At 46.8% G+C, this 72,089-nt stretch overlaps 1 protein-coding gene across 1 annotated transcript; it reads right to left on the minus strand.

Annotated features, from left to right (window-relative positions):
• Positions 1-11,576: 11,576 nt before the first annotated feature.
• On the minus strand, positions 11,577-21,740 carry CCNA1 (cyclin A1). The gene is made up of 9 exons (XM_069640664.1): positions 21,488-21,740; positions 20,273-20,485; positions 17,550-17,781; positions 17,320-17,474; positions 14,781-15,004; positions 13,129-13,333; positions 12,938-13,051; positions 12,612-12,745; positions 11,577-12,002 (listed from the first exon to the last, which is right to left on the minus strand). Exons 2-9 carry the CDS (start codon positions 20,465-20,467, stop codon positions 11,951-11,953), a joined length of 1,311 nt encoding a protein of 436 aa, XP_069496765.1. The 5' UTR covers positions 20,468-20,485; positions 21,488-21,740; the 3' UTR covers positions 11,577-11,950.
• Between the last annotated feature and the right edge of the window lie 50,349 nt (positions 21,741-72,089).

Genomic DNA, 72,089 nt, shown 5'->3' on the forward strand with positions numbered 1-72,089 from the left:
ACCACATCACTCAGTCGGGAGCATTTAGAATTGTTTGACCAGATGTCATTTGGCATAAAAAATTATCACAATTCCATGGAGTTCATCAAATGGACATTCTCCCCGAATACTCCAGCTTCTTTGCATGGCTGGAGGATCGAGGTCACCACCTCTAATGCAGCCATCTTAAATTTCTCTGTGCACAGGATCCCTCAGGAGGCCGCAAAGCAGCCTACAATCTGCAGTGTGGAGAAGACCAGACACCTAGGTTTGTGCAAGAACTGAAGTGGGCATTTGGCCAGACCTCTAGATGGGTGCGCACAAACAGGGAGTTAATTAATATTTCCATGCACGCCACAAATACATAATGACCCAACTGGTTAGGGACTTCCATGAGCAAAGGACCCTGGATTGGGTGATCGACCAGGCTACCCGGATTTATTAAATCCAAAAGGCAGCTGAGAATAACAATGTACCCCAAAAATCCCAAACCACCAAACACACCCGCTGCTGCAAGGGTGGTGGAGGTGAAGAACACCCATTTTGGATTTAGAAATGGGGGGCCTAAAAAATGCTCCTCCCTCCAATAAGCAGCATGAGATGAAGGAGATCCTCTGATCCATCACAATTGGGTGGTAGCCAGGCAGGGTACCCAAAAAATGCTCCATCTGACTATGCCACCTATATCAGCCAACGGTACAAGGGTAACAGAATCTTGGGGCATGTATGGACTCCCCCACCTCAGGGGGAGGGAGGCGTTCAAATCAGGCAAGTACTGCCCCAGGAAACCTCGCTCAAAACTTACCTCCGAGGTAAGAACTATTCTTCCCTCCAATTTAAGTTCCTTTTCCAGATACCCTTCAAACCCCCATTTTCAGAACAATCCTCCCTCTCCCCACTTTCAGGGCTATAGACCCCCCCAAATCAGGGAGAGGTGAGACCAAGGATGGAGGGTTATCAGGAAAACCCTTAATACCCAGGCTACTATGGGAGAAGGGACAGCTACCCCTTCCGAGAGCGGCAGAGGACTCCAAACCATACCAACCAGAGATGTCGTCGCAACTGGAGTGCCAGGTCCAGAATTTGACACAAGACCCGGGTCACATGTGAAGGGCTCAGCGGAGCCCTCAAATGGACATGACAACCTAGAACAGCTCAAACCCCGGGTCTGTTGTCCAGAGCAATGACAGGGAGAAAACCAACAGGTTCCAGAGGAGGTGGACAGGGGAAAGGGAGATGCAAAGCCCTAGAGGCAGCTTCCTTCCTCACCTTAGAAAAATACCTAGAGATCTCTGAACCAGGACACATCTACCCCTAAAAAGCTGGAACCTAGGGAACAAACGGCAAGTAGGAGAAATTGAAGGCAAAAAGAACCCCCATTTTGTGGAGGAAGTCCACATGATCCGTTTGAAGAGAAAGAATCCCTGCAGGATTCAGGGAAGAAAAGCTTTCAGGGATGGGGGATCCCTCCCAAGGAAAAATGGCTTCTAAAAGACCCTAAATTAGACTCAGTAAGTATGGAGATTGAACCAGAGCCACCAATTCCTGAACCTCAAAAATGTCACCCAGATGAATTTGAAAGCAATGGGGGATCCACACCTCAAACAGGTTCAGAAAACTCCAGGAAAAGGGGGACAGCAAGCAATCAGGGGAAAAGGGGATTTAACAATGCCACAAGTATCTGGGTGAAGAATGCTTGGTTAAAAATTCTTTACAGATTCCCAGACTGACACTGTGATCTTGGGCAGTTTTCTGTGTCGGAGTTCAAAATAAAAATAACTGCCAAGCTGGTTGAAAGTGCACATTTTCTCTGCCCCCTTTAAGAGAGGGAAGGGAGATTGTATGCCTCCATCAAGGTACAGTTTCAACGTGCATTATCAACGCTGGTGCATAATGGATCCCTTTGACCAAATAAATTCAGCAAGGGGGAGAGTCACCAAATTCCCCCCTCAACTCTTCCTGGGAAACTCCAAAACTTTAATGGCAATGATATATCCAAAGGGACTGCATCTGGAAATCAAGATGGGTGACAGGATGACACACCCGGTGATTGTCATCTCTCCAGAGGGCGCACCTTGTCTACTGGAGAATGACCTCCACCGGAGGTTATCACCCCTGATTGACTGAACAAGGTCCTCTGCACTCAGACTAACCGGCCAATCAAATTGAAACAAAGTACCAATTATGTGAGTTTAAATGTTTAATAGCACATGCCACATGATTGAACAGTCACCAAATCAAATTTCAATTTAGGAACAATCAAGTCCGAGACATCAGTCATCTCTGTAGGAGAACAAACGGGTATAGGAACCCTTCCCCATTTTTGTAAATTAACCTTCCTCGCAGTTCTAAGTGGAATTTCACACTGGAATGGAATGCTCTGAAATGTTATACCGATCCACAATCGGAAGAAAACCCAAATCCCATAAAAAAATTATGAAAAGTCTGCTCAAAGCTTGACCGACATCCAGAAAAAGGGTGAACAGCTGTTTTTCCCCCCATTCAGGTAAATGAGGGGATGCCTGTTCGTACCATAGTATGCCAGAATAATGGAAAAGCTTCAGTGAAGCTTTCGGCAAACACCCAAAAGATGACACCATTCCCACATTTAAGTTGATTGATAAGTGGGAAATGGGCCTGGAAACTCCAAATTCCAAACTTCTGCCTAACAGGTGCAAGCTAAAATTTGTTTGGTTGTGAGAAAAGTCCCCTCTGCATTTTACTAGCAGTGACCGTCTCAATTTACAATTTGGATCCAATTAAATACAAAGCCTGGTCCCAACTGCAGGTAACCACGGGGGCTTTGACAAGACAGAGCATTTTGGTCAGCTCAATCACTACCATATGCAGTTAAAGTTTAAATTGGAGAAGAGGTCACATCTGTCTTGATATTGGGCAAATCTTCCTCGGGACCAGCCCTTGGGAGCAAAAATTACCCAATTCAGCCCAAAATACAGGTTCTATTGTGCCGAGCAGTGAACTCATGCTAGTGACAAATGACACCTTCAATAAGTTTTAGTATTTATTCTAAACAGTGAATTTCAGCAACATCTTGGGATTCAAGTTAGAGAAGATTACAAAGCACAAAACTTAGAGAAATGCAAAATATAGAGAAACATAGAACTTAGAGAAACAGAGAAACACAGTCTTATGCCCCTTCAATCAGCACTGGGAGACCCTGGCCCTCATAAGCTAGCTGTAACAAGCCCCGCTCAGAGGACAGCGCTGCAGGGTGCCGACAGAGCCTCAAATTCCAGACACTTGATCAAACCAAGTCCACAGATCGATCTCCCACCTGAGTCATGTGGGCATGCATTTTTATAATCTCGTGCTGTCAGTCCATGACGCAGTTCCAGAACTTTCCCTGTGCAAAATATAGGCTTGCTCATGGAAAAACCCAACTCTGTGAATTTCCACTGTGCTCCTTTTCTGTGCCCCTCCCTACTTGGAGCCCATCTGCGCGAAAGCTCAGGAATGTCTTATCAGTGCCTTCTCAGAGAAAGGATTTGTTTACGAAGCCATGCAGGGCTACCGTTAGAAAGGCAGAATATTCTAAGAGAAGCCAAGATGAATTAACCCCATGTGAGCAAGCTCTAAAAGGCATGCACTCATAGCTTAGTGTTCATAGCGCTTAAGACTGGCTATCTAAGCGCTATATAGGTGCCATAATGTTCCAAACACTCCAATAATGTCTATTAGCTACAGAGCTGGGGCCTTCGCCCTGCCTGTTTATCTACAATGCATAATGTGACCTACCACCCCTACTAGGCCTGCATATTCCTTGTAGCTCACTACTGCATAATGGAAGTGCTACAACAGACTACTGTCAGCATTTTTGGCACATACTTAGCATTAGCTGCTGAAAGCCAATAGTTTATTCAGTCATCTAAAGCCCTGATTGGCAAATTTGCAATTTTGTGTATCACTACACCATCCCAGGACAGGTACGGCAACTCACAATTCCCCTAAAAATTAAGTAAGGACAGAACCTCAAAAACCAGGATGGTTATATAAATTTGAATCACCACCTCCAACAGCAAGGTTTGTATTTACACCAGACACCACTAGTTGACCTAGACCACAAAGCCATTTGAATATTGGTGGATAACAGCGACCCTAGATTATCACTTTGGGTCCAGACACCTTTATTGGAATGCGGTTGATGCCAAACGCTATTCCATTTACTTAGGGAATGGAATCATGGGACCAATGCCAAACTACTGGGACGATATCCCGCCGGAAACAGCAAGGGAGGAATTTCTTGGTGTACTCTCCCAACGCTTATGGTGGAGGGGGTAAACAATCAGGAAAGATGGTGGTATTTCAAGTCAACGGTGACCTCCCATCCTTCAAACCTCAGGTCCAGGCCAACACAACAACAAGATACCTCTCCACTCAACTGGATGATACCACCGAAATAGTTATTTCTAGGCTTGAAGTAGATGGTTGAGGAATGCATCAACCTCACTGATGCCTGTGAAACCGAGATTAAACGGGCATTTTTGGATTCTCAAGATAGCTTTGCCGTTGACTCGTACGACTGGGCGCAGATACATTCAACCTCCATACCAACAGACCGAGAGATGGCTCCCATATTTTTGAAGCAATACAGGTTGCCTCCCACATCTATTGAGTCACACAGAGAAAGAACTTCGAACCACATGGGATAATTCATCCAATCCACAGTACCTTTAATAACCAAGTACTGGAGAGCTTCAAACCCAATGAAGACTTGTGCAGACCTTCACAATTTAAAAAAAACTGGTCCACGTTGTCAAGATGGCCCCTTCCCTACATTGATTATGTGATTGGCCCAGATCCAAAGGTCAATGTGTATACCACCATTGACCTGACCAACAGTTACTGGACAGTACCCATGAGTAAGGAAGGCCAGTACAAGCTTGCCTTTACCTTTGGGGGCAGCAATACATGTGGATCCAAACCCCTTTGATACATAAACTCTGGCAACAAATTAACTTCTTCCAGCATAAGGGCATGCGCAAACTGGGTGATAGGGGAGCTCAAAACTGGGGGGGACACATAGCTGAAATAGGCTATGTTCTGACCCAGTTGCAGAAAGCCAGAGCAAAACTGTCCTTTCAGAAGGCACAGTGGTGCAAGACCTGTGTGAACTCACCCAGAGGGTCTAGGTCCCCAGGCGAAAAGGTGGAAGCATTATTGAAAATAAAAACCTACTACTTTGCGTGCACTACAAAGCCTTCCAGCACAAAATAGTAGCAAGTTCATAAATTACTATGCAGCGGTCACACGACCCTTGGTCCATTTGCTAAAGGCCAGAGTCAAGTGAGTGGTATCCAGAGCAAGAAGAGGCAGTAAAACAACTTGAGAAACCTTTTCCAAGAGCCTGGTTTGGCTTAGTTTTTTGGAGACTGGGTTTCCAAAAGCTTGCTTAACAGCAGTATTATACCAAAAGCATCCAGGACAGTGGCTCGCATACAAGGTCAAAGTAATCTTGTATGCAAGCCAGACTACTCTGGAATTGTGAAAGGCACTCCTGAGAATGGTGTGGGCGTTGAGTGATTACCATCTGTTCATCCAGGGGAGGGGGAAGCACGTTGATGATATTGCAGGGGCTGGTGAAGTCTTGACAAAGTGACCAATACCGGGCAAGCAATGTGAGCAATTCTAATTACTTCCTGGATTCCATCCATGCAAGGCTTTCCTGTGGAGGTCAGATACGGCCAAAACAAGAGTACCCTAGCACAAGGTTTGACTGACCATGACTGTGCAAGAAAACTGTTGAGGACAAAAGTCTAAACTAAATTCAACATGGAGGCATACCTTACTTCCCCACACAAAATCTGAGGAAGACGCATGCCTGTGATACCCAGTTTGTGGCTGGTGTGGTGAATGATGCCCATAGCCCTCTGCTGGGTAAAAGTAGTCAGGTGGCCGAGTTGATAGCAGTATATCAACACTAAATCCAAGAACTGGTCACTGATTCAGATTAGGTCAGGAATGGGTTCATGGAGCACCTGATTAACTGGGAAAACTAGGCATGCTGTGTGCAAATTGCTCAAGCATAGGAAATTCAAGCCATTGATCTAGTCCCCTCTAGAGAGGGGCATCTACCGGAAAAGGATCAGAGGGAACCAGAGTAGACAGACCAGACAAAACTGGAAATGACTTGGCCAACAGGTTGGCCAGAACCAGAGCCATCCACAGAACTGAATCCCTGTTGGGGAAATCCAGGTCACTGCTGTCACCAGGTCACAAACATGCCCAAAAGAAAATGCCCAGTGGACTAAAGAAAACCTGGACGCCGATTGGATTACGGCACAAAAAGGGGACCACATTATTGGTAAATGTAATGCGCATTGACCCTGCGAATGTTCCTCTGACCGAATCAGAGGATATCGGGGAAAGCGGATCTCTGGATGTTGACCTTTTCAAAAATGTTCAGAACCCAAGATGGTTTGTTGGTATGGCGATCCATCTCTGGTTGTGAACAGTGGGTGGTACATATCAGGATTTGGAATGAGGCAAGTCACACAGATGACAGCTACAGCCAGTCATAGGGGGATTTCATACAATGGAAATTGAGAGGCCACATACTGGCCACACATGGGGGTCTGGACCTCGACCAATACATGTGTGCAGATTTAGCACAGTTCCCACACAGCTTGGTTTATAGTGAATGTCAAAAAAATGTGTATTTTTTTAATGGGGGTTCCCTCCAACCCCCCCCCCCCGTTTATTTTTACTACCTAAACCCAATTCGGATTTTTTTTCCCACATCATTTTTGCATTCAACTTTATTGGATATAACCGATACCACAGCTCCCACAGAAAAGGGGATGACACTGCCTTGGTCGGATTTGCAAGTAGATCATCAGTCTGATTTGCTCCTCGGGGGGGCTTGAATGTGTTTACCAAGTGTGTGCCCTAGGCCACAAATTGCAAGGCAGAAACAGGATCTGCCCTAATGATCAATCACATCCTCTCATGTTTCAGCCTTACCCAAAGTATTGAGTAGGACCAAGGAAGTCATTTTACCTGTGAGGTGATGCCAGTGTGCGAGATACTCTGGGTAAAGAGTAAACTCCATGGTCTCCTGCCTAGTCTCGAGTGGGGGAGTTCAGGTACAGACAAATTTAGGCATCTTGAAGTATATGGTGGACTCTGGGCCTAGTTGGGACATCCAATTACCGCTTATCCTGGTGGCCATTGGTCTACACCATCTTCTGCGACAAATATTTCACCATTCGAGCTCATGACTGGACGTAAAATGGTGCTACCTCAGCATTTGCTCTACAGAACAGGCCCTAAACACATCCACAACCCAAAGTACATTGAGAATTTCCAAAAAACCTTCAGCACGATTTTACATACGCTCAGCAAATCTAGAAAGTTGGCAGAGGGGATGAAAACCCACTATGAAGACTACCAAGAAAGATCATCAAGTAGGAGACAGGGTCTACACATACCATTTTCAAAGCAACCAGAACAAGGAGTGGAAGCTGCTCCCCTCCTGGTGCAGCGCCTTTGAAATTGAATATAGAAATCTCACCTGTCACCCAAGTTCTGCATCCTAAAGGAGACCAAATGGCCAAAAGGAGAAATGGGTTCACATCAATCAGTTGGAAAGATGTCACCCCAGACTGAAGAACCCAGTGAGGGTAGAGCCTAGGCACGATCTGAAGAGTTTACAGAATGGTAACCCGGATGGAGAAAAACGTTGTGCATTTACAGGAATATAATAACTAATTTTGAAGTTATAATTGTCATGTTTTGTAGTGTATCATAAAATGCGTCTTGTCAATTTCCACATCCCTACTGAGGAAAATAGTAGGGTAGGTTATTCTTGGCGGATTAGCCTTGCCTCTACAGGCCAGAGACAGAGCCACCACCAAGAATCCAAAAGAGTGCAGACCAGAGCACCACTCCATCAGGACCAGGCAAAGAGCAGATGTGCTTTAAAGGAGATCCCTGGAACAAACCCAGGAGCAGACGTGCTCAAAGAGATCCCTGGAACAAATCCAGGCCACAAGCAAGCACCCCACTGACTCCCTGCTCATCTGTGAAAGATCAGAGCGGGGGGGGGGGGGGGTGGTCCATGGATGCAAGGCAGCCAGAGTCAGTTCTGAGGGCTCATCAAAATGAAGTGATCCACCATAAAGCTTATGGAACATAAGCAAAAAGTAAAGTGGGCCTGAAAATCTGAAGATTAAAATGTGCACAATATCGCGAGAGAAATACAAGTGGAAAGAACATTGACAAATCACAGTATTTTGAATAGTGTCCAAGCAGCTGCAGTGAAACAACATTTTTTACATGAACATTAGTTTAGAGGGAAATGATCATTTTATCTAACATGCTCAGTAAAATGTTCACGACTCAAAACGTGAACTTCTGGGTTCTGCCCATCATGTGCTCATCCCCATGGACAGGGGGAAAGAAACTTGCAATTGGGTGCAGATTTAAAGGCCATTTGCTGCAGGATACAAGGATTGATTTCTGCAAACATGAACAAGCTCCAGGACCTCCCTTTTGCCTTCCTGAAGACAGGCCTGGGGTGTGAACCAGGTCCTAAAAAATACAAGCAATAATATATTAGATGTAGGTGGTCTGTTCTGCAGCCCTTGTGACCTGCGTCTCAAAAAGGTGCATTAGCCCTTGAAGGGGCAGGCTAACAGACCCCTCTGCTGAAGTCAGGGCTGAACAGAGCAGAAGTGAAACTAAAAAGTGGGGATCTAGCAAAACGAGTAGGGAGGCTGCCCATTGTTTAAAATGGGAGAAATGCATTTTATCATGTAAAATGATCATTTCCATCACACATTAATTCCAGGCTTTTATGAAAGCCTACAGTCCCATTCTAACCATGCAAAAACGATGTGGGATATGAATGAAAATGGGCCTTCTTGCGATTCCAAGAGATGTGAACATTTGGAAAAACATGCCAATTTTGTATGTTGCCCAATACCATATTTTAGATAGTTCAACTAGTCTGATTTGCATTAAAATAAGTGCTCAAAAATGTATTTACATGGAGATTAGGGGGTACGTGCCATGTAGTGAGATTTCCATGTCCTCAAAACATGACAGCCCACCTGTCTCCTCCCCTAGCCAATCCAAAGCACTCTCTACCCCCCCATTCCTTGTCCCATCAGAAGACAGGTGGGGTAGTGAAAGTAACCAACCCCTAAGGATAACAAGGTAGTGATGTCATCTGCCCTATAACAGCCCGCTTGCCAGACTTTTCCCACTAATTAAAAGAGGTGATCCGCTGCCAAAATCTGGAGTGAACATTCCAGCAGAAAGGCCTAACCTTGCAGTGGAGCCAGAAGCTGAACTGACCCCATTTGGCTGTCCCAGCAGTGTGCCCCAATGCTCCTGGATGCCCAGTCCAGACCCTGTAAGTAGTAATACCCCAAGCCATAGACTGTACAAGCCCTACTTTTAGCATTTTATTAATTTCCCCCATTGAAAAGTCCTGTTTGCCTGTGTAGATCCTTAGTATAATCAAAGGAATTTCCTATACACCGCTTCTACTCCTGCGCCCTTCAAGATGGTCATGCCCATTTTTGTACTAGAATAGATGGTGTGTGTACATTTGTTCAATGTGATTGTTAAAACTTTGTTCCAAGTAAAGAATTGTGAACAGTAGTGTCCGGCTTCCAACCATTATTGTATGCATCATCTATGTGGTTTTGTTGGGTGCATGTAGGACAAGTACTTGATACATTTATTACTAATCAGTAGGCCATTATCTTTTGCCAGTATAGGATTCCCAGTGTAGACATGGATCCCAGTACCAGTCATGATACCAACCAATATTAACCCCACTGTACCCTGCTGACTAAACTGGTACCTCTGCCCACACTGCAATCTTCTTAACGACAGCACTTCCAAACCATGGAAAGAGATATATTGCCTTGGCTACAGAACAGATGCTCAACCAACAAGGCAATTCTTCCTTCTCAACATCGGTGTGAGGGGAGGAACATGCGATATGTCAGGTGCAACACCTAGCCAAATATGCATAGTCAGTGTCTGCAGCGGCTGAGCCATTGAGACTAGATGCCCTCTTACATGCACTCGATCAGCTCAAAAAGAACCCATATTGCCTTGCATTAGCAGCTTCAAGACAGGATAAACGTACGTGTCCCACTGCAGTGGGAAATTGCAATGCATGACAAACGCTGAGTAAATCTAAAAATTGAATCTGGATCATAGATCTAGAGATGCAGCATTACCCACCAACACTGAGCATAATGTCTGCACCATCTAAGCTACTACAATGTGCATGCATTAGAGTATAAACCGTGTCCCCTAACCTTGTGAAATAGTTGCAAGTTTCCAAATCAGATCTAGTTGGGAAATGAAGTCCCAAGGTTAGGGGGGGGGGGGGAAATCTCACTCCACTATCTAAATCATGTGCATAATCAAATGCAAGTGTTCATTGGCATAATGGGTGGTCTCAGCTGTGGCCTTGGAATGTTACGGTGTCCAAAGAATTATTCATTTTGCAGGAGCACCATGTGCCAGATTCCAGCAGGGACTTGAACTGGGGGGCCACAGCAACACGGAAGGTGGGGAAACTGGAGCAAGGTGGAGAAAAGTACAGTTAGCATGGGATTGAGTTGTGAGCTGCGTGGCACGGGACAGACATGTAGCAAGGGACCATCAGCTCCTGCATTAAAGTTCATGCCCAGCATTAGGCGCAGCTACCTGGCTGCCCCACATTAGGTTAGCTTATCTATAGCTTCTATAGACACATCAAGTGAAATACTGACTATACAAGAGTAGTCTCATGCAGGTGGGACTAAGTATGGAAGCCAAAATGCCCGTCTCATAAAAATCTGCTTTATTCTGTCAACTGGAGCATTCATTGAATTGATATGGTTAAGTTCAGTTGTATACCCAAGGTGCAGACAACGTACTCACTATGCTAGTGTTGCACAATGAACATGTACCAAGCATTACGCAAATGTCAACCACTTGACAAGTCATGAATAAAAACACCTAAAGAGAACCCAAGCTGAATGAGCAGTAGACAGACTCATCTCACAGGCTCCTATTGCCACAATATTCTCCACCATGCAGCAGCACAGCATCAATGTACATCCCTATATCCAACAGGCCCATGTTAAAGGTCGAGCAGTGCATAGGCATGGCATTAAGCAGTTGTCAGTTGTGACTAGAGTAGGTAGAAGTTAACAAAGGCAGGCTAAGTAGACAGGGCATGGGTAGGTAACAGGGAATCAACAAGGCTTCTTGGTTATGAGAGGCTACAATCAAATAGCCCCAACACAAGGTTGCCACTCAGGATTGTTCGATTCAGGCATGGCATTGCAATTAGTATAGCTGCTCTAGCTAGGCAAGTTATTCAGCACTATTACAACATGCTAGACATAAGCAGACCTTCCCAGTCTGATCGGTGTGCAAACACGCTTTATCAAAACCTAATGCAGCCAATTGCCACACCAGCAACTTTCTTAACCCAATCTTGGAATACACCCGTTTCAGAGCATAGGAAGCAACTTGTAGCCTCCCTGGTGCCTTGGCAGGACAAACATTCAGTTGTAGCCACAAAACCAGCCACTGACTTCAAAATTAGGAGCGTATGATCAGCATTTAGACAAGACCTCAAAAGCATGTTTATTTAAAATACTTGGTACCTCATACATTACATGGATGAAATGCATTTTACATGGGTGACATTGTACAGAGTTCATATTTACCCAACCCCCTACTTTACTAGAATGATTGTAAAACTGCTCCAGATGACGATGTAGACTCCTTAATTCATGTTTCTAAGGTCCAAGTTGTATAAAAAAAAGTTCAGCATGTCCATAAATAGTTAAAATCCCATAAAAAAAGTGAATAGCTTCGGACACTTAACCTGCAGTGTCCTTTAGACCAACTCGGTTGGTCAAGAGGTAAGCGCTGTACAGTGCATTGAAAAATACTGTTCGAAAATAGTACTTATGAAATGTTTGATGAAGCGTTATTTCAAAGGCAGTACTGCTGGAGGGTTCACAAGGGCCACCTGTCGGTACCTGAAAGGAGTTAAAAAATTAATTAATCTCCTCGCTCCACATTTTAAAAATACAAGAAATGTTGCTATATGCAGAGTAAAAGCATGCAGCTGAAAGGACTCCTCACCCTAATGTATGCACCAATCTTCGAGTCATTACAGAAAATAGTACTGGTCTGTTGCCCCATCAACACAAGGTTATATTCGCCATGGACTCCGGTGCTGCCCAGTCCACACCCCCAGACAGCTCAGCAGATTTAAAATTCTGCAAGCACAGCAGCCCCGATAGTGACAAAACTACAGGAAGGAATTCTAATTGCCCCTTGCAATGAATGCCAGAGTGGAGCCCACCCATAACAGCGAGTCATGAAGCACCCATGCAACTGCAAAATACAAGGCAATTTGTTGGTTACGTTTTGCTGGGGCATAGCCATGATCTGCCAGTTATAGTTGAAACCATTACTCCCAATAATGCATCAAATCTTACTGTGGTCCTACCTGTCACCAATACTGAAGCGTGCATGCACACCTGTGAACTGTCCCATAAAAACATTCACGACATCAAGATGAAGCCCCTTGCAGCTGGCCAGAAACTGCCGTGCACCCATTACTCACGTTATCCAGAACTTACTTTGAATTCTTATACTTCTCACGAATCGCTTGCTGTGGTTGGGCGGGAGCACGCAGGCATGCCCTGTGTAGCTCACCAAGGCATGGCACAATCTCACTAAGTGAATAACCAGTGAAGGCAACAAGACTTTCCGGCTGAAAGAAAACGGCAGCTTTGTTTTGCAGTCTGTACAGAACACCAAGCCAGAACAAATCACGAGGCCCAACATAGTCGCATGCATCATTTAAGTCATGGTGTACAGTCATTGCGGTCTATCAAGGGCATGTTAAAAAGCTGCCATATACACAGGATTCTTAGAACATGCTAGATCCATTTACTGAACTCACCCAAAAGACCTTGTTCATGGTGTAGTTTGCTAGACAATAGGCAGCTGCTGCCACCAATGACGGAACATACTTCAAAAATGGCTCAGCTTCCAGGAGACTCAGTTCTGCTACATACTAAAAACAGAAACAAACACTAATACATTTTCCATATTGATCCCTGCCAAAACGCAGCGCCATAGAGAAAAGCTCACCCTGGCAAAGTACTCAGTTTTCACACAAACTCCATGCCTCTGCAGATACTGAAGGAGGAACTGGTTGGTGGTTGGTACCGTTAAGTCAAACGCCAGGACCTTTAGAAGCAAGTGTTCCATCCTCAGCAGCTGTTTCTTTGTGTAAGTGTCATCCGTTATATACACAAACTCATCAACTTCAGGGGGATAAATCTCTTCATATTTCCTAAACAGAAAGTTAGAAAGTTAGTTGTTACCTATCAGCCAACTATTTCTTGGCAAAAACCTACTGACAAAAGATGAAAATTTAGTGGGGTGGCAAGACTGTATTTAAGGCCAAACCAGGTGGTGAGGTTGGGAAACCCAATTCATCCTGCTTATAAGAGCTAAACAGTGGTTACAGTACAAAACCACTACCTCGAGTGAACATTGAACAGGCAGGGAACTGCTGTGGCCACACAACAGGAGTTTAGAAGCACTTCGTGCAGGAGGTGCTGACCTGACTGCCAAGAGACCTAACGTTTTGGAGACCAATACCAAGAAATGCAATGCAGATGTTTGCATATGCAGCCTGTGCCCTGCTGCATGCTTAGATGAGGAACTGCAGCCTGCTCCGCCCCACCACCAAGAGCCACAAACTGCATTGGGAAGCAAGATAACACTGTAGATGAGGGGTACAAGTGTGGGGCATAGCACAAAGCTGAATTGATCATGGAGAAGGAAAAGTGTCATATCAGCAAAACGGCATCTACAGGTTGGTGTAGGGAGGGGCTCAGCAGCATTGTGCCTAGCAAGCACATTCAGGTTTATGCAGCTGCTGCAGTGCACCCAAACTTCAGAGACGGAATTAATTGGCCAGGTAGTGGGGAGGGTGGGAATGGTTCGATAAGAAGAGGACAGTGGATGTGGGTGGCAGTCATGTTCTTGGCTGTGTGAGGAGCAACCAGGATGAGAAGGTCATCCAGTACTCTTGTAGGCAAGGTGCCACTGGTCAAATGCAGGATATCAGGGATTTGACAACCATTTTGCAAGTGGAGACCAAAGATGAAATAGTCCCATGCTGCTAGGGTGTGTGGCAACGTATGGCATGTATGCAAGGTCCGTTGATGCAAAGATGACACTAGGTTCTGCAAAAAAGAGAAGATGTGGGGGATGTAAAACCTGCCAGACAAAGAGGGAGCTCTTAAATGAAGAGCCTGCTCCCACAGCACAGGAGGCCATTGTTGGTTTGGTGAGCAAGTCCAAAGTGAACCAATCCCCCACATCTTTTCCTTCTGCATCTAGCATACACCCTCCACTTCCTGGAATGGCAGACATCAGCACCACTGCCTTCATTAAAGGCCCCAGCTTTTCTCAGGCCCATCAAGTGGGCAGGACATAACTTGCATTTAGACAACCCTTGCTAACACAGATGGCATGGCCCATGTTCTGGAAACTGTTCATGAGCTGTCACTCCTTGACCAGAACTGAAGTGAGTTACTTGATATGCTACAACAATTTACCTAACGAGTCATAAGTGTACAAAATGTGTCAATATGTTCTAGGTTGCTGTAGGATATAACATGTTATAGGATAAGATAGTAAAAATGAGCAAGTCAGGCCCACAAGCTTTAGACAGGTGTACAATAACCGGGTAGCAAGATCATACTGCAATATGATCAATAGAGACTTACGAAGCAAGAAGAATGGCTGCTGTCCCCACAAGTTGCAGCTTCCCTCTAAGAACTGACATGCAAGAAAGAAACCGGTCCAAGAAGTTGACAGCTAGGTACACAGTCTCTGCTCGAAGTTTGTATTCCTCCCCAACTTCGACCAGCCAGTCCACCAAGATGGTGCGCATGCTGGCCGTGATGTCCGGCTGCTTCCTCATGTAGCATGCCTTTGGTCTGTGCCGCATCTGCTTACAAAATAAAAACGTGCAGTTACCTCAAGCTAGTAGAAAGATGTTGGCATTACCATGCAATTAGTGGCAAAAAGCAGAAGCAAAGAATGATTGGATGTCCATCAGTGTCGCATTTTCCAGCACAGACAAGTCAAGGGGCACAGCTCCATGCCAACCTCCAGCTCCTTGCATTTGGAATTTGCCTTTAAGCAGGTGCAACCCAAATTTGTAGACCATTTTCCACATGAATAACCTCCCTTTATGCTTTTTACCCTCAACCATGCACGTATTAGACGCCAACCAGCAGAATAGCATAAAGTGAAAACAATGATTGCACATGCATGCAGTTACTTTTATACAAAGTGACCCCTGTAAGTATTAGGCCAAGTGCTACAACGCAACCAATTGTTTAAACTGCAGTGTATGCCAACTGGCTGCAGGAGCACAAGCAGTTTTACAGGCAGTGTACATAACCTCCCCCCCTCAGAACCAGGAGCCAGCTGCATGCTCTAGGTGTGGGAGTTCAAACCCTTTTTAAGTTGCAAGAGTCCAATTTCCAAGTGGGCAAAAATTATGTCTGAACTTGAAAATTGAAGTAATGATCCAAGTACATAAGGATAAGTTATTCCAATCAGGCAGTTTTCCAATTGAACTATGGACTACTGGCCCAAACCTACCCCTGGAGCTGTGTTATACATGCCAGTTATTTTTTGTTTGGGAGTACCCCCTGCCCAGCCACCCCCATTTTTTTTATTTAAATGGGCTTGGCTAGCTGACAAAACGGCAAGTTGACACAGACTACAAGTAGAAAACAAGGAATTAGCATTTAGCTGTTGCAGGGGCACTGGAGTAACCCCTGGGAAAGTAAGGCCAAACCTCTGACCCCAGGTGGCAGGGCATTGAGACAAGAAAACCAATCTAATTTGAATCACATTATTTTGTCACATTAGAAATCACCGAGGTCAGAAGCCAAGGACACAACTTCCATGACCAGCCATATTTGGCTATTCGTTCCTGTGTATTAATACAAACTCCTGGCCCAAAATAACCATGGTACTAGAGACAAGGCAATGAGGTAACCTGTTAAACCCAAATTACCAAATCTCAATACTGGGTGTGGGAGGGCCCCTCCAAATTGCATTCGCCTACCCAGATCACCAAAAAGCATAGATAACCGAATTACTAGATTGTGATGCACCCCACAGCCAAACTGAAGGGCAAGGCTTTGGGGGGGAATGGTGCAATTCATGGAAATAGCCGAAGGGGCATTGCCCAATAGGACAATGCCCAAAACAAAAAAAAAAATAGCCTTTTGTGGATCGTTTTTTGGCCCATGTGGCTAGTAGTATATCACAAAATGTACACCTACCCCCCACCCCCCGTACTACTCAGTTTGTCACAAAAAGGAATGAAATGCCATTTGCAACTGTGGGCCACTTGCATTGGTGCCCGAAAATTGTATGCTCCAGTTGGACGCTGCAAAGGGTCCGAATTCAGAAAATGGATTCGGAGCCAGACTGCATAGCACCAGGCAGTGGCCCACATGTTTAGCACCTACCTGCCTTTCCCAAGGCATGACCTCCAACTAGAAAAAGATTTTGCAGTGGTGAGGGAAGGGGGTCCAAAGGTGAACAGTAGCTACCCAGCACTTATCACTGCTTGTAGTTCAGCTTCAGGCTTTCATATATTAGGAAACCAAGCAAGCAAGAGGCAGAGCAACCCCATTTTCATGATGGGGCAGAAGTCAATTTGCCAAACATGCTTCTGCTTTTCCTCAAGGAAACTCCACACTGTTCGGCATGGACCTATAGTAACCAATACGACCATTAAGTAAGCACCCAATGTATGGTCCCTGGGTAATTCCATCATCCTGAAAGTCCGGGCAAGCTAGACACCTGGTTTACACTCACTAGTCCCACCCTGAGCCTTTGATGTGGCCTTCTGGGACCATGAACTACATTTGGTTAGATGTAGGTGCATCTAAGCCACGAGACATCCTGAGCATCTGTATTCAGTAGTGTGACTGCCAGGTCCTGATCTCCAGACCTACAGGAGATGGCTGGGCGGATTTAGCCAGCCCCTCTGAGAAACTACTCCAAGGGAAACACAGGCCACTCCCATAATGATCTGAAGACTACCAAGACAGGTGGATGAGTGGCCATATTGGCTGGCCACCTGAGTCAGTGCACATCTTTCTGTGCTGGTTGCATGCCTGGGTCCAAGCCCCAGTTACCCATAATAGCCTCGTTGAGTATTTTGAGGTCAACTGTACATTATGAGAGCCAGCCCTGAACCCGGGATTTGACCAAAGACGACAATAGAAAAGTTACCTCTGCTTCACGAAGGTATCGATGAATATCTTCAAAGTATTCTGCTGTAATCATAATATCTGTATCAAAAGCAGCATCAGGTTGCTCTTCGGGTTGATCCTCTATTAAATCTTCTAGTTGGGATGGTAAGGACGTATCCACTGCCATGGGTGATCCTACAAGTGACACATGAATTAAAACAAGCCTCTAGAAATTGAAATGCTGCATTAGATTGGCATTTTCTTTGTTACCTGTACTGAGGTCCAACACCAAGTGGAAGTTGTTTTTCACAACATTCATGTCCAATGGTGGTTTAGCAGGCTCGACAGTCTCAATCCGATAGCTACTGCGGTCTTTGACCTCCCTCGGCTCATCCACATAGATGGTAAAACCTGGTTTAGGGCCCACACAAGTGGACTGACTCTTTCCAGGGAAAGGCACGACATTCTCAACACCTGGAAAGAAGGCAATTGCAGGTGCAGCCTAAAAATAAAATTATAAAGATGAAACACCACACACCTGAACACAAGGGCGAGAATGATAAAGCATGTGCAAGCCACAAGTCAAAGCAAGAGGCATTGTTGCAGAAGACTAGGCAAAGTAGGAAGGGTCAAGCTGGGGCATGTTACAGGTACCCCTCCCCTGAGGATGTGGGATACCACTGGGACCCCCACATCAAATCTTTGTTCGGGGCTGCCAATTCTAGGACTCCCATCCCACCGAACTTGCATCCCTGTATACCAACTAGCCAAGAAGCAACAATGCCCATAAGGACAACTGGGGTACATGCTACTAGAAATCACCAAGATCACTCTTAGGGAAACCAGAAAGTTCTCCATTGGAGAATCTGGTCCTAGACACACGCCAAAGGAAAGCCAAGACAGAAGCTACCCCAAGAACAAGTGGTGCCACAAAACCACTACAATGGTTCTAGCAAAGACTGTACTAACCAAGCATGAGGCCAACAGCTACTTTCCTGGGCATGCGATATCAGTGCCTGACTAATACCACAGTTTAACATGCATCAAGAATTCAGCATGTAGTAGTTGAATGCACTGTTAAGACATACATTTAAAACTGCAATTAAGCCAATAACCCAGGCTGGTTGCAAGGCCAAATTGTGATCATAATGCTTTATAGATCCCCAGGAGGAGAGGGGAAGGTATTGCTACAGTGATTAGGATCTAAGCAGTACACCAATTCAAATTAACCTTCTACTCCGTGTCAAACTGCCACTAGGAGTAAGGTCTGAGTCATCATTGATTTAGTTATTGAATTGTCATGCATCTCTACAATAAAAAAAAATGGATTCCCAACAGTAATGTGCCCAAGACACCCCCACTTAGTGGCAGCATCATCAGAACTCTAATCAGGATTAGAGTGAAAGCAGTGGGGTGCGTAGAGTGAGGACCACAATAACCTACACCACAAGGCCAGAACCAACTGCAGTTGAAGTGTCCAAAAATAATCAGGGTTAATCTCGCTTCTTACACTATTTTAGTCCAAGCGCTTTCATATCTGCAATCAGGGAGGCTGATTTGTTATTCAATGACCAATATAAATGCAGTTGCAGTCTCTAGGAATTATGGCCAATGAAGTGAACCCATTTAAACAAGTCAGGTGACCACTGAAAGACTCCCCTCCAACACATTATCATAGAGACTGCCAACTGCATTTATATTGCTTTCACCTGAATTGAATGGCAACTCAGCCTCCCTAATGAGTACTGCAGATACGAAAGCTCTCGGAGGAGCTCAACAGTACAAGAAGGGAATCATCCCTGCGAGATATATCCCCGTGATTGTTTTTGGATACTTGTTCAGGTAATATATTGGCCAGGAATTGGAGTGCATGCCTGGCCCTGCTTTTTTGTGCAGTTGTAGCAATGCCAAACAGTCATTGTCAGAGAACCTCCTGGACCAGCATAGCAAGGAAAGCTGCACATATTGCCCAATGGACTCCCACCACCCGAACCCCATGGAAAAGGAAAAATCTAATGAGGTGCTCCATGGAAATACAGTACATTAGAGACCAATTGCACAATATACAAGTGACATGCTGAAGTCACAGGAGCCACCAGTCAAACAGAATGACCCTCTGTGCAGAACCAGATACACATGTGTCAACCTCAAGTCTGTGCTAGCAAGTCCAATTGACACCAAGGAGAGGAGGGGTAGGTGTATGCCTTTACAACAACGTGATTCCAACGGTAAACCGCCTGCAGGACTGTTGCCATTGTGATATTCTTCAGCAGTCAAGTCCCTGAATTGAAACATTTAAAGCTATCCAGAGAAGTCAGGTTGTGGTGCTAGTTCCATGACCTCAAATGTAGTCGAGACGTTGATGCCATAAGCCACTCGTGGTCAACACCTTACTTTCTGCAGTAGTGTTGAACGGGTGCAACAGGGTACTGTTCGTTGCAAGCCCTGGTGGGCATACTGTGGTCCAGTAAATACACTGGACACAGTAAACGCATCCAAATTAAGGACGCCATGAAACAGAAGTAGCATGGACTCCAGCACAGCAGTTGTGACGAGACATCTATAGTGAGGCACTATTAATACACAGAAAGCGAAGTTTCCATTCCCAGCAGGGAAACGGAGCACACTTAGCCACGAACAGAGAGAATAATGTGCACGGGTGAATATAGCCACAATTGATACATAGTGTATATGGGGGCATGGGGGCCAACAGCCATTAAAGTGGAAATTGGAGTACTAAAAAGGGCCAAGTCACAAAGGACTAGATTGTGTTGTGGAATCGAAAAGCAGGGAAACGCAAGGCAGTTGCACCTTATTCACTATTGCACAATATTTTAACTTCAACACATTTGACCATCCTGTTTAGAAAGTATAGCATTATGTGTAGGCTGACCTTACAAAGGCATGCCCTGCTACACTTAAGTACATTTAATATTCACCACACTCTTCGGGGAATATAACCGCCTCAACCAAGACAGAGCACGGATGCATACCTGTACAATTGAGCGCCTGTGCTGGTCATTCTCAGTCAGGACCCCCAGCACAGCTCTCTGGTGAAGTCTTTGGGGCAGCAGTACCGGCTGCGGTAGGTTGTTGTCCCTCTTGGTGAAGGCAAACAACATCTGTGAGTTGTCCTGGCCATATGATGTGGCCCTGAAGAACCCATTGGAGGAGCTGGATCGACGCATTCTCAAAAGCAGAAGAAGCTGCACAAATAAGAACAGATTCAGCGACAAATCACACCACATACAGACAAAAACAAGGTTTCATCGCGCAGGAAAGCGTGACCAGCGACGCTCGTTTCAGCATGAAGTGAAGGAGCTTCTACCTATAGCGACAGTACACAAACGACACGAGCCAGATATGCCAGTACTGTAAAACGATAAAGCGTACTTGCCAGATAGTATTCCAGTCATGTACTACACCACAGATAGTGTAGTGCATTGCACAATATGTATGGGAACGTGGGACAGGTTAAACTAAGAAACGCACAGAATGAATGTGCCAATAACACCATTAGCCCCCTCCCCGGTAAAGAGACGCAGGTTCAAATTAGGTGTCTTTTTAGTCTCCTTGGAAACAAATAAGAGTGCAAAACCCCAACCCATGGCCCAATTAGAAAGCCCAAATGCATTAGCTCAATCTGTTTAGTCTGAAAGCAGATCACGGATTGCGTTCAAACCATTTAAATACTCTGATAGCAAAGCCACCTCCACTAGCCTTGCGAACTTCTTTAACAAAAAGGAAAAGAAGACCAAGGCCCGTCTCCCCCGCGTTCCGTACCAATACCCTGCACCACTAGCCTTACAAACATCGTATGACTATACTTCGTTTACTACACCAATACCCGCTGCCACAAACCACCTCAGTGATGGGTAACCAAGCAAACACTCCCTCTAGTAAATAAAATGTGTCTAAAGAGCAGATTGTAAGTACTTAGCAATTAAGTCTCCCAATACGTTAACGGGGATATGGGGCTCCTTAATTACAAAGGATACCAAGCCGAAAGTAACAGAAACAAATTCATTATCTACAGCGGAATACTTGTAAAAGGTGCAGAACTCCATTAAACAAAAACAAGACATCCCTAACAACTATCAACCACCACTCTACAAAACCAGAGTCACCAGCCTAGCTCGACTGCCTGTCGGCAAATCGCCCAGAACCCATTAACCCGGGATAGCTTTCAAACAATAACAAGCCGCTACATTTTGGGGTCGTGGCGCTGCAGGCTCCGTATGGCTGATGTGCGGGCAAACAGGCAGTAGTGATCCGGTCAGCGCAATGTAATGACTCCCCGCCCAGGGTAGATATACTGCTGGGCGGCTCCGGATTGGGCTTCAGCTCAGTCGCTAACAAGCTACAGCTGAGAAGTGACAGCTGAGCTCAGGCTACTTGGCCCGCGGGACACGCGCAGCCCATTCAACCCGCCCGCGTCGCCACCAGCGAGCCAATCAGAGCGCGCGCCGCTAACCGACGGCCAATCACAACACGCGACCCGCCCCCACATGGACTCTTGGTTTACACCAATCACTATCCAGAGTGCTGAGGACCGACCAATCGCTGTCATGTGCTACTGTTCTCTGACGGCGGCATCCATGGGGATTGAGGCGGCGTGCTCGCAAGAGGGAATGCTGAAATCATCACCATGGCCACAGGACGATGCCCTGCGGAGGTAAGGCAGGACTCGGCAGGCCTCGCAAGCATCACCCCTGCATTAGCTTCCAGGGAAACACTGAGGGGAAGCGTGTGTCCGTCACCAGGGAGAGACGCATTATCGCCATTGACCGCAGCCGTCGATACCTCCCTGCCGAGCTGGCGTCACACCACACTTCTGCCCGTGTCACACCAATACGGGTCTCCAGAAATCGACGGAGAACAACGTATGCCGCTTGTCTGACCCACTGCCACACCAACAAACGTATCCAACTTGTATAAAAGAAATTAAATAACGCTCTAGCCACTTACAGCGACGTATACAAACCCTGAGTAGAAACGTGCCCTGCCTATTGTCGGATTTAAAGAAGTCACAGCTCTGTACGTATTTTTACAAAACAATACAATATCCCGACATCCGATTGTAGAGTGCGTTATCGAGGCCCTGACCCTGCTGCATACTTGTTGACAATGAAGCTCCAGTCTGATCACTGAATCAAGTAATGTGTTTTGTGTTCACTATACAACCTACAGCTTTCTCCACAGCACAACCTTTAGTTGGGAAAGATATAAATCAAGTTGCAATAAACAAAGTAGAAATGCACATTATTGGTTTGAGTTCCTGTGGTGGCCAGTCAGTGTGTTGCAAAAATCTGTGTTGATCTGAAATCACTGTACCAAACAGGTCCTATAAAAGGTGGGAGGACTGTGACGTACACAATAGGAAGTGACACCACAGGAACTGAACGTATGCTAAGGTGAAATAGGAACATTTCTTTCAGTTCGTGCTCCCCAAATAAAGAAAGTGCACGGGACAAATAAGCATTTGCCAATAGTATACAGTTTCCTATAACATTGCAGGCTAATTATAAAAGGTGAGCACCTTGTATGTCTAAGAATCTGTGACAAAACATGTCTTGTACAGCAGAATGTCAATAAGGCATTTTACAGCTTCATACTCAACAATTCGAGTGCCCTCTTATTTTTTGGTGTAGAAGAAAACCTGCCGACGTGAGGAAACTGAGCTCGCTCTTTTCAGGAGGGATTTATCCCGTAGACTGCATTGTTCTATGGATTTGAATCCATATTTGAAAAATGTTTAGACAAAAATTAGCCCTGATTTGACAAAGACACTGCTGTGTTGAAACACGTGTTATCCCAAAAGGGCACTGTTTTCTTCATTTCTTTTTGTGTGAATTTGAACACTAAATACATCTTTTCTCAAGGAACAAGTGTGGCGCAGTCCTTTTTATTGTGTGAGGTCCTTTGGTTTTCTTTGTCATAATAAGAGGTTGGGGCCATTGCCTCTTTTTGCCTCACATGCCTGCGACACTTTGAAAATTCAAGTCTATTAGGGCGCACGGTCCAGTACAGTTGGCCAAAAAAAGAACTATGTTTTTGGTGTGCATAGACCAAGAGGAATAAACTGCATCTGGGTGCTTATTTCCTTTATGATGAGAACCAAAAAAACAAATTAGTCTTAAGTGCTTTACGAGACAGGTGGAATAGGAGTCCATATTGTGAAAGCCAATAGGAAGAGACTTCCACAGGCGAGGGCCTAAAACAGAGAAACAGAGTCTTGTACTAAGTGTCTGGCCATCCATCTGCATGACATGGGTTCGAATACCAGCCATTGTATTGTCAGTGCGTGACAGAATTTCTAATTACTTGAGAACACACATGGAGGACAGGGTCCACCCTCTGAAAACAGTGGACGGATGCCGTCCACCGGCATAGTCCCTCGACTTGTACCCTGGCAAGGCAGAGTCACCCTTGCCTCTCTCTAAGCTTGAGAAACTTGAGCCTAGAAACTTTAGTGATAGTAACTCCTTCTGTGGTACAAAACGACATACCTGCACCAGAAATAACTAGTTATACAAAGTAACATAGTATCAGAATGGTACTGTTCAAGAGCTCCATCTCTCTAAACAAGGGTTTTAAAAACTAGGTAGTTACCCCCAATGTGGAATATAACACATTAGTCGGGCGATATGATCCGGTGGGCAAATTCAAGACTGTGGAAACAAACTGTTGAGGCTCTTATTCTAGCTTTGCCACCGTAAAATGCTGTGATCCAGATCAATGATCTTATCTTACATAAGAATAGTACTATGCTGTTTCAGTCAAAAAAAGTGACTTCTCACATTATGGTATCATTGTTTAGCCCACTGCCTCTGATGTCTTTTCATGTAGGCCATTTGAGTGAAAGTAATTCTAGAGAAGGCAGAGCCAACCAAATGCCACACAAGTTTTTTTCAGGCCTGCCTACTTCACACAAAAAGAGAATTTGTTCCCTGCAACTTCAAATGTAGTGCTTCACATTATAAATAGTCTGCAAACAATGATTGTAAGCAGGTTGTCTTATCATTTCATTGATTTTGTTGGGTGTAGTTAAAGCTTTGCTATACAGTAGTAAAACTCATGTTACATTTTTGGATAGTGTTCCATGAAATAGAACTGTGGTAATTGCATACTTCCCTTGGTGATGAAGAAAATGAAGCTAGAATAATTCTTCTTCTGCATACAGTGTTATTTCAAGATTCATTCAACCCAGCCAGTGCCACTTACACCATCACACCTAACGTTGGCATCTAGGCCTGGTTTTAAACCAATACATGTTGCATTTATTTGTGATTATGTTGCAAGAAAGGACTTGTAGGTTATTCTGCTTCCTTGTGATTGACAACGATGTGAAAACATAATGCAAAAAGTCCTGTTTTTACATCACTTTAAGATCCAACAGAGAGTACCTGCTTTATAAACCCCATATTGCCTCACTTTGCAGATCATTCTATTGGGTCAAATTCATTGACCAAAAGCAGATGATATTCATTATTGCAAAATCGTTTTCAAGTATTGTCCCACTCAATTGTAGACCTTTTAATTCAGCTTGAAAAGACGAGTCCGATATGCCCTGTCAGGATGCATATATGTGAAATGTGATCCAGGCTCAATCATAGCTCACTGGCACCGCTTGACACCTTTTGCCTTCAAATACTCCCTCTATCCTCCAACTCACTAGTCACCCTCTCTTGCTTTTCCCCCAGACACTTTCTCCCCAAAAGTCCACAGGCACTCTCATGCATTCAGGCCCCTTCCCTCATGCACTGCTCCGATGCTTTTACACTCTATTCCTATTTTGATTTAGAGCAAATTTACAACAGATTGACATTTATTCTGTTTGGATTTCAAAGGTCGTTTGGTGTGCTAGTAATAAGACAGTGCACACCTGTAACCTAAATTCTATACTGAAAGACTGCTTGACAAAACATAACCATTGCCATGACCAGTGGCTAGATTTATACTATATAAAAATATAATTATGTTTCAAAGTCTGTCAATTTAAGTTACCAATTCGCGTTAATGTCCACTTAGCCTGATAAACACTGAATATTTTGCAGTGGTTTTCAGAAATATTTATTTTATATGTTCTTAAATGGATGCATTGAAATGCTAATTAATTATCAGTCATTTTCATTTCCCCTATTTCATTACTTCCTTGTCACGGTTCTTACCTATATAGGCCTCTGCATTCTAAAAGAAGCATCCTCTTCCCCTGACCTCCAGGATGTAAGGACCCCCTGCATTCTAAAAGAAGCATCCTCTTCCCCTGACCTCCAGGATGTAAGTACCCCCAGTATTGTCCTGACAAAGAAGAGGATGATCGATCACCAGGGTGGGAGAGTTTGGTGATAGTACTATGACAAAGAAGAGTAGAACTAGGTGTAATGAAGATCATTCGTAAATAATCAGAGCATTTACCCACATGCCTCTTCCTTGTCATAGTACCTTACTATGAAGAATACCAAAGATCATCGATCAAACCATTACATCTTAATTAAGGAGACACTGATCCTTAGCAGGGTTCGAATTTGCTAAGAGCCATTTAGCAACTGGTTATAGCTTAGGAGAGCCTGGTTGGCTTGACACCAACAGGTACCAGAAGCTACCTCTGGCTACCCAGGACAATATACAAACATACCTACCAGACCTTAAACCCTTGTGCTTGGTAATATTCATAAAGGAGCATTGGATGAATCTCTGTTCCAGAGCGGTAATTCCCTACAAGTGATTTTTAACACATGGAGTGACCATTCAATTTTGCAGCCATCATTTAACATAGTTCAGTGTGTAAACCAATGTGGGGGCTTTAAGGATCTGATTATAAATAGTGGAGGAAGTAGTATCCGTTGGATGAATGGGAATATAAAGAGACTAAAGGACCGATTCATGGAATCCAGCGCAGACAAGGCGCAAGCGTCGCACGGCGAGAAGGAGAAAGAGACTAAAGGCACGCGTATTCATGGATTTCCTGAGGCATCAGTAGCAGTGGCGCAAGGAACATCAAGCAGCGCCAGTAGCGCCCCCAACATGCCCGCAGGCACAGTAAAAAGCAAATGAAATGCCTAACATGATGCAAGCCCCCACGCTATCCCTGGTCCAGCATACAGCCCCCCTAGTGTAATCGCATGAAAACTCAGCACGTACCCCGGTCGCATCCCAGCCAAATCGCATGGAAACCCCTGTGCGTACCCCGTATGCACCCCAGCATAATCACGTGACAACTCAGCGCGTACCCCGATCGCACCCCAGCCAAATCGCATGGAAACCCCAGTGCGTACCCCGTCCGCACCCCAGCCCAATCGTGTGGAAACTCCTGCGTGTACCCCGTCCACACCCCAGCATAATTGCATGAAAACTCCACGCATACCCTAGTCGCACCCCAGCCAAATCATGTGGAAAATCCCACGCGTACCCACGTTACGCGCACAAATCCACTGCAAGCTGACCCCCTCTGATGGGACAGCCACACCCCAGCCCCTATCACCCGTGACCACACCCTGGGGACAGCCCACACCACAAGGGGCCCCCACCACCTGTGGCGCCACGCCACATGCATCCCACACCTCATGGGACACCCCATTACCCGTGACCACAGCTCGCACCACAAGGGACACCCCCATCACCTGTCACGGCAACCTGCAGGCAGGCCCCGTGTCATGGGACACCCCCATCAACTGTGACCACACTCGCACCCAGCCCACACCCCAAGGGACACACCCAGCCCCATCACCCGTGACCACACCCTGCAGGCAGCCCACACCACAAGGGACACCCGCACCACCTGTGGCGCCACGCCACATGCATCCCACACCTCATGGGACACCCCAATACCCGTGACCACAGCTCGCACCACAAGGGACACCCCCATCACCTGTCACGGCAACCTGCAGGAAGGCCCTGTGTCATGGGACACCCCCACCACCCGTCACGGCAAGCTGCAGGCAGGTCCCGTGTCATGGGACACCCCATCGCCTGTCACGGCAGCCTGCTGGCAGACCCTGTGTCATGGGACACCCCCATCACCTGTCATGGCAACCTGCAGGCAGGCCCCGTATACCGGACACCACCTGCATGCCGGATGCTGACATAGTGACACACGTACCCTCCATCAATGGCATGTCTGTGAACTTGCATGCCATGTATTGACACCACCCTCAACCTCCTGTCTACAAAACATACAGCAAAAAACAAAAAAGCCATACACCTAGCCCACATGCATCAGTGTCCCAGCTGATCACACACAATTGCTGACTGCAACCACATCCCAACATACACATAACAAAAGTGTATGCCAAAGAGCGGCCCTGCATACCATGTGGTAAAGTAATGTAAAAAATCCACATGTGCAAATACACAGACCGTGACAGAATTCCAAGCACTCTCGATTTGTGTCACATTAAGAGACATTTGCCTGGCGTATCATGGCATGAGCCTCAATGAGCACACAACCTATTACCCCATAAACACACAAGTGATCCTCCCATGTGTGAAGGACATGACATGACTTCCAATCAAATTACATGTCATTCTCAATGCACATGTACACAAGTGTGCAAAGGGCCAATGAGTCCCGGGAGGGGGAATTGAGTGAAGACAGACACTAGAAATTTGTCTGGGCTGGTGACATTGAGACGGTGCCCATGCCTGGGAAGTGTTGATAGATGAAATGTGGTTGCGGAGGTGGCAGTTCTGCACATGTGAAGGACATCTCAAGAAAAACACCCAAAACTAAAACAAAGTTAATCTTGCCAACCAGTGTCAATTCCAAGCCTAAGTGAAAACAGGAGTTGCAAACAGTGAATAGGTGTCTGTTGGCATACATAAAAACAGTCCTAAGGTTGTGCATGCCTATTAGCCAGTGCCGGTGTGCAAGTGGCGTGCAAGGGGACCTTATGAAAAGTTCAGAGGGTACACAGCTGACTATCGCAGATTTCGACAGGACGTCATCAGGGCTCAGGAGTACCAAAAGCACAAGCACAGAGGAATGACTGAAGTCATGATTGTGTGCATGGCAAACATACGGTTACCTAACAACATATACTGCAGCATTGGTCTGCCCATGTGTCAAACCATAGCAATAAAAAAATAGGAATAGCAAAGCAGGATGTCCAACTACACGAGATACAATTAAATTAGCACAAAGACATGATTGTGAAGGCATTTACACTGCATCAAGCAAATCCTGTTCCATGAATTTCCGAATTGCACACTCCCTTCTCTCACCGAACCCACCACCCTCCCAAAAACACTGTGGACCAAGACACAATTATGTTGCACATGTGAAATCAAAGGCCACCACACGGTGCACAATACACCTCCTCATTAACGCCCATCCACTGGTCATGCACACTAGGACATTCCCCATGCGAATGGATGTCAAACATGACACATGCATGCATGTGTGCACACACATGAACAACATTGGTCATCATCAGGGACACTGAACAGAGTAAGGAAGCGTCAAACTTGCACAAAATCCGAGACCAAACACTACTTGTGGTAAAAATGAGAAAATATATTAAAACCAGTATGAAAGTCACAATCATTTCCTGAAAATAAATAAAATGTGCATGAAATCACCAAAAAAGTAAGCATGTCCAAATGAAAAAACAGAGTACACAAAAACATATATGTCAGACTCAAAAATGAGGTACATGTCCTTAAATGACTTTCAAAATAAAAACTAAAATTAGAAGAAATCCATTCCATCATGGTGAACACAAAAGGATCCAAAAAGATGCAAACTATGTACAAGTATAAAAGGTCCATTGGCCCAAATGCATAACAAAAACATGAAAAAACAATCCACGAAATGACACACCAAAAAATAACGATATACAAAAAGTGGAGCACAGTACAAAACCCCCCAAAAAATTAATCAAAAAATGAAACTTACACCAAAATAACTATATAGAATGGCAGCGGGCTAGTCCTTTTCCTCACCATGCTCCCTCATAGTCTCGGCCAGGGCATCATTGAACACTGCGCCCACTTCCGCTAGGCGGGGCCTCCGCTTCCCCCTTGAGGGCTTGCAGGGACTCCAACATGCTCCTCTCAAACTCCCTGCAAGTCTCCTCGAGGACCTCAGCCCACCTCTTTGCCAGACACAGTGAATTCTACACCCTGGCCATGGTGAGTCTTGCCTCCCCTGCCCACTGCTGCTCTGCCCCCACCTGCTGGCCCAAATGCTCCCTCGCAGAAGACATCCTTTGTGTAAGGTCCACGTTTGCCTCCTGCCTGATGGCCGATACCTGCCTCCCTGCGATTGAATGCCCCGAGTCCTGTAGCCTTCTACTCCGAACCTGCTGCTGCCAAATAGCCCGGTGCCTGTGCCTCAAGGACAGCCTCTGGGATGACAACTCGGAGCTGTCGTACATGTGCCCTGATCCTTGGTGCCTGCTGTTCCTCCATTGCCACAGCTCCTGTCACCGGCTGGATCTGCGTGGTGACCACCTCGGCTGATCCAACTTCGACTCCCGACTCTGGCAGGGATGTGATCTCCACCAGACTGGCCACCGGGGTTGGGACAGGTATACAGAGCACCCTGGTGGTATCTGGGCTGGAAGACTGCAGGGAGGATGACTGGCGCACATAGGAGGCGGACGAGGAGGGGTCACATAAGTGGTCAGCCCATGCACCCATTGCGAGACCAGGAAATGTACTAGCCAGCAGTTCAGGAGATGCCAGACCTCATCGTGATGATGTGCAAGCCCCCGATTGGAAGCTTGCACATCATCACGAATGGTGCCTGTACGCCTCATGATACCGGCTAGCAGAGGTTCCACCCTGTCCTGAATGGCGACATCCGCAGGTATTGGTGTTTCCGTTTGCGTGGAAACATCCGCCACCTGCGGATGGGTCTGGCCTGAGGCATGCCTGCAGGTGCATACTGATGCAGTCACATTCCCAGGGGCAGGATTAGGCACAGGCACCTTCACGGCAACCTACACTGCCTCAGGCCCCTGAGCGTGGACTGCACCAGACACACCCACATCATCACCCCTACCGGGCCCCATGGGCTGGGCTGATGTGGCCTCCTCCGCCGACATGGATGCCTCTCCACCATCTTCCGCATCTTATTGCCCCTGTGCTACCTCACCTGTCCCTCCCACTGCCGAGGAGCCCATGACCAACTTCACCCTCTTGGGTCTCCCCTCAGCAGCTGCAGCCGTTATCTCGGAGGCGGCACCAGTCTCCTCGCTCCCCGAAGATGAAATGACCTGGGCCTTGCGTCTGTGCCTGGTGGAGGCATCCCTGCTGTCTTGCTCCACAGCGCCTTCTCCGCCCTCTTCTTCCATAATTGCTGTGGATAGGGAGACATAGAACACAAACATCAGGGTACTGAACATATGTTAGTTTTGCACAAAGCAAATGTACATAAGTGGCACTGTCAAAGGTCACAACCATCATCACCGTCCACAACACACAGGTTAGTGCAAATAACACACATGCACAATCATGTCTAGCATTCTCAACAGACAATCACATCCTTGGACAAGGCACTGTCAGCACCCTAAAATTGTGCATTCACCTCACATGCATCATGGGACATACACATCTCATTCACACACATCAGCTGACAGTCATGAAGCAGGCCATGGAGCTATCACGTCAGAGTGCACTGGAGGTCAATTTGGCAGCATGAGTCAATCACACAATCTAATGCTCAAGTGACATCCATCCTGGAGTGTTGGCCAGTTACACACTCACTCTTCAGACACATGCACATATGCACCAGGCATGTCAATGATGTTGCCAAAAGCACCCATGTGTGACACCTCTCACATGGCCAAGTCCAGACACATGAAATCAACCATGTGCATGTCGTTACATGCTGCCACGCATCACACATTGCTACACGAACACTGTTGATGTGGCACATGCTTGAATGGCCTCACATGCAGCGCTGTCTGGGACATGCACACAGACATATGTACAAGAGGCATACCTGTTACTCTCACCTGGTCGCTGCGGGGGCATTGGGGCACGGTTGGAGCCCTCCCTGGAGCTGAATCCCTCAGGTCGCTTCTTTTCCCTCAATGGCTGCCTTTTCATAGGCCTGGAAGGCTGGACCTGTTCCGGAGAGAGGATGAGAGACAATGAGGCTAGCGTGGTGGAGTCGTGGTTCGCTTCCGCCCTTTCGTGCCAGAATGTGGTGCGCAGAAGTTTACTCATGCAGGTTCACCTGATAATATATAAGGGCAAGCTCTCCATCCTGCTTTCCTTCAGCAGGGGCGCTGCGGATGGACCTAGTTACGTCACTGGTCCTGATTGCGGTGGTCCAGGCCTGCTGCGACCACTCCGTCTTGAAGGTAAGTGTTTATGACTTTGTTATTGTTCGTGTTCTTGTAATGATACTGTCCCAAGGGATATTGTTCATAATGGTATATTGTTCCTTCTCCCCTGTAGCAATGTGGAGGATGATCCAGGTGCTCGTGATGATAAGGAAGCAGCGCTGGGAGTTTCCACCACTAGTAGGTAAGTGGGTGGTTTCTGAAACTGAACCAAGTTCGTAAATAGTGTCGCTTTAGCGAGTTAAGGTCTGTGCGATCGCTCACCTAGTATCTCTTACTCTCTTTGCAGGTCGGGCAAGTCGGTGATGTTTGGAGAACGGTATGCGACTCCTGATGGCGGTTGGAGATGAATGCCCACATGGAGGCAGCACCCGAAGAAGGTCCTGAGTAGATAGAATTCGGAACAGGTGTTAGGCAGAATCCTGTGCAGTGCCCTTTAAGATGTTGGCGCATTAAGATCGCTATTATGCGGTAAGTAAGTGCTATGCGCAGCGCTGCAAAGTCTTGCCTTTGCTAACCTGTGTTTTCCTTCCGTGTAGGTCGCAGTGTTCTTCAGCGCCAGTGGAATGCCCGGAGTGGTGCCAGCCGAGAGGCGACCAGACAGGTAAGCCTTTTGAGCAGTTCGTAATTTGTAAATGTCTCTACTGCTTTCTTTAATGTTGCCTCTATCTTCCTCTTTCAGGTCATTCTTTCCGGGAGGCGTGCAGATTCGAGGAAGCTGTTCTCAGTAGCTGCAAGTGTTTAAAGATGAAGACTGCAGGTAAGATGCTGCTGCTAATGATGTTCCTTTTGTCTCCTTGCAGATTCTGCTTCTCCGAGATTCGAGGGAATAGCTGGACATGGTCAGCGTCACGTTGCAAGCTGCAAAGTAACGCGAAGCGTGTTGTCTTGCTCGGGTGTGGTTTAAATAGCCCTAACAAAATAGTCCAGGAAAAGTAGTCCCTAGGCTACCACACCCAAAACACTAGACCTGCACCTATACCTACATTAGAAGCATCAAGCTTGACAAAGGGCTTTCTTTAGACCTTCAAAGGCTTTATTGCACTCATTCCACCTGACCTTTTTAGGAATTTGGGAGAGGAGATGACATTCAAGGGAGAAGCTATGGTCCCATAGTTCTCTATGAAGTTCCTGTAATACCCAGTGAGACCTAACAAGGCTCTCACTTGGGTTTGAGTAGTAGGGGTGGCCCAGTTTTGTACAGCTTGTACTTTGCTAGGCAATGGCCTTATTTCACCCCCTCCTACCTCATGTCCAAGGTAGACCACTGTACTCTAACCAATTTGACATTTGCTTGCCTTTATGGTCAAATGGGCCTGTTCCACGGCCTGCCATACATAGCCTAGGTGTTCAATATGTTCTTTCCATGTAGGGCTGAACACTACAATGTCATCTAAGTATGCCATACAGAAGTCCTCCATCCCATTCAGAACTTGATTGATCATCCTCTGAAATGTAGCAGGTGCATATTTTTTTAGTCCAAAGGGCATTACCTTGAATTGGTAGAGGACAGCTGGGGTGGAGAATGCAGTTTTCTCCTTGGCATGGTCTGTCAGGCTATTTGCCAATAGCCTGACGTTAGGTCAAATGGGCTGGGATGGCTGCACCAAGTTTGTCCACCGGCACATCTGTCCTAGGTAAAGGATGAGCATCAGTCTTGGTGACTGCATTTAGAGCTCTATAGTCCACGCAAAATCTCAACTCCCTAGATCCTGCCTTTGGTACAAGCACAAATGGGCTAGACCATGGGCTAGTAGAGGGCTCTATAACCCCCGAGATCAAGCATCTTGTTGACCTCATTCCTTATATGGGTCCTTACATTGTCTGACATGCTGTACCCCCTGCTTTTGACAGGCAAACAGTCACCAGTGAGGATGATATGTTGACCACAAGGGGTGAAGCCTGGTCATAGTGAGAACAGGCAGGCAAACTGATTTAACAGTAACTTGCACTCATCCTGCTGGTCAGATGTGAGACTGGAAGAGAGATTAACTCCTTCCACTTGCTCATATAAAGGTAAGTCTCTGAGGAGGTCAGGTAGAGGTTCACTCTCCTCCTCTTCCTCCTGGGCTGAAGCTAGAAGCAGAGCTCCTATGTCAGGTCTAGAGATATAAGCCTTCAAACGGTTGTTGTGAAAGACTCTGGGAGCCTCCTTAGGGTTGCCTAAGTCCACCAGATAGTTCACCTCTCCAAGTTTACCCACAAATTTGAAGGGTCCTATCCATTTGTCCTGCAAGGCCCTCTGCCTTGTGGGGACCATAACAAGAACAAGCTGGTCTTGAGTAAACTCAGCCATGTTAGCCTTCTGGTCATGCCAATGTTTGACCAGAGCTTGACCAGCCTTCAAGTTATCACTTGCCTCTGCCATCATGTGTGACATTCTCCTCTGGAGCCCTATCACATAGTCAGTCACTCTGACTGGCTTGGGGGAAGGAGCACTCTCCAACCCCTCCTTAATCACGACCAATGGACCTCTGACTGGATGGCCATAAAGAAGTTTGAAGGGACTGAATCCTACTCCCTCCTGAGGGACTTCTCTATATGCGAAGAGAAGGTATGGCAGTAGAAGGTCCCACTTTCTTTTAAGGGGTTCTTCTAAAGCACCTATCATGACTCTGACTGGCTTGGGGGAAGGAGCACTCTCCAACCCCTCCTTAATCACGACCAATGGACCTCTGACTGGATGGCCATAAAGAAGTTTGAAGGGACTGAATCCTACTCCCTCCTGAGGGACTTCTCTATATGCGAAGAGAAGGTATGGCAGTAGAAGGTCCCACTTTCTTTTAAGGGGTTCTTCTAAAGCACCTATCATGCTCTTCATAGTTCTGTTAAACCTCTCTACCAATCCATTGGCTTGGGTATGGTAGGCAGTTGAGAACGTGTAGGTGACTCCACAGGTTTTCCACATGGCTTGCATGTAGTGGGACATAAAATGTTATCCCCTGCCAGATATCACCTCCTTAGGAAAACCTACTCTGGTAAAAATACCAAGTAGGGCTTTAGCCACAGCCAGAGCCATAACAGTCCCCATAGGTATGGCTTCAGGAAATCTAGTGGCATGATCCACTACAACCAGGATAAACCTGTTGCCTGAAGATGTGGGAGGGTCAAGAGGACCAACAATGTCAACCCCAACCCTCTCAAAAGGAACTCCCACCACTGGGAGAGGCACCAAGGGTGGCACAATCCTGGCTCCACTCTTGCCAGATGTTTGGCAAGTGTGGCACCTTCTGCAGAATTTGTCTACTTCTGAACCCATCTTAGGCCAGTAGAAGTAAAGAGAGAGCCTTTCCTTGGTCTTCTTAAAACTTAAGTGACCAGCCAAAGGTATCTCGTGGGCTAACTGCAGGAACTGGAGTCGGTTCACTAGAGGTACTAAACGTTTTTGCAGTCTCCAGGGGTTGACTCAGTTGGTTCACTGTAGAAGAGGCCATCTTCCCAGTGCAACCTATACTTCCCAGGCTCAGTCCCATTGAGCTGAGAAGCTGCCTGTAGGCGAATACCTTCCAAGGTAGGACACTCTCTTTGTCCCTTGCTGAAATCCTCCCTGTTGGGTCCACCTTCTGCCAGTAAAGACTGCAGATCAGGATGGTCAACAGGGTCAAGATAGATCTCCTACCAGAGTAAGATCTTCTTCTAGATCTGATTCCTCAGTATCTAGTTGAACCATACAGGGTTGAACCTCACACTCAGCCTCAGCTGGTGGAGTAGTCACAGAGGTGACTTTGGACAGTCTTGGAGATGTCCTTCTGGGCACAGGAGTGCTTGCTGGTTTCTTGCTGACTTTGGTTTCCCCTTTGTCTCTTTCTGACCTGCAATAGCAGTAAGTAAGTCCTGTGGACTTGGGATGATAGTTTCCTCTATCATGTCCCCAGGAGAGCCTCTCAAGGTTCTCTCCCTTAGAGACCCAGTGAGCTCCTGCTTCCTTCTGCTGGGGGTCTTGGGGGTACTAGACACAACTCCAAGAGTTCTAAGGTCATTGCCCAGCAGGACACTCCCAGGTACGTTATTTTGCACACTTGCAGGTATTCTGACAGTCATGTCATTACACTGGATGAGAGCTGGTAACTGGGGGAACATTTGCACAGGGCCTCCAGCTAACTTGGTCAGATGCTTGGGTGCCTTAGCCACATACCCCACCTTGAAAAAACATTCATCAACCACAGTCTTGCTGGCTCCAGTGTCTCTGATGGCAGGGGTTTCCCGACCATTCACAAGAACACTATCTTTGTAATACTCTTTAGTATTATCTGGGATTGAGTTGTAGACATCTAAGTTCTATTGTTCCCAAAGCCCCAAGGACACTAAAGAAACACTAGCTGAGACTCTCATGGGCTCATCAGCTAGTACCTGAAAGTTTCCACTGGTCATAGATACTTCATCCACCTGGGAGAAGGCTAAGAAGACAGTGTTGACCCCTGAAGGTTTACCCTTACATCTGGGAGCTCCTTTCACATGGTCAGGCAACCCACAAACAAAGCATTTTCCAAATGCTCTCTGGAATGGGAGTTTGTTCTGACCTCCATCTGGTTTGGGATCAGATGGTACACTAGCCTGATTTGTTTTTCCTTGTGGCTTACCTTGGTTATGTGTGGGGCCCTCTTTTGGATTGGAATTATTGGAATTCTCTTTGATGTCTTTCTTTGGCTGCTTTCCCTCATCCTTTTTCTGAGTTACCCCAGAATCTTTGTGAGTAGCCCTGTTGGCAACCCACAAGTCAGTAGCCTTAGCTAGTTTCTTAGGATCTATCTCCTTTGAATCAGCCAAGTGCTGTCTAAGCTCAGGGGATCAGACATCAAAAATAGACTCCAACATTACAAGATTCATCAAACTTTCATAAGTGTTCACTTTGTAACCCTTAACCCAACCATCTAAGTTTTTCAAACATTCACACTCCCAGCTAGCCCAAGGGGTACCATCATGCTTCTTGAGGGTTCTAAACCTCTTAAGATACTGGGAAGGGGTCTTCCCAAATCTAGCTACTAATGCTAGCTTCACATACTCATAATCCTGCTTATCCTCCTCCCCCAACTCCATTACAGCATCACTTGCAACAGGGAGAAGCCTAGAGAAAAACCAGGGAATCAGCTGATTCCCCGAGATACCTTGAATCCCATGCTTGTACTCAAACATTGCTAACCAATGCAAAACATCAAGTTTAGTCTCATACATACCAATCATTTCCTTTGGCATACGGGGTCTATTAGGGCTGGAAGACCTAGAAGACTCTGGGAGAGAAGCATTTTCTACAGGCAATTTCTTCATCTCTAGTTCATGATTCAGCTCCATTTCTCTGAGCCTTAACTCTTGATGTTTCATGGCAGTTTATGCATCAATAAGTTTCACTTCCAATTCAAGTCTATTTTCTCAAGTCCAATAAATTCAGGCGTAAGTGTAGGACCTGTGGGGGTCCCTGTGGACAGAGGTTGTCCTTTCAGAGCAGGCAAAGGAGTTGTAGGGTTCCCCAACAAGGACTCATCTACTTCTTCAAAATGAACACTCTCAGAATCAGAAACATCAGTATCCGCATTTGCTGGAGGGGTAGGCCCTTCTGACCCACTCTGCAGACTTTGTTTCGCCATTAACTTTGCAATCAATTCAGATTTCTTTCCTTTACCAGAGAGACTCCTCTCCCTACACATGGTTCTCAAAACCTCAGCAGTGTAGTTCAAGAGACCCTCTTCAGTGTAGTTTTCCATATTTGACATGATTTCTTAGTTAAATAGAATTAGTGGTGTTAGCCTTGTGGTTAGTTGAACCCAAGCAATAGCAGCACTCGAAGAGTAATCACTCTACTTCAAGATCCTCACTGCTGTACACCAGTGTTAGGCAGAATCCTGTGCAGTGCCCTTAGGGACCACTACACACAATTAAGACTACAGGTGGCAATACAAGTTTTACCTTTGGTACAAGCCCGTACTACTATGTTAAAGTGGTAACAGTAGCGGAGCTGGCAGGCTTATCTCAAGAGTATATGAGCAGTAGCAGAGATTACACAAAGGGACCACAATTACTGTGACTCAAGCAAACACTGACCCAAGGTTTCAGGTAAAAAAAAAAATAAACCAGTTGTTATAAACACGACACTTCTATTAATTCGAAAACCACACGTAAAATATACTACAACTAACCAATTCACTTTGTACGGTATACTTCAAGATAAGTACTCTGTGTTTTAGCGGACCGGTGTTATGAAACAAAAGACGTTTCCGGAAATACCCTTGCAATCACTTTTTGACAGTAATGACAGTTCGGTCTTACTAAAGAAACGCGTATCCACGGAAAGAAATATTACCGGGACAAAAACACACTTAGCACCTGAGATACCCAGAGAGAGTTGGGGGCAAAAATCAAAGGCAATACTTTTGTCAAGGCAGACAGAATCCGAGAACACTCATAGGTTGAAATTCAAAAGTGAATAGGCCGGAGCCAGTGTCAAGTGGAACTGGGTTCCTGTTCTCAAGAATCACACAGTCAGATAGTTCACGATTCGGCAGAGCCAAGAGTACTTAGATATTGTCAACAGAGGAAGCAAAAGTTATAAGAAGGAGGGAAGACAAGGGCAAGCCTTGGAGACGAAGAAAAGAGATTCACCCAAATTCCTCGAGCAGAACACAGTACCTTATTCAAGGAAGAAGCTGGTGCCACAGCAGTTGTTCCTGGTAGTTTCCTGCAGACCATCGGTTCCTGGAACTTCGATCCGAAGGAGGACGTCTGGAGGGGTCTGCACCACCCAGGGCGGAAGCCGGCAACAGCGACGGTGAATAAAAGGGGCGCTCCTTAAAAAGAGGAGAGGCTCTGCAGATGGCTATCCGGACCACTACAGCAGTGTGCAGCGATTACGACCACGAAGAGGATCCTCTGGCTGTAGAAGATGAGCTGGTTATCCCCACCAAGCTCAAGGGAAGAAGACTCCGGGCTGGATCTTCTCTGGTCATCGAAGGGTAGATAGCTCGGGACTGCAGTAGGGCTTCACCGGGATGGGATAGTTGCAGCAGTCGACTTCTTCTCCGCTTCTCTTCGGTTCCTTGTAGTTCCAGTGGCGACTCTGACTTCCAGACCAAGAGACCTGCCTTTTATGCGTAAATCCCCCATTCACACAGCCTGGCTGTCAATCACGCAGCAGGGGGTTGTCCGGCCCAGACAACCACCTCAGCTAATCATGGCAAAGTGCGACTTTGGTTTCCTAGGATACCCTGTGCAGGGGGTGACTTCACCCTTCCCTCACATTCAGCCCACCTAGACACCCAGGCGCATAGAGGAGGGCTTCTGGGCAGAAGCCCGCCAAAAGGCAGTGAACAAAGGAGGCAAACCTGGATTGTCGCACAAAGTAAAACACAAGAAGGACTTTAACAAAAAGAAATGGCGAATAAACCCAACAGGAGCCAAAAGAAAAAGCATTTGGGCAAGCAGGTTTAAGTTCGAGGCTTATATAATAGCCTAAAACAATACCACGTTTATATAGTATAATCGTGGTAGAAAAGTTAGGGTAGATACCACTGCCACCAGCCAAGTCTAAATGTTAAAAGAGTGAAACAATGCTCTAGGAGGTACAGATAACAAGGGCCAAAAATTAACCCCTTCCAGTACTCCATGTAAGATGGGTTGTACTGGATCTGTGGTTAAATGACTAAGTAAATTTAATGGCAACTTTACCCTTTTCTGGGGGACAGTAGTCAGCCTCAGAAATGGAGTCGGGGGAAGCTTAAAAGACAATCCTGTGTCACTGCACTGAAGGTGCTGTGTAACACACAAAAGAAGGGGGCTACTGAAGTGGTGTAGTCCAGAGTCCACAATCACAAAAACAGATGAAATACACATGGCGAAACACAGGTAAGAATGGAAAGAAAGGGGTACACTCTTACCAAGTGGAAAAATAAACTGCAGGGATCCAGCAGAGCTTCTGGGGGACTCACTAGGTAAGGTAAATTAACCATTGAATGATAATTCTCCCTAACAACAGGTAAGGTTGCTGTGCTGTACCTGTCAAGGACTTCGGGAAGGTAGTATGACTGTGGTCGAGTCGAGAGCAGATGGAGATGCTTCTGGCGACGAAGTGTTCACAGGTAAGGCTTGCGCGACGACTGCAGAGTGAAAACCGATGACTGTGCTTCCGACGATGGTGTGATCTCAGATAAGGCGTGCGCTGTGACTGTAGAGAGGGAAGTGAGTGACAATGCTTCCGACGATGATGCGTTCCAGGTAAGATGGTCGAGGTGGCTGAAGATGCGCGTGTTGAACCAGGTAGATGGCGAAGGGTTCCGGAGGCTGGAAGCGCATGTGTTGGATCAGGTAAGAGTCGTCAGTAAGCGCTACGTTGCTGTCAGCCAACTAACATGAAGCGCCAGTATTCGGGTGGGGCCGGCTTATATAGCCTGGCCCCAGCCACTCCCTGCAGGCTCCACCTTGTGGCCCCGCCTAGCTCCTCCTTCTGCCTTCTGCACATGCCTTCCCTGAGATATTCAGGCCCTGCCCGGCCTTGCTGCCGTGCTCCTGGTATTCTGTGTGCTGAGCACACTTTGAAATGAGCTTGGTGCCATAGGCGCCAAGACTGGGTCCATTGGGACCTTGTATGTAGTGGAGGGCTGGGCTCCTGCCTAGTGACCATGACAGCACTCCCCCTCAAGTCCCCTCTCATGGTGGGTCTTCCCGCTGGTCCTGGTTTGGTGGGGTGCTCCTGGTGGAATCGCCTGATGAATCGTGGTGCATGGATGAATTCGTCAGGTTCCCATGTACGATCATGGGGTCCATAGCCCTCCCAGTCAATGAGATAGTAGAGTTTTGAGCATACCTTTTTGGAGTCTAAGATGTTCTTCACTTTGTATTCAGGTTCACCGGCAGTGATTTCCGGTGGTGGTGGTGTTCGAATTCGAGTGTCTTGTTCAACTGGCTTTAGAAGGGAGACGTGGAAAACTGGGTGGATTCGCAAGTTGGGTGGTAGATCCAATTTCATGGCCGCAGGATTTATGATAGCCTTGATAGAATATGGCCCCAAGTATTGTGCCCGAAAGGCTCGAGGTCCTTTTAAAGGAATGTTTCTAGATACCAACCATACTTTATCCCCAACACGATATTGTGGAGCCTCCTTCCTGTGCCGGTCTGCAAATCTCTTCTGCTGTTCCTTGGCTCGCTTTAGGTTCTCGCTGGCTTCTTTAAGAGATTGAGTGATTCTCTTATGCAATGATGTAACTGCTGGCATTTCCAACTCGTGAAGAAGGTCGAAGGAAGATGCTCTTGGGTGCTGACCGTTCATTATGTAGAACGGGGTCTGTCCAGTGCTAGTATGAATTGAGTTGTTGTAGGTGAACTCACTTAACCAGAGAATGTCTTTCCAGGAGTCCCCTGTTTGTTGTAACATTCACCGCATGTTCAAGCGTTTCATTACTATTAACATTCATACTGTTCAAGCGTTTGGTTTGTCCTCTCCGTTTGACCATCGGTCTGGGGGTGGTGACTAGTAGAGAGCCGAAGGTCAATGTGGGCTAGTTTACAACACCTTTTCCAGAAGGCTGAAACGAACTGGGACCCCCTGTCTGAGACTAATACTGATGGAAATCCATGTAGTCGGACGATTTGTTCTAGAAATACGGTGGCCAAAGTAGCAGCAGTAGGAAGTCCCATCTGTGGGATAAAGTGCGCCATTTTGGAGAACAGGTCTACCACGACCAGGATTGTCTTAAAACCCTCGCAGGGTGGTAGATCGGTGATGAAGTCTATGGATTATGTATGCCATGGTGTTGGTGGCACTTCAAGAGGCCTCAGAAGCCCTGCCGGATTTTGTTTTTGGGATTTATTTTGCACACAGACACTGCATGTGTTAATGAACTGGGCGACGTCCTTCCTCCAGGAGGGCCACCAGTAATTTTTTGGGATTTTGGCTCTTAGTCTTGGTGATCCCTGGGTGTCCTTCCACCAAGGACACATGGTAATTCGCTATAATTTTAGTACGTAATCCCTTGTCCGGAACATACAACCTTCCCTGGAAGTACGGCAGATTATTTTTTATGGTGTATTGTTCTCCTTTACTTAGCCACTCCTTTTGGGCAAATGGGTCCATGTGGGCTTGGAGGTCAGTCTGTAGTTCCTCCCAGCAGGTAATAATGGCTATTTGGTGTTAAATCCGTTCCTCTGGGATAATAGCTATGGGATCGGATGGGTTAAAGGCATCCTGGTCCTCTCCCATTCTTGACAAGGCATCGGCTTTCCCGTTGTGCACTCCAGGCCGGTAGGTGATGACAAAATTGTATTCCGCAAAGAATAACACCCAACGGAGTTGGTGTGAGGATTGTTCCTTGACAGTTTTCAGATACTGTAGATTACGGTGATCATAATAACAGTAACCGTGTGCTTGGCCCCCAACAGATAATGCCTCCAAGTCTTGAAGGCTCCTTAGATTGCCAGGAGCTCTTTGTCGGTTATCACGTAATTTCGTTCAGGTGCAGAAAACATGCGGGACCAGAATGCTATAGGGTGATGCTGCCCCGTCTCAGGGTCCTTTTGTGATAAGACCGAGGGTGACGGAGTATAGGCACTGAGGTGAAGGCTTGTTTTAATTCTAGGAAGGCAAGCTCGGCCTCAGCTGACCAAAATAACTTTTTGTTTTTCTTCAAAAGAGACGTGATCGGGTGGACAATTTGTGAAAATTGTGGTATGAAGCGTCTATAAAAGTTACCAAAGCCCAGTACACTTTGTACCCCTTTGATAGATGTTGGGGAAGGCCATCGAAGAATAGATTCAACCTTACGTGTGTCCATATGAACTCCTCTTGTGGTAGGCATGAAGCCCAAAAACTCAACCTCTGTGATGTGGAAGGAACATTTTTCTAGTTTAGCAAACAGTCGGTGCTGACAGAGTTTCCCAACACCGCCCTTACGTGGCCAACATGTTCTTCCTTGGACTGCAAATCGATTAAAATATCATCAATGTAAACAAGGACACAGACATCCAGCAGTTCGTGGAGAACGTTGTTCATAAAATACTGGAACGCCGCTGGTGCATTGCATAGCCCAAAGGGCATCACCTGGTACTCGAAGAGTCCGTACTTGGTCCGGAAAGCTGTCTTCCACTCATCACCACTTTTAACTCGTACGAGGTGATAGGCTCTCCAAAGGTCCAGTTTTGAATAGATTTGAGCACCTTTTTCCTGGTCGAGTAATTCTGGAATGAGTGGCAAAGGGTATCTGTTTTTAATTGTTAATTGGTTCAACGCTCTATAGTCGATGCACGTTCTGAGGTCACCCTCCTTCTTGGGTACAAAGAAGAGCGCGGAGGAAGCAGGAGACTTAGATGGGCGAAAAAACCCTTTGGTTAGGTACTGGTATAGGTAGGTTCGCAAGTGTTGATTCTCTTGTTCTGTCAAGGTGTATACTCGACTGCACAGGATTTGGGCTCCGCATATCAGGTAGATCTGGCAGTCATAGGGTCTATGAGTAGGCAAGGTATTTGCCTGTTCTTTCTGAAATACATCTTGATAGTCCAAGTATTCCGGGGGCAGGGCACCAGCAAGGGCCAGAAGGGGTTTGATCTCAATCTTGGGTCGCTGCAAATGACAAGTTTTGGCGCATTCTTCAGTAAGGTCAGCACTCGTGTTCTACAGTCAATTCTGGGGTTATGAGCCTCTAGCCATGGCATCCCTAAGATCATTTGGAACTGTGGTGCCCCAATAAGATCGAAAGAAATGTCCTCTCGATGACCTTCCTGACAAATCAGCATAACCTTTTCGGTGTACTGCGTTACTGGCCCAGAGGATAGTTGTGAGCCATCCACTGCGGTAACGTTCTCCGCCTGTGGTTTATGCCGAAGTGGGAGGCCAATTCGTGCGACTAAGGCCTGATCGATATAGTTACCAACTGCTCCACTCTCTATATACGCCTCCAAGGCGTGCACCTAAGATGGTTGTTGGTGGTGAACTATAAGTACTGGAATGACTAGATGTGAGGTCTGAACTACTTTCTGGTTTTTACTCGGCAAGGGGACCCCTACCCTTGTCGGGCGCTGGAGTTTTCCGGAGCGTGTCCTGTTCCTTATCAGTGGTATCCGTTGCACCAACAGTTCTCCTAGGGGGTTTAATGGGGCAATCCCGAAGGAAATGTCCTGCCTTGCCACAGTATAGGGATAGTTGTTCCTGCCTCCGTTTTTCTCTCTCAGCTTTAGATATAGGGGCCCATAATCCCCCGATTTGCATTGGTTCAGTGGTTTTGTGAGTCTTGCCTGAATTGTCCCTGGATCTCACATAGACGGGTCTCCCCTCAGCCCTTGTGTGGTCCATCTTTTGGCTTTGTAGTCTGTGATCCAGTTGCAGCATTAGGTTGATGTATTCGGCACAGGCTTCTGGAGGATTGACCACTTGAGCTAACAAGTTGGAATTCCCCAAAGTTGTGCAGCACAGAGTCATTCTGGTTGACCAAAGGTATCGACCAATCCACTGCACTGCCTCCTAGATACGAAAGTGCAAAAGCCACCGTAGAAGTATCGTTCGAGAATGGACCTCGGCGGCACAGGAAATGCATGCGACACTGATTCATAAATATCGCAAATTTATTGGGGTCGCCAGTAAACTGTTCCGGTGGGGCTAGTGGTACTGCCCACCACTGCCCCCGGGAGTACTACTTGAACTAGTGGCGATGGTGGTGCAGGGGTTGGCGCACTTCCAGGTAACGAAACCTGTCCCCCATGTGATTGAAGCATCTGTCTTGCCAGATCGTCAGTTCGTTCTCGGGTAATGATTAAATCCCTTCTTAGGGAGCTTGTCTCTTGTCTGAAGGCATGCACTTCAGCCCATAAATCCCCCAGCAATTGGGCCAACTGGTCGAATTCAGAGGTACCCATAACGCCCAGGCAGAGGTTCGGGGAGAGGCTTCGCGTTCTGTTACGCTCACCTCGTCTATGAGGGGGCGTTGGGGCACGGTTGGAGCCATCCCTGGAGCTGACTCCCTCAGGACGCTTCTTTTTCCTCAATGGCTGCCTTCTCGTAGGCCTGGAAGGCTGGACCTGTTCCGGCGAGAGGATGAGAGACAATGAGGCTAGAGTGAGGGAGTCGTGGTTCCCTTCCGCCCTTTCGTGCTAGAATGTGGTGCGCAGAAGTTTACCCATGCAGGCTCACCTGATAATATGTAAGGGCGAGCTCTCCATCCTGCTTTCCTTCAGCAGAGGCGCAGCGGATGGACCTAGTTACGTCACTGGTCCTGATTGCGGTGGTCCAGGCCTGCTGTGACCATTCTGTCTTGAAGGTAAGTGTTTATGACTTTGTTATTGTTCGTGTTCTTGTAATGATACTGTCCCAAGGGATATTGTTCGTAATGGTATATTGTTCTTTCTCCCCTGTAGCAATGAAGATGATGATCCAGGAGCGCGTGATGACAAGGAAGCGGCTCCGGGACTTTCCACCACTAGTAAGTAAGCGGGTGGTTTCTGAAACTGCACCAAGTTCATAAATATTGTCGCTTTAGCGAGTTAAGGTCTGTGTGTGCAATCGCTCACCTAGTATCTCTTACTCTCTTTGCAGGTGCAGCAGGTCGGAGATGGTTGGAGAACGGTATCCGACTCCTGATGGTGGTTGGAGATGAAGGCCCACATGGAGGCAGCACCCGAAGAAGGTCCGGGCCGGGGTAGATAGAATTCGGAAGAGGTAAGGTTGCTGGGCTGTACCTGACGAGGACTCGGGAAGGTGAGTATGGCTGTGGTCGAGTCGGAAGCAGATGGAGATGCTTCCTGCGACAAAGCGATCACAGGTAAGGCTTGCGCGGCGACTGCAGAGTGAAAGCAGATGACTGTGCTTCCGACGAAGGTGGGATCTCAGGTAAGGCGTGCGCTGTGACTGTAGAGAGGGAAGCGAGTGACAATGCTTCTGACAATGATGCGTTCCAGGTAAGATGGTCGAGGTGGCTGAAGATTTGTGTGGTGAGCCAGGTAGCTGGCGAAGGGTTCCGGAGGCGGGAAGCGCATGTGTTGGATCAGGTAAGAGTCGGCAGTAAGCGTTACATTGCTGTCAGCAAACTAACGCGAAGTGCCAGTACTGTTCTCGGGTGGGGCCGACTTATATAGCCTGGCCCCAGCCACTCCCTGCAGGCTCCGCCTTGTTGCCCCACCTAGCTCCTCTTTCTACATTCTGCACGTGCCTTCCCTGAGCTAATCAGCCCCCGCCCGGCCTTGCTGCACGTGCTCCTGGTATTCTGTGTGCTGAGCACACTTTGAAATGAGCTTGGTGCCATAGGTGCCAAGACTGGATCTATTGCGACCCTGTATGTAGTGGAGGGCTGGGCTCCTGCCTAGTGACCATGACAATACCAGACATAAGGCCAAGGTGCACACTCCAACCGTACATCAACATGTACATGCACTATGGTGGACAAGTATACATGGACACTTACCAGTCGACTCCAGACAGATCCAAATCCATGACCTGGGCGTACAGCGCAGGGTAGAACTGCTTCAGGACCCGCATGTTGTCGGTGGTCAACCGGCCCTGATACCCCTCTTGGTTCATGCCAACCTTGAGGAAGCGCTGGGCCTTGTTGTGGGTCATGGCTTTGAAGTCCTCCCAGCGCTTGTGGACATGCATGTAGTCGCGGGATGCCACCCCCTCCATGTTGATGGCACCCACGATGTCCTCCCAGATCTTCGTCCGTCCTTCCTTGCCGATTTGTGATGGTCTGTGCAAGAGGGCATCATAATGCACCAGGACTTGCTTCACCAGGAATTCACCTTCCCTGGCTGAGATGCTGACAGCCCTCTGCCTCGCTGCCGTGGGGTTGCCACCTGCCTCTGATGATGTTGCTTCAGACATGGAAATCCCCGAGGCAAGTGTGGGTGGGCAAGGTGGTCCTGGTGCTGGGCTGTGGAGCGGTGGTCTGGCACATGGGGAGTCTTCTGGATCAGCAGATGTGGTCACAGGTCCAACAACAGGAGCACTGGCAATGACTGTACACCAAGCACCAAAATTACAGGGCACATGGGCAGCAGGCACACACAGTGGGCAGGCAGCAGCAGATGGCTCATAGAAGGCAGCTCAGGGCACTTGGAGGCAGGTACATTGGCTGGTAGGCAGGACCAAGGATCTTCTGTGTTACTCGCGTGGGCTGCCGGAAACAGAGTGACTCTGCACGTGTGGAAACAGCACGTAAGCGTGAAATCAGAGGAAAGGCCCTAAGCGTGTAAGCTACATGACACGCGCTGAATGTTGGGTGTGGCATTCAGGATTGGGATAAAGTAGTGCATAGGAGACCATCACACACTTGCGCGAGTTATAGCGGAAGGAAGTGTGGACTTTGTTTCCACGCAATCTTTTCCCTACTGTGACCGTGCAAGCCTCTTGTTTTGGTAGGGCATTACCTCAACGCACACCTGTGTGTACTTTTGGGGCTGAGGGTGAGTTGCGTACGCATTTTGCATTCGTGGGTGCCCCTGTGTGTCGCGTAACCCCTTATTTAACATCACTGTAGCTTACGTGTTCTTCGCATATGTATTTATTGTGTTGCTGGGTGCCACGGCGTACTTCTCTTCCCTCTGCAACTCATCCAGACCTGTACTGTGAGAATTGTCCTTTTATCTTGGGGCCAGGTATTGTATCTCCCTAGGACTGTGATGATGGTACTGGCTCCCAATGGGTACGACTGTTCTTTTCCAATCCCTGTGTATTGTCCACAGGGGTTTATGGGTCCTGGTGCCACAGTTCCTTGAACTCTATCTTCCAAATGTGCTTCCTTCTCATGGTGTTTGATCATCCCTTTCCTACTCCCTTAGGGTCAGTGGGCCTCATTACGACCCTGGCGCTAAACCATGGTGCTATTAGCACCATAGTCCATGCCGGGGTCCGCCATGGTGAATGGCAGAATTACCGCCCCATTCCAATGTTGGCGGGGCAGTAATTCCCATTTCACCATGGGCCCTTCCCCATTCCCATTTTTGCCCCATAGGGCTCAATGGGAATGGAGAAGGCGCTAAGTACGGTGCCGCAAATTGCGGCACCGTACTTAGCACCAAGGTCCCTTTGCGGGTCCCTACTTTAATGGCTGGTAAAACCAGCCGTTAAGGTCGGGTCCCTCAAAGGGACCTCGTAATTAGGCGCTAATAGGTTAACGGCGCCGCAGCCTTTTACGGCGCCGTTAACCCATTAGCTCCTGGGTAGTAATGAGGCCCAGTAACTTCTCATAGCAATTAGTTGGTGGTTAATGTCTATCTTTGGCTGGGGCCTCCCTCTGCTACAGCCTCCCTGCCTCAGTGGAACTGGAGGTGAACCTTCGGGTCTGAATGCACTTCTGATACTTCCTCATGTGCTTTCTCTCCTCCTCTCCCCTGCTGAAGTCATGGATGACTGATAGAATACGCTAGTCACCTTCCCACACTCTGAGCTCCGACACAGGCCTCTGAGCCACCACTTGTACCCATGCACTACCTCCCTGCCATCCCCCACACTGGGTGGCTGTTTACTGTATCCCTACAACCCTCTACCAGAAATTGACACCTGATGTCTGCAATTGACACCTGATGCTGCTGGTGCTGCACCTGACCTGCTGGGGGTATCATGGAATTGGCCACCCTAACCATGCCCTGAGCCGACAACTCATATGAAGCAGCCTGTTGTCGTGCAACAGCATACATGGACTGCTCCCACACAGTATCGCCAGCTAACACACGGCAACACCGCTTTCCTCTCATTCCCAAAACCTCTTATCATGCACCTGCAGGACGCTCCGACTCCCTCCCCGTATTTGTCCTTCAGTTGACAATACTATAACTGTTGTCCACAGCAAGTCCGCTCAGCAATAATATTTATATAGCTATGTGACCTTGGTCTGCTTTCGCTACTGAAATGCTTGTTTATTTTCTGAGGCCTGCGGAGATGCAGGCTTTATTATCATAATGGGAGATGAGTGTCCATAATGGCTGCGCATCGACGCCATGTTGTTCTAGCTCGCATTTCGCACAAGCAATACACTCCACCCCTTGGACACCCAACTACCATAACCTGACAGGCGTTCAGGGGACATCCAAAACCTTCAAATCATTCTCCATACATTAGGAATACATGAAGCACCACAACAAAAGTAAATTATTACTATAGCAATACCAAAAAGCCAAACCAATGCACAACGCAGTGCTTCAGGAATCCTTGAAAATAAGTTTTGCCAACAATCCTCGTCCCAATCTTGTGTTACCTGGGCCACCAAATCTTTTATACCCTTAATATGCTTTTCAATAGAACGGGAATGGTCACCCAGGTCAAAACTACTGATGGTGTAGTCCAGAGTCCACAATCACAAAAACAGATGAAATACACATGGCGAAACACAGGTAAGAATGGAAAGAAAGGGGTACACTCTTACCAAGTTGAAAAGTAAACTGCAGGGATCCAGCAGAGCTTCTGGGGGACTCACTAGGTAAGGTAAATTAGCCATTGAATGATAATTCTCCCTAACAACAGGTAAGGTTGCTGTGCTGGACCTGTCAAGGACTTCGGGAAGGTAGTATGACTGTGGTCGAGTCGAGAGCAGATGGAGATGCTTCTGGCGACGAAGTGATCACAGGTAAGGCTTGCGCGACGACTGCAGAGTGAAAACCGATGACTGTGCTTCCGACGATGGTGTGATCTCAGATAAGGCGTGCGCTGTGACTGTAGAGAGGGAAGTGAGTGACAATGCTTCCGACGATGATGCGTTCCAGGTAAGATGGTCGAGGTGGCTGAAGATGCGCGTGTTGAACCAGGTAGATGGCGAAGGGTTCCGGAGGCTGGAAGCGCATGTGTTGGATCAGGTAAGAGTCGTCAGTAAGCGCTACGTTGCTGTCAGCCAACTAACGTGAAGCGCCAGTATTCGGGTGGGGCCGGCTTATATAGCCTGGCCCCAGCCACTCCCTGCAGGCTCCACCTTGTGGCCCCGCCTAGCTCCTCCTTCTGCCTTCTGCACATGCCTTCCCTGAGATATTCAGGCCCTGCCCGGCCTTGCTGCCGTGCTCCTGGTATTCTGTGTGCTGAGCACACTTTGAAATGAGCTTGGTGCCATAGGCGCCAAGACTGGGTCCATTGGGACCTTGTATGTAGTGGAGGGCTGGGCTCCTGCCTAGTGACCATGACAGCACTCCCCCTCAAGTCCCCTCTCATGGTGGGTCTTCCCGCTGGTCCTGGTTTGGTGGGGTGCTCCTGGTGGAATCGCCTGATGAATCGTGGCGCATGGACGAATTCGTCAGGTTCCCATGTACGATCATGGGGTCCATAGCCCTCCCAGTCAATGAGATAGTAGAGTTTTGAGCATACCTTTTTGGAGTCCAAGATGTTCTTCACTTTGTATTCAGGTTCACCGGCAGTGATTTCCGGTGGTGGTGGTGTTCGAATTCGAGTGTCTTGTTCAACTGGCTTTAGAAGGGAGACGTGGAAAACTGGGTGGATTCGCAAGTTGGGTGGTAGATCCAATTTCATGGCCGCAGGATTTATGATAGCCTTGATAGAATATGGCCCCAAGTATTGTGCCCGAAAGGCTCGAGGTCCTTTTAAAGGAATGTTTCTAGATACCAACCATACTTTATCCCCAACACGATATTGTGGAGCCTCCTTCCTGTGCCGGTCTGCAAATCTCTTCTGCTGTTCCTTGGCTCGCTTTAGGTTCTCGCTGGCTTCTTTAAGAGATTGAGTGATTCTCTTATGCAATGATGTAACTGCTGGCATTTCCAACTCGTGAAGAAGGTCGAAGGAAGATGCTCTTGGGTGCTGACCGTTCATTATGTAGAACGGGGTCTGTCCAGTGCTAGTATGAATTGAGTTGTTGTAGGTGAACTCACTTAACCAGAGAATGTCTTTCCAGGAGTCCCCTGTTTGTTGTAACATTCACCGCATGTTCAAGCGTTTCATTACTATTAACATTCATACTGTTCAAGCGTTTGGTTTGTCCTCTCCGTTTGACCATCGGTCTGGGGGTGGTGACTAGTAGAGAGCCGAAGGTCAATGTGGGCTAGTTTACAACACCTTTTCCAGAAGGCTGAAACGAACTGGGACCCCCTGTCTGAGACTAATACTGATGGAAATCCATGTAGTCGGACGATTTGTTCTAGAAATACGGTGGCCAAAGTAGCAGCAGTAGGAAGTCCCATCTGTGGGATAAAGTGCGCCATTTTGGAGAACAGGTCTACCACGACCAGGATTGTCTTAAAACCCTCGCAGGGTGGTAGATCGGTGATGAAGTCCATGGATTATGTATGCCATGGTGTTGGTGGCACTTCAAGAGCCCTCAGAAGCCCTGCCGGATTTTGTTTTTGGGATTTATTTTGCACACAGACACTGCATGTGTTAATGAACTGGGCGACGTCCTTCCTCCAGGAGGGCCACCAGTAATTTTTTGGGATTTTGGCTCTTAGTCTTGGTGATCCCTGGGTGTCCTTCCACCAAGGACACATGGTAATTCGCTATAATTTTAGTACGTAATCCCTTGTCCGGAACATACAACCTTCCCTGGAAGTACGGCAGATTATTTTTTATGGTGTATTGTTCTCCTTTACTTAGCCACTCCTTTTGGGCAAATGGGTCCATGTGGGCTTGGAGGTCAGTCTGTAGTTCCTCCCAGCAGGTTATAATGGCTATTTGGTGTTAAATCCGTTCCTCTGGGATAATAGCTATGGGATCGGATGGGTTAAAGGCATCCTGGTCCTCTCCCATTCTTGACAAGGCATCGGCTTTCCCGTTGTGCACTCCAGGCCGGTAGGTGATGACAAAATTGTATTCCGCAAAGAATAACACCCAACGGAGTTGGTGTGAGGATTGTGCCTTGACAGTTTTCAGATACTGTAGATTACGGTGATCATAATAACAGTAACCGTGTGCTTGGCCCCCAACAGATAATGCCTCCAAGTCTTGAAGGCTCCTTAGATTGCCAGGAGCTCTTTGTCGGTTATCACGTAATTTCGTTCAGGTGCAGAAAACATGCGGGACCAGAATGCTATAGGGTGATGCTGCCCCGTCTCAGGGTCCTTTTGTGATAAGACCGAGGGTGACGGAGTATAGGTACTGAGGTGAAGGCTTGTTTTAATTCTAGGAAGGCAAGCTCGGCCTCAGCTGACCAAAATAACTTTTTGTTTTTCTTCAAAAGAGACGTGATCGGGTGGACAATTTGTGAAAATTGTGGTATGAAGCGTCTATAAAAGTTACCAAAGCCCAGTACACTTTGTACCCCTTTGATAGATGTTGGGGAAGGCCATCGAAGAATAGATTCAACCTTACGTGTGTCCATATGAACTCCTCTTGGGGTAGGCATGAAGCCCAAAAACTCAACCTCTGTGATGTGGAAGGAACATTTTTCTAGTTTAGCAAACAGTCGGTGCTGACAGAGTTTCCCAACACCGCCCTTACGTGGCCAACATGTTCTTCCTTGGACTGCAAATCGATTAAAATATCATCAATGTAAACAAGGACACAGACATCCAGCAGTTCGTGGAGAACGTTGTTCATAAAATACTGGAACGCCGCTGGTGCATTGCATAGCCCAAAGGGCAACACCTGGTACTCGAAGAGTCCGTACTTGGTCCGGAAAGCTGTCTTCCACTCATCACCACTTTTAACTCGTACGAGGTGATAGGCTCTCCAAAGGTCCAGTTTTGAATAGATTTGAGCACCTTTTTCCTGGTCGAGTAATTCTGGAATGAGTGGCAAAGGGTATCTGTTTTTAATTGTTAATTGGTTCAACGCTCTATAGTCGATGCACGTTCTGAGGTCACCCTCCTTCTTGGGTACAAAGAAGAGCGCGGAGGAAGCAGGAGACTTAGATGGGCGAATAAATCCTTTGGTTAGGTACTGGTATAGGTAGGTTCGCAAGTGTTGATTCTCTTGTTCTGTCAAGGTGTATACTCGACTGCACAGGATTTGGGCTCCGCATATCAGGTAGATCTGGCAGCCATAGGGTCTATGAGTAGGCAAGGTATTTGCCTGTTCTTTCTGAAATACATCTTGATAGTCCAAGTATTCCGGGGGCAGGGCACCAGCAAGGGCCAGAAGGGGTTTGATCTCAATCTTGGGTTGCTGCAAATGACAAGTTTCGGCGCATTCTTCAGTAAGGTCAGCACTCGTGTTCTACAGTCAATTCTGGGGTTATGAGCCTCTAGCCATGGCATCCCTAAGATCATTTGGAACTGTGGTGCCCCAATAAGATCGAAAGAAATGTCCTCTCGATGACCTTCCTGACAAATCAGCATAACCTTTTCGGTGTACTGCGTTACTGGCCCAGAGGATAGTTGTGAGCCATCCACTGCGGTAACGTTCTCCGCCTGTGGTTTATGCCGAAGTGGGAGGCCAATTCGTGCGACTAAGGCCTGATCGATATAGTTACCAACTGCTCCACTGTCTATATACGCCTCCAAGGCGTGCACCTAAGATGGTTGTTGGTGGTGAACTATAAGTACTGGAATGACTAGATGTGAGGTCTGAACTACTTTCTGGTTTTTACTCGGCAAGGGGACCCCTACCCTTGTCGGGCGCTGGAGTTTTCCGGAGCGTGTCCTGTTCCTTATCAGTGGTATCCGTTGCACCAACAGTTCTCCTAGGGGGTTTAATGGGGCAATCCCGAAGGAAATGTCCTGCCTTGCCACAGTATAGGGATAGTTGTTCCTGCCTCCGTTTTTCTCTCTCAGCTTTAGATATAGGGGCCCATAATCCCCCGATTTGCATTGGTTCAGTGGTTTTGTGAGTCTTGCCTGAATTGTCCCTGGATCTCACATAGACGGGTCTCCCCTCAGCCCTTGTGCGGTCCATCTTTTGGCTTTGTAGTCTGTGATCCAGTTGCAGCATTAGGTTGATGTATTCGGCACAGGCTTCTGGAGGATTGACCACTTGAGCTAACACATCCATTAGTTCCCCTCGTAAACCTCGGCAAAATAACATAGTCCTTTTCTCCTCAGGCCGGTTGGTTTGTGCAATAAGACGATTGAAGGTGGCTATATGTCAGTAAATCCTGATTCCCCTGTGTGTGGGACAATAGTTCGTTATCTAAGGCCTGTCCCTGAGTGTGTTTTGCAAACAGTTTCTCCAATTCCCGTTGGAATTCCCCAAAGTTGTGCAGCACAGAGTCATTCTGGTTGACCAAAGGTATCGACCAATCCACTGCACTGCCTCCTAGATACGAAAGTGCAAAAGCCACCGTAGAAGTATCGTTCGAGAATGCACCTCGGCGGCACAGGAAATGCATGCGACACTGATTCATAAATATCGCAAATTTATTGGGGTCGCCAGTAAACCGTTCCGGTGGGGCTAGTGGTACTGCCCACCACTGCCCCCGGGAGTACTACTTGAACTAGTGGCGATGGTGGTGCAGGGGTTGGCGCACTTCCAGGTAACGGAACCTGTCCCCCATGTGATTGAAGCATCTGTCTTGCCAGATCGTCAGTTCGTTCTCGGGTAATGATTAAATCCCTTCTTAGGGAGCTTGTCTCTTGTCTGAAGGCATGCACTTCAGCCCATAAATCCCCCAGCAATTGGGCCAACTGGTCGACTTCAGAGGTACCCATAACGCCCAGGCAGAGGTTCGGGGAGAGGCTTCGCGTTCTGTTACGCTCACCTCGTCTATGAGGGAGCGTTGGGGCACGGTTGGAGCCATCCCTGGAGCTGACTCCCTCAGGACGCTTCTTTTCCCTCAATGGCTGCCTTCTCGTAGGCCTGGAAGGCTGGACCTGTTCCGGCGAGAGGATGAGAGACAATGAGGCTAGAGTGAGGGAGTCGTGGTTCCCTTCCGCCCTTTCGTGCTAGAATGTGGTGCGCAGAAGTTTACCCATGCAGGCTCACCTGATAATATGTAAGGGCGAGCTCTCCGTCCTGCTTTCCTTCAGCAGAGGCGCAGCGGATGGACCTAGTTACGTCACTGGTCCTGATTGCGGTGGTCCAGGCCTGCTGTGACCATTCTGTCTTGAAGGTAAGTGTTTATGACTTTCTTATTGTTCGTGTTCTTGTAATGATACTGTCCCAAGGGATATTGTTCGTAATGGTATATTGTTCTTTCTCCCCTGTAGCAATGAAGATGATGATCCAGGAGCGCGTGATGACAAGGAAGCGGCTCCGGGAGTTTCCACCACTAGTAAGTAAGCGGGTGGTTTCTGAAACTGCACCAAGTTCATAAATATTGTCGCTTTAGCGAGTTAAGGTCTGTGTGTGCAATCGCTCACCTAGTATCTCTTACTCTCTTTGCAGGTGCAGCAGGTCGGAGATGGTTGGAGAACGGTATCCGACTCCTGATGGTGGTTGGAGATGAAGGCCTACATGGAGGCAGCACCCGAAGAAGGTCCGGGCCGGGGTAGATAGAATTCGGAAGAGGTAAGGTTGCTGGGCTGTACCTGACGAGGACTCGGGAAGGTGAGTATGGCTGTGGTCGAGTCGGAAGCAGATGGAGATGCTTCCTGCGACAAAGCGATCACAGGTAAGGCTTGCGCGGCGACTGCAGAGTGAAAGCAGATGACTGTGCTTCCGACGAAGGTGGGATCTCAGGTAAGGCGTGCGCTGTGACTGTAGAGAGGGAAGCGAGTGACAATGCTTCTGACAATGATGCTTTCCAGGTAAAATGGTCGAGGTGGCTGAAGATTTGTGTGGTGAGCCAGGTAGCTGGCGAAGGGTTCCGGAGGCGGGAAGCGCATGTGTTGGATCAGGTAAGAGTTGGCAGTAAGCGTTACATTGCTGTCAGCAAACTAACGCGAAGTGCCAGTACTGTTCTCGGGTGGGGCCGGCTTATATAGCCTGGCCCCAGCCACTCCCTGCAGGCTCCGCCTTGTTGCCCCACCTAGCTCCTCTTTCTACATTCTGCACGTGCCTTCCCTGAGATAATCAGCCCCCGCCCGGCCTTGCTGCACGTGCTCCTGGTATTCTGTGTGCTGAGCACACTTTGAAATGAGCTTGGTGCCATAGGTGCCAAGACTGGATCTATTGCGACCCTGTATGTAGTGGAGGGCTGGGCTCCTGCCTAGTGACCATGACAATACCAGACATAAGGCCAAGGTGCACACTCCAACCGTACATCAACATGTACATGCACTATGGTGGACAAGTATACATGGCCACTTACCAGTCGACTCCAGACAGATCCAAATCCATGACCTGGGCGTACAGCGCTGGGTAGAACTGCTCCAGGACCCGCATGTTGTCGGTGGTCAACCGGCCCTGGTGCCCCTCTTGGTTCATGCCAGCCTTGAGGAAGCGCTGGGCCTTGTTGTGGGTCATGGCTTTGAAGTCCTCCCAGCGCTTGTGGACATGCATGTAGTCGCGGGATGCCACCCCCTCCATGTTGATGGCACCCACGATGTCCTCCCAGATCTTCGTCCGTCCTTCCTTGCCGATTTGTGATGGTCTGTGCAAGAGGGCATCATAATGCACCAGGACTTGCTTCACCAGGAAGTCACCTTCCCTGGCTGAGATGCTGACAGCCCTCTGCCTCGCTGCCGTGGGGTTGCCACCTGCCTCTGATGATGTTGCTTCAGACATGGCAATCCCCGAGGCAAGTGTGGGTGGGCAAGGTGGTCCTGGTGCTGGGTTGTGGAGCGGTGGTCTGGCACATCGGGAGTCTTCTGGATCAGCAGATGTGGTCACAGGTCCAACAACAGGAGCACTGGTAATGGCTGTACACCAAGCACCAAAATTACAGGGCACATGGGCAGCAGGCACACACAGTGGGCAGGCAGCAGCAGATGGCTCATAGAAGGCAGCTCAGGGCACTTGGAGGCAGGTACATTGGCTGATAGGCAGGACCAAGGATCTTCTGTGCTACTAGCGTGGGCTGCCGGAAACAGTGACTCTGCACGTGTGGAAACAGCGCGTAAGCGTGAAATCAGAGGAAAGGCCCTAAGCGTGTAAGTTACATGACACGCGCTGAATGTTGGGTGTGGCATTCAGGATCGGGATAAAGTAGTGCATAGAAGACCATCACACACTTGCGCGAGTTATAGCGGACGGAAGTGTGGACTTTGTTTCCACGCAATCTTTTCCCTACTGTGACCGTGCAAGCCTCTTGTTTTGGTAGGGCATTACCTCAACGCACACCTGTGTGTACTTTTGGGGCTGAGGGTGAGTTGCGTACGCATTTTGCATTCGTGGGTGCCCCTGTGTGTCGCATAACCCCTTATTTAACATCACTGTAGCTTACGTGTTCTTCGCATATGTATTTATTGTGTTGCTGGGTGCCACGGCGTACTTCTCTTCCCTCTGCAACTCATCCAGACCTGTACTGTGAGAATTGTCCTTTTATCTTGGGGCCAGGTATTGTATCTCCCTAGGACTGTGATGATGGTACTGGCTCCCAATGGGTACGACTGTTCTTTTCCAATCCCTGTGTATTGTCCACAGGGGTTTATGGGTCCTGGTGCCACAGTTCCTTGAACTCTATCTTCCAAATGTGCTTCCTTCTCATGGTGTTTGATCATCCCTTTCCTACTCCCTTAGGGTCAGTGGGCCTCATTACGACCCTGGCGCTAAACCATGGTGCTATTAGCACCATAGTCCATGCCGGGGTCCGCCATGGTGAATGGCAGAATTACCGCCCCATTCCAATGTTGGCGGGGCAGTAATTCCCATTTCACCATGGGCCCTTCCCCATTCCCATTTTTGCCCCATAGGGCTCAATGGGAATGGAGAAGGCGCTAAGTACGGTGCCGCAAATTGCGGCACCGTACTTAGCAACAAGGTCCCTTTGCGGGTCCCTACTTTAATGGCTGGTAAAACCAGCCGTTAAGGTCGGGTCCCTCAAAGGGACCTCGTAATTAGGCACTAATAGGTTAACGGCGCCGCAGCCTTTTACGGCGCCGTTAACCCATTAGCTCCTGGGTCGTAATGAGGCCCAGTAACTTCTCATAGCAATTAGTTGGTGGTTAATGTCTATCTTTGGCTGGGGCCTCCCTCTGCTACAGCCTCCGTGGCTCAGTGGAACTGGAGGTGAACCTTCGGGTCTGAATGCACTTCTGATGCTTCCTCATGTGCTTTCTCTCCTCCTCTCCCCTGCTGAAGTCATGGATGACTGATAAAATACGCTAGTCACCTTCCCACACTCTGAGCTCCGACACAGGCCTCTGAGCCACAACTTGTACCCATGCACTACCTCCCTGCCATCCCCCACACTGGGTGGCTGCTTACTGTATCCCTACAACCCTCTACCAGAAATTGACACCTGATGTCTGCAATTGACACCTAATGCTGCTGGTGCTGCACCTGACTTGCTGGGGGTATCATGGAATTGGCCACCCTATCCATGCCCTGAGCCGACAACTCATATGAAGCAGCCTGTTGTCGTGCAACAGCATACATGGACTGCTCCCACACAGTATCGCCAGATAACACACGGCAACACCGCTTTCCTCTCATTCCCAGAACCTCTTATCATGCACCTGCAGGACGCTCCGACTCCCTCCCCGTATTTGTCCTTCAGTTGACAATACTATAACTGTTTTCCACAGCAAGTCCGCTCAGCAATAATATTTATATAGCTATGTGACCTTGGTCTGCTTTCGCTACTGAAATGCTTGTTTATTTTCTAAGGCCTGCGGAGATGCAGGCTTTATTATCATAATGGGAGATGAGTGTCCATAATGGCTGCGCATCGACGCCATGTTGTTCTAGCTCGCATTTCGCACAAGCATTACACTCCACCCCTTGGACACCCAACTACCATAACCTGACAGGCGTTCAGGGGACATCCAAAACCTTCAAATCATTCTCCATACATTAGGAATACATGAAGCACCACAACAAAAGTAAATTATTACTATAGCAATACCAAAAAGCCAAACCAATGCACAACGCAGTGCTTCAGGAATCCTTGAAAATAAGTTTTCCCAACAATCCTCGTCCCAATCTTGTGTTACCTGGGCCACCAAATCTTTTATACCCTTAATATGCTTTTCAATAGAACGGGAATGGTCACCCAGGTCAAAACAACACATGCCTTCCAGCATTTCACAACCTAAATTATGCTTCAAAAACAAATAATCAATAGCTGCTCTATTCTGCAAAATAGCTTTCCTAAAGTTTCTATTGTCCAACAGCAGTTCAGTCAAAGCTTGTGAGGTCTCATTAAGCCCTTTAACCACCAGACAAGCTAATTTAATCATAGTTTTATAAACCACAGCAGCTAAACCCCAAATTCCAATAATGGGTATTGCCAATGCCAACACTTCACCTTTGAGAGTAAATGCACTTCAGAATTACAGTCTGGTTTTATAGCAGTATATGAAGCAGCAGGTGTAGAACGTCTAATAACAGGTTTCAAAGGATACGTCATTAAACCAAGACGTGTTAAAGCACATCAGCCACCCAAAATATTAGCAGGGATATAGGAACAAGTGAAATTTCCACAGGAGAATAACCAACCAGGTGGAAGTTTTACATGATTCAGGTGGCTAGCAGTAAAAACAGTAAAATTACATACCATATCATTTGAAACATCAGCACAAACATTTCAGTCCTTTTAACCTCTTCGTTAAGTTGCAATTGTTGACACTTTCTAATATATGATGGATCACAAGTCATTTGATAACATACAAATGTAATGCAGGAGCAATGTCATGTGTCATGATACGGGTCATGTTTCTCCATTTGTTAATAGTGTCAGCACAGAACCTACAGTATTCATACACAGAAAAAGAATTCTGGACATCCGACTGCTCCACTAGGGAATCGTTATGCAAGACTCAGAATAACTCTTTCAAAACCGAAGTACGCATTGGAATCGCCACAAGACATGTTGATATGAGATCAGCCGAGCTATGCACATCAGTCAAACAGAAATTCAAAATGTTCAAAACCTACCAGGCCAAATAGACCCATATGTTTTCAGGTTGTCTGACAAACACTGAATAACCATGATGTGAAAAGGACATTGAAATTCGAGAAGGGGGCAAATGCAAGATCTTATTTCGCTGCTCCCTCCGTTTCCTGAACACGATATGATAGGCTGCAACAGACGCACCCTCAGGTGTAAAACTGGGAGGAGAAGCATCAGTCTTCATCCATATCCCCTGTTGCACTTCGAGAATAGAAACATCAGCCACATCCCCTGATATGAACCCGGACCCTCCCGAATAGACTCCCACGTGCCACACACAGGCACTCAGCATACTCAGGATCTAAAGAAAGGTCAGAATTATTCAAAAAGAAGATATCAGTGGAGTACATCACTCACGTAAATAACATTTGGCAGCAGGGATATGAGTCCATTTATTTTTCCTTGGTTGCATTACAAGCACCAATTGATCTTCCTCGGCTGCAATCATATCTGCCGGCACGTGTGGACCAGTAGGTTTCTCGACCCATACCTTGGCACCAGGGACCATTGCATCTGATGAGCCAAAACCCCTGTCCCCGCGGACTGTCAATATTGTGGGTGGCTCTCCTTTCTTTGTCATGGACAGTTTAACAGGGACTAGTATCAATTGGGCCACTCTATCCCCTTTATGTATCAGCAGCATATTTTCACCACTGTTCACGAGAATTACCTTAATTACACCTTGGTAGTCCGCATCCACAATCCCTCCCAACACTTGAATATCCTTTAGGGCTAAGCCTGATCTCAGGGCAATTAATCCCATATGTGCAGATGGAATATGTACTCCAATTCCTGTATCAATCACAATAATACCTCTTGGCTCAAGTCGAATTTCCTCCCTTGCATGCAAATCCACCCCAGCACACCCATGAGTGTCACGATAAGGGGCCAACACACCACGGGACACCTCCCAATACATCAGAGTTTCAATGGCTCGATTTGCTTTTAATTTGCAAGGCTGGCGTTAACATGCGCATTAATGGGGTCTCACCGTTCGCAATGGGATGGTTATTTAAAATCTGAACAGCTTAAAATATATGTTCTCGCCATCCTTTAAGAGTACCATCCCCTATTTTGCTCAATCTTTCTTTCAATAAACCATTCATTCACTCAATCAATCCAGATGCTTCCTGGTGATAAGGGACATGAAAAATCCATTCATTTCCCTTTTCTTAGCAATAATCCAGGACCATTTTCCCTTTGAAGTGGGACCTGTTATCACTTTCAATTTGCAAAGGGTTACCATAGTATACAGCCACTTGATCTAAAAATGTAATTGTATTCATTGGGTAGCTCTTTTACACAGCAAAACCATCAGGTAGCTGGAATACGTGTCCACGATAGTGCACGCATATTGACATCCCTTACTCGTGAGCATAGGACCAATATAATTAATCTGCCAAATCTGTCTGGGTAATTTTACCACGTTTCAATGTACCATGAATTATGTATGGAAAAGATCGATGTTTCTGATGTTGACATGTAGGACATTGCGTAGGACATTGCAAGATTATGTTTTTTACAATTTCCAACGGGATGCTGATTTCCCTCTCTTGTGCCCACCTGATAGTATCCTTCTCGCCGAGATGTCCACTTTTCTGGTGGGCCCATTTGGCAATCCTCTCCAAATCCTCTTTCTCAGCCCTCGCGTCCATGATGTCAATCTTTGCATGTTCGTCTGCAACAGAATTGAACCAACGTTCTAATGAGTCCGTTGCGCAATGAGCATCAACGTGATATACAGTCACAGTAGTATGCATCAGCATCTCGGCTATGTCTTGCCAAACTTCCTTTCCCCACACCTCTTTGGCATGAATTTTCCATCCATTCTTTTTCCAAATCGGCAGCCAGACTACCAACCAATTTGCAACAGATCATGAATCAGTATAAATATGACAACTTTCAGGTGTTTCTTGCTTCAGCGCCTGATATACAGCATACAGTTCAGCAAATTGGCTACTCTTCCCTTTCCCTGAGGTGGTGAGCACCTTCTTCAGTTTGGGATTGTACGCCACCGCCTTCCAATATCGTTCAATTCCCACATATTTGGCTGCGCCATCAGTAAACCATGCATGTTCAACTTGTTCAACTGATAATACTCCATATGGGATCCCCCATTTAACTGGAGATTCTTCAACAATCCTATCACCCTCCAGTTCAAGATCTATTAGTGGGAGACCCGCCACTTGCTCATGTCGCTTTGCCATGCCACTCGTACCGGGCTTGGCACAATCTTGAATGTACCATTTCCATTAAATAACACCAGCTTCTTGTGCGTGACCAATTCTGTGCATCTCTGGGGAACTCAGTACCCATTGCATAATTGGTATTTCCGGTCAGATCACTATATCATGGCCCACCATCATTTGCTCAGTGTCTATGAATGCCCAGTAACATGCTAGTAATTGTTTCTCAAAGGTGGTATATCTGTCACCCGCATCCGGCAACTTTCTACTCCAGAATCCCAAAGGCACTAGTTTTCTGTCCTGTTTCTGCCATAAGCTCCAATTTGATAGGCATCTTGTGTGGACAAATTCAACTCCACCTCACCATCCCTTAATGGCCACAAATTAAGCACTCTTTGAATGGTATCTTTCACTAACTGGAACCCCATTCCCTGTTCTTCACCCCATTCGAAATTAAACATTTTACAAGTACCTTTGTAAAGGGGAGCCAAAATCTGCCCCAGATGTGGAATGTGCTGCCTGCAAAATCCGAACAGCCCAATAAACTGTTGTGCCTGTTTTTTGGTCCTCGGAGTGAAAAATTTGAGGATCTTTTGTTTTGCTTTCGGCACCATCTCACGATGCCCATTGTGCCACTGTATCCCCAGGAAAATCACGGTTTCTCCTGGACCCTGGGTTTTAGCATCATTGATTTCCCATCCTTCCTTGCACAATCCTTCTCTAATAGATCCAAGTGTAACTGAACACTTTGTTAATTTTTACCTTGAATCAATATGTCATCAATGTAATGCACAATCTGTACATCCGGTTTGCGTGGCATTTTGTCTAAGTGTTCCGCCACCAGCCGGTGACAGAACATCGGACTCTGCATATACCCCATTGGGAAACGATTTAATGTATACTGCCTCCCATTCCATGAAAATGCAAACTGCTCTTGGCATTCAACTGCAATCTGTATGGTGAAGAAAGCATTAGCGAAATCCAACACTGCGTACCAAGTACCCTCACATTTTTATACATTTTCAACCAAAGCTGCTGCATCTGGTACTGCTGGTACTAGCAGAGGAGTGTATTTATTCAACTCGCGATAATCAATTGTCATTCTGAAGCTACCGTCTGGTTTTTTTAACGGGCCGGATGGGATTGTTCCAAGCCGTGGTTACAGAACGCAATATGCCTGCTTCAACATACCCTTTGATGGTTTCCGAAATTATCTTCTGCCCCCACCCGGGAATCCGATATTGTTTCATGGACACTCTTTTAGTGGCTATCGAAACCTGCACCAGATGCATCTTTAACTGACCAACCACCACAGGCCTGCAAGTAAATGCACTCACCCCAAATTGGTAAATTCTACCCCGAATCCCAGGGTCAATCCTTCCAAAATATCAAATCCAATAATATATTCAGCATGGGGAACATTAACATTTGATATGTGTCTCTTTTTAAGTGACCAATTTTCATATCAACTTCTGTTTGGGCTGCTGAGGTTTCTTTACCTCCCAATCCTGTAATCATAAAATGTTTTCTTTAAATCTGGAACAGTTTCCATGTATCAAAGAGGCCTCTGCCTCGGTATCAATTAAGGCTCGAACCTCCTGTGTTTTTCCCAAATGCCAAAACAATTGTACTTTTACATCAGGTGGTCTATACATCTCAACATGGGCTGTCCTTACCAGAGTTTTACCCTCATCCTATTCATTTTTAAAGTGTACGTACTTGGATTCCCTCTCCACCATCGCACTAACCATTTTCCTCAAGTCAGCTTAGGTTGGCTGGGAAAGCACCGATTTGTTGGAAGACTTATCGCCTCCCCCCTCAGGAGATGATCCAAAAGGATCTGCCTCCTTATTTGGTTTACGTACATCTTGTTGTTTCACTTGTTTGCAACGCTCTTTCCCATCCAAACCTAGTTTTTTTATACAAGTACATATCTTGCGTCTCAATCCCATCAATATCTTCCCGTGGCACACCATCTTCCAACAAAGCCAGGGACAAGTCCTTTCTAGATACGCGAGAATCTTGGCTGTGAAACTTCCTGCCAGGAGTGCGTTTTTCACTTCGCCCCTCCGTCTCCCTAGATCGTTCCACTGATTTGTCCCATTCTCCTTGTTCTGTGAGTTGTCTAATCGCATCGACCAGTTCATCAGTTACTTTACCCGTCATACCCACCAATAGGGTAATTATGATGTTTTTGTACGGAGGAGGGACTGTTCGAACTAGGGTGTTTCTAGCCGAAACTGACAAGTTTAGGCCTGGGGCCTAAATACCTTCAACTCTCTCTTCCTAAATATCTTCCTTCCCGAGCCCTTCGCTCATCCGTCTCCAACTCCCTCAGGGTCAGACGCTTCTTGAAGCAACGAGCTGGGGGTAGGTCTCTCTCCGCGGCAGGGGCCTCCCTCTGGAACAGCCTTCCTGCCCCCCTGAAACTTGAGGAGAACCATCTCCGGTTCCGGAAGCACCTCAAAACCTTCCTCTTTGCTTCTGCTTTCTCTCTCCCTCTCCCCTGCTAATTCTTTGCTGAAACTGCATTGAATCTGCAACTGGGCCACTCTTACCATCCTCGGTCCTGGGCCCAGCCACTCTCCACTTGCACTGCCTCTCTGGCAACCCCTGCACTGCGGGACTGTCTCTACATCCCTACAGCCCCCCCCTTCCCAGCACTTGTTCTGCACTTACCTTGCACTTGCCACCAGCTGGCCCTTTTATTTATTATTCTGCTCACCTTGTACTGCACTTCCCCCCTCCCCTTCCCCATGCACCTCTCCCTTCCCCCTACCCCTGCACTTGCGCGATCTGAATGACACCTGGCCTAGTAGGATCGTTGTCTGTCTTCCCCTTGTTCCCCCCTCCCTGCCTCGTCGCGCCTTGAAACACTTGTGTACAGGCGCGTTACAAATGCCATATCATATCATATCGTCATAAGTTTACCAATCCCATATGCTCCACAGTTTCCAAATGAATGGCCTCCTTCATAGCATGTTCCCTAACCCTTTGAATGGCTTCTTTCGATGTGTACCATTTCTTATCGTCAGCTGGCCAATCCGACGTAATGTGGTATTTATGATTACATCCTTGTGCTGCTAATTCCTGTATCTGAACATCATTTGACAAGGGTAAAAATCTACCAGAATCTGTTGTATCTACCAAGAGACCTGCCGCCCCTCCATCTAACAATCTAACCATCCAAGCCATAAAATATTCACCAGCCCTCTGTTTCAATCGGTCAATCATCTCACTGACCTCCTGTTGTGAATAATGCTCAAGAGCTGCCACGTCCACCACACCTCCTCCAGGATTCAATGAATGACAACCCATCATTCTGCGTATTACGTGGATAACCTCTTTTCATGCCGGTCCCGGCTGGGATACAAGATCTGGTTCGGATCCACTGTCGGTAGTAGTGCTAGTGAACACATCACCATCCCACTGATCGGAGTCCCAAACTACACCTGTGGAAGCAATTACAGTTGCGACCTTACGAGTATTAACCCTTCCTCTTCTCTTATGATACTTATAGCGAGCCACCCTTACCACAGCTCGTTCAGGTGTTGGTATTTGTCTGCCTTATCATGATATAAATTCATTTGGAGCTGCTGCATTAACACAATTTGTTTTTCAGCAGCCAGTTCCTTTTCCAGTTTCTGAACATTTGCTTGTAATTCTACATTTAATTGATGCATTTTTCGAAAAGCATACAACAGAATCCAACCCCTTCTCCCGAGAGCCAAACATTCTTTCCACTTTTCTATAGGGACCTGCTGTAAGCATTTAATCACTTCGGTCGGACTTGCTTCTCCTATACTTGTATCACAGATCTCACTCAATCCCACACCACATGCCCAAGTTTGTGCAATTTTATCATATGGGCCCTTTCACCACCCTGGGATAGTCACCCCAGGACATTCTATGCACGCAGAGCCACCTTGTTTCCTAAATAAGGAATTCATTGCATTAAAATGATGTTTCACTCCCCTATTATCAATGCCTCAACACATACACACTTATATTTCACAAAGACAGAAAGGAGAATAAAAAAACAAAATTCTTCTCTGCTGTTCCGAGTCCAAAATCTTTACTTCAATTTATTAGCAAGATCCTTTGGCATCCATATCAGCACAAAGATCCTGCGCGCTGCGCCAAAATGATATGCTTCTGCTTGACCACGTGAGGGGAACACTTACAGTTAAGTTTCCCCGGCGCCGTGGCGAAACAAGTTATTGGACTCAGACAGGCAAGAAATCACACATGAACTGCTCATTATCATAAAACAAATGGCTCATTACAGGCCCTTTATTCACACAATGTATGTATATATGAAATTAGCATAAATAAACAAATATAGACTTAGATATATAAAATATAGATATAAAGGACATCATCGTTAGACAGGAAGCAGAAGACACCTTCATCTTGGCCACTACAACACTGCTTAGTCCCTCAGCAGTTAGGCGAAGAGATCACTCGTGCTAACGGGGTCTGAGGCGGAGCGTCCTCCCTCTCAGTGGGACTGTATCACCCGGGGTCCAAATTCAAACTAACTTGCCACACAATGCGCTCTCCTTTACGGGGGCATTTCCCCGCCCTTCTCAGTTGTGTCTGCCCTCGACCGAAGAGCAGATCACAAGTCGAAGGGACAGAGGGTGGAAAAAAACAGTCAGAAGTGGAAAAAACCGAGCGCCCCTCTCCTCGCATTCATTCCCAGAACCCCTTATCATGCACCTGCAGGATTCTCCAACTCCCTCCCCGTATTCGTCCTTCAGTGGACAATACCATAACTATTCTCCACAGCAAGTCCGCTCAACAATAATATTTATGTATCTATGTGACCTTGCTCTGCTTTCGCTACTGAAATGCTCGTTTATTTTCCTAGGCCCGTGGAGGCACAGGCTTTATTACCTTGATAGGAAATGAGTGTTCAAAAAGGCTGTGCATCGACGCCATATTGTTCTAGCTCGCATTTCGCACAAGCATTACAGCCTCCCTTCCCCACGTTTTCAGCACGGGACAAGGCCGTTCATTCGAGCATAGCACACTCTCTGGCTCCTTCAGCACAAGGGTACAGCTCCATTACCAGCATCAGGGCCTTCTGTGCCCAAGTCTCTTTACTTATCAAAGTCGCTTGATTCCGAGGGCCTAATGTACCAAAAAAAATGAAAATTCCTTTCCTCTTACAAGTACTCAATTCAAGTGATTCACTCTTCACCCTGGATCCCCCTCAGCTGGGCTCAGATAATTTTTATACAATGATCGTTACTTTGGATCCCCCTCTTCTGGGCTCAGATCCCCTTCTCCAATGTTCAGAGAATATTCCTTCTCGGTTGACTCATGGTTCACCCCGGAGCCTCCTCAGCTGGGCTCAGATCCCTCCTCTTACACAAATAGTCTCCCGCAGCCAGGCTCCGACCAATTTCAGTTTGCATTAACTATCAAAGACTTTTGAATTTGCACAGAGTTTGGATTGACCCATTGCAGGACCACTTTGATTTCACAATTCCTTTTTACATTTGCCACCTCTCAGTTGGATACCTAACAGAAACCTTTGAATGAGCACCCACGTGGTGCCGGACCACATTGTATACGGTATCTATCTTGGCTTCAAAAATTCAGTCACTACTTTGATGTTCAATTATATTCGCGTTGCTCATCACATACGCTTCACACACTGTTCTCTTTAGGGGGGGGGGGGAGTTCCTAAGTATCCTACCTGGTAGGATGGGGGAAAAGTGTTACAGGGAAGTGGATACCGCGTCTCACCATCCGGTGTCCCACTCCCACTCCCAAATACCCCTCATCCAGGTGATCCTCCTGCACTGGTCCACCCCCAGGAACTGGATCCATGAGTGATGGCCGTCTCATGGCCACCTGGGTGACAGATCCCAGGGGACTAGCGGGTGAGACACCTTCATGCTTCTCACAGTTAAAGGAATTATTGTAAGTCTCAGAGGGTCAGACTACTGCAAAAAGACTCAGAAACAATGCTGGGTATTGTTATAAAAAGGGATGGTGCTTCATTCTGGTCTTTGGTTAACGGGCAGGATGCACCCCTAGTTACTTTCCAGTTAAATGGGGTACTCAAATCGAGCTGGGTAGAGTACTTTGAGACCTTGTTTACTTCCTGTATTCATTTTGTCCCACATATTGGTCTAAATGGTCCTTCTAATGTGGAACCAAATTGGAATTATGCTATTGAAATTGAATATATGCATGCTATTATCAAACTTTGCAAGCGGTTATGTCCTCCAGGCCCAAATGGCTTGACTAAAAACACGCTAAAAGAGGACCCTGTTATTGGGGCAAATGTGCTACCTATCTCCTTTAGGAGTGTTTTGAAGAAAGATTTGATTCCTGAGCCTATCCCACCCACTAGGCACTTTCAGGTAAGGCGAACACCATATGAGGAGCCAGCCCCAGACCACCAACCTAACAACCCCACCTTTGCACTCCCCCATATGTGCATGCCACCACTGGCCCAACACAAATACAGTGTCCTCAGAAGATCTAAGCATGCACAGCCATATGTTTGCAAGCATGAAAACATATCTCTTGCAACATGAGATACAGGGAGGGATAAATTAAAGATCAAAACCCCAGGTGGAGACCTTGAGTGCGGGAACTGTGGTATCAACAATGCCCTCAATGTGTGGGTCAGTGTGAATGTATTTTATCCTCCCTTCCCCTTGGCACCATTTCCCATGCCGCCCAGGTGCCTGCCACAATTATATAATAACCAGGCATAGCGTGTTTAGTTTAGGATGAAACAATGTAGTAGTGTGTGCCCTGACCTTCACCGCTAGGATGAGCCCAGCTGACCCACGTGGATCCACACCAATGGGAAAGAACTAACCAATTACAGCATGGCATCCCCTATGGTGCAGGCTCACGCCAATCGGTGGCACCCAATATTACTGTATGTACCGAACATTGGTGGGTTTTTAGGCCCCTGTTTCTAGCAGGAAGAGCAGAGCACTCTTGAGCAGTAGAGTCCTTTGCTGATATTTGTATCCTGTACAATTAAACCTTGTTATCCTTGCAATGCTATCTCCTGGCCTATTTCCTAAGCAGGTTCTTTTTATTCTGGAGTGTGCGTAAAAAGGGACTTGCCTGCAGTTAACGGGCAGGATGCAGCCTTCGTTACTTCACAGCGAAATGGGGTACTCGAATCGACCTGGCTAGAGTACTTTGCTACCTTGTATACTTCCTGTATTAATTTTGTTTCACATATTGGTCTTAATGGTCCTTCTAATGCAGAACCAAATTGGAGTTTCGCTATTGAAATTGAATATATTCTTGCTATTATCGAACTTAGCAATCAGTCACGTCCTCCAGGCCCAAATGGCTTGACTAACAACACGCTAAAAGAGGACCCTATTACTTGGGCAAATTTGCTACTTACCTCATTTAGTATTGTTTTGAAGAAAGATTTGATTACTGAATCTTGGCAAACCGCCTTTGTCGTCTCTATAAGAGAGGGAATATATCGGGCCCAAGAAATTATCGTCCGATCTTCCTACTTGACATTGATAGTAACATTTATGTGACTGTTTTGGTTAGGCATTTGGAAGATTGGGCCTCTGCGGCAGGTCGTATTAGCAAATTTTCAAACTGGTTCTCGAAAGTCACATTCGACTAACATCAAGGGATGTGTGTTAAGATCAATTCAGGAGTCAGCTTGGAAAAACACTCAAGCCTGCACTTTTATGGCTTCTATTGACCTCTTAGCAGCCTTCGACCGACTGGACCTAAATAGACTATGGAAGAAACTGGACTCCTGGGGGCTGCCGTGGGGTCTGTTGAAGTTCATAGTGAAACTTCATGAAAACACTGGAATTCAAGTCCATTTGAATAAAACAGGCAGTATGTCTAGGAGGATCTCGACTAGTCTAGATTTAAGGCAGGTAGTGCATTTTGGCCCCCTGCCTCTTTAACCTATATGTATCCGATATAGGGGATTGTTTGGATCCTGCCACCTTTGTATCACCAAACATTGGTAGAGAGAAAATAGTATGGATGGCTTATGCGGATGATTTTCTTTTTTTTGACAATAATTGAGTTGGTCTACAAACATTGCTGTTAGCTTTTGAGAATTCTGCAAAAAAGAATAGTCTTATAATTGTTCCGCTAAGAGTAAGATATTAAAACTGACTAAAGGTAGAAAGAAGGTGCAGGAGGGTTAAATGCTATCGAATGCTGTGATTAAGTGTTCCTGAAGCATTATCTATTTGGGTTTTCATGTTGTTATCCAACCATCGAGTATACATCTTTCTTCCTATTTCAGAAGGCACAGTACCTTGTAAACCAACTGGTAAAGTTTTACAGGCAATTCGGGAGGTTTTCTATTAAACCAGCCCTGTCTTTTTCGAAGGGAAGATTGTCCCCAAGCTGACTTATGGGGCAGAGCTATGGTTTGGAGACACTTCTAAATGCTTAGACTTAATAGAGGTGGCGCTATGGTGACGCATTTTGTTGCTTCTGAAGTCAGTCCCGCTCCCAGCTATTCGTTATGAGATGTGTGCACTTTCGCTGAGAATCAGAGTCTGCTGGAGATTGCTATACCCATATAGGAATATCATGGACTCTCATACGGGCTCAGTATATTTTGACATCAAACAAGCAAAGGTTAGCAACTCCTCTGAGGGGGAAAAGTCCAATTATCCTGTTCACCCGAGGAACCACTGTGAAAAATGATTAAACCAGGTGGGACTGATTAAGGAGCATTTGATGTTGACTCCTGAGAGGGTCAAACATCTGCTATTTGACTTTGACAGGGTGAATACAGTTGCCTCTTTTCAAGCGTATCCCTCTCTGTACCATTTATCTCAAGGACACAAAAGAAGAGGGAGTGTTGCTGTGTACTTGAATTTGTATCCTAACCATTTCTTCAGTTTAGTGATGATAAAGTTCAGATTTAACTTATTGCTGACAAGAGAGATTTTGTGTAGGAGAAGGTAGATCGATCGATCTACATTAACCTGTAGATTTAATAAGGGTGATGATTCTGTAGAAACCCAGAGACATCTAATTATGGAGTGCAGTGAGCTAAATGCACTGAGAATGGTCTACCTACATAAACTGTGTGTGGGAATTGATTGGCAAAATAAGGAAAGGCTATGGAAAAGATGTCTGAACTATGAGAATAGATCCGATCCGATCGGGTGTCTGTAGCAGCATTTTTATTTACTGTATGTGATTCTGAAGGTCAATGATTGCTGCTTATTTAAGAACGATTTTAATTGAGATTAATTTTAACTTTGTGATGAAATTGTGTTTTTTGCCATTAAGAATGTTATCATTGTTGTTTTGTAAAGGTTTGTGTAAATCATATTCAATAAAAAATAAAATAAAGGAGCACTGGGACAAATCTAGAAGAAGAAAATAGCATAGTCAGTCACATATACTCAACAAAATGTAATGGATTGCATCCCATGTGGAAGTTAGTTTTTCTGAACACTAGATACTAGCTTATTCCCCAGAAGTAGCTCCTGCTCACTCGATGATGCCAGATAAACAGGAGTTACATTTAGCTCCTGCTCATCAACTCCTTTTTTTGATCCCTATTTAGTGCTGCAAACACACTCTATTGTATTTGCAGGACCATGTGTTCAAGCTGGGGCAGCCTAAAGGGCAAAAAGGGTGATCATGTAACTCTAGGATACAAAGCCAATCTTGATTAATACATGCTGATGTGATAATTCAGTAGCAGCACTGCAAACGGTTCTACGTTACATGGGACTTTTCATCGCCACCCTTTCATCGCCAAAAACTCCTTTTTTTATTTATTTAGAGGGGGGCTTCGCCCCCCTAAACCCCTCTTTACTTAAATAATCATACCCCAAACCGCACCAAACACCCCCCCGCCCCCATGAAAAAGTTTTTTAAAAAAAGTTTTTGGCGATGAAAGGGTTGGTGATGAAAAGTGTAAATGCGTGTATACCCTGCAAACACCTTGCAGTGAAAACCCCTTTGCTTCTACACAGGATTCTGCCATGACTCTGGTGGATGTAGTCAGGATCCCCACCAGAATGGTAGCTTCTGAAATTGGCTGATGTTATAGAGCTGTTATTGATGAGCCATCTGTTGATGGATCATGATAACGCTTTCTAGCCCATGTCTGAGGACCCAGATGGGAGGAACAGACTGTCCATGGCTGGAAAGTGGCCGACCTGACCAGGAACGTGGGAAGCTTGTTTTCTAGATCCTCTTTGTTATGAGGAGAGGAGCATGCATGGGGCAAAGCACAATCACCTGTGATATGTGAAACCACAATACCACTGTGGGGTGAAAGAAGGGGTCGTATTGATGCTTTGGATCTCATCAAGTTGAAAGGAAAAAAGCAAAGGAGAGCACCTACCTCCTCTATCCTGCTGGCAGATGGTATTGCCTACTTTGGTGTAATGCAGGACAATATTGGGGGATAAGGAATGCTTGTACCTTGAAGGCGAGGAAATATAAAAAAGATACGTTTTTTGAGATTAGGCTACTGTCAGATGGTAGAGCCCTTCTTAGGTAAGTGCTGGAACGAGTAAGGGGGACTTAGGGGTAATGTGGATGCATTTTTTGTGTAGT

The sequence above is a fragment of the Ambystoma mexicanum genome, chromosome 7q (assembly GCF_040938575.1).
Source record: "Ambystoma mexicanum isolate Mex_15411 chromosome 7q, UKY_AmexF1_1, whole genome shotgun sequence".
NCBI lineage: Eukaryota > Metazoa > Chordata > Amphibia > Caudata > Ambystomatidae > Ambystoma > Ambystoma mexicanum.

What these genes read in the sequence shown, in the direction of transcription:
- CCNA1 (XM_069640664.1), bottom strand. Translation starts at nt 20,467, where the DNA reads ATGCGTCGATCCAGCTCCTCCAATGGGTTCTTCAGGGCCACATCATAT. An exon ending in GGTGTTGGACCTCAGTACAG is followed by an intron (nt 17,475 to 17,549) that starts GTAACAAAGAAA and finishes TGTCACTTGTAG; the next exon opens with GATCACCCATGGCAGTGGAT. An exon ending in AAACTGAGTACTTTGCCAGG is followed by an intron (nt 13,052 to 13,128) that starts GTGAGCTTTTCT and finishes TTCTGTTTTTAG; the next exon opens with TATGTAGCAGAACTGAGTCT.